We start from the raw sequence: 67,948 nt of genomic DNA on the forward strand, positions 1-67,948 counted from the left end.
AATGCTGCAGTCATGGCATGGGCAGCACACATAAAACATCCCCACATCCCAATTATCCATTCACCTCTCCAGTGCAGAGCTGTTCCCTGCACTCAGTGCTCTGGGAGTACCTGCAGATGAGAACTGAACACTCTCCCATGGGGGATCATTCAACAGATAATTCCTCTGTTACAAGAGCTGCTTAACATTCACAACCTCCATTTTCCCCTTAAATTTATCCATTCTGCTTTATTCTGTCTTTGCTTAAGTGCACCTCTCTGAGTAAGAAACCTCTAAATAATTTGTCTTCCTCCTCTGTTTTCCTATAACAATGAATAAATTGCACTCTCTGAACTATAACACTACAAATTTCCGGTGCATAGTCTCAGCAATAAAGAATTAGGTATTACAATAAATACAAGGATAAAACTAAGGAAAATTAATTACTAAGCTATAGATCAATGAGCAAGAGGTGAAACCACCAAAGAGATGCTCTTATTAGATCATCAAATTCAAGGTTGATTTATAGCTTTCACTGTGCTTCCTTATCCATCACTTTTATAGTATGTAGAAAGGGTTACAAAGCACAAATTGCCTTGTTTTAATTAACAGTGAAGTTTTGGATAGCATGACTATCCTGATCTGAGTCTAGGTTACTTTTTTCTTTTTCAAAATATGAAAGCAGAAAACATACTTTATTAATCTGAGAGAGCTGTGACAGAACCAAATCCAATACACTTGTCTGCCTACAACTTCCTGACATGCTTGCCTAGGATTTGCCCAGAATGAAAAGCTGTGGAGCAGCCCTGCTGAAAAGGCCTTGAGGGCCTTGGTAAAGAGCAAGCTGCTTGAGCCAGCAGTGTACCTGTGCAGCTTGGAGAAGGAGAGACCTCAAGGGGATTGAACAGCATCCTCCAGCACCTATAAGGACATCAGCAAAAGACAGAGGCAGGCATAAGCTGAAGCAAGAGGGGCTTTGTCCTGGCCTCACAGGAGGATGGCCATACTCGGGAACAGGTTATCCTGAGAGGTTGTATGGTCTCCTTCCTTGGAGGTCTCCTAGGAAGTCTGGATTAAGGCTGTGAGCAATGTCACCTGCCTCAGAACTGACTGCTTTGTGCAGGATCCCAGCCAGGACCTCCTGAGGTCCCTTCTAACCTGAACTGCCACACGAGCCCAGCCTGATGCAGGAACAGCTCTGTCAGCCAGCACAAGAGAGACTTTCTGAATTGTGCTCACTGATGGCTGCCTCTCCCACCTCTGAAAGGGATGATGACCTGTAAACCAGACTAACACAGTCGTCCCCTAAAACTTTCTTAATCCAGTGGTATGGCACAACTCAGCCAGTGCCTCAGTAACGGTGGCAGCCAGCTTACACTTGTGCTCCTGCTAGTGACAGCCAGGGCAGGGAGCTGCAGAAACCTGCTGATGTTGACAGGCTGGGCTGTGGGGAAGCATAAATTTAACTGAAAGTGGAAATTGAAGATTACTAAATGCTGAGTACACTTCAGAAGAATTCCTCATTTTGTCCAGGGCCCCCAGCAACAAAGGTACATATAATCTCAAAATAATAATTATTATTATTACTATTATTTTAAAAGCATGAATAGAGTAATTTTAACATAATGTGGAAATAATGCTTTGAACTCGGAGACATGATTCACTCCTCCTGAAATAAGTGGTTTTGCAATTAGAGCCCACAGTAGAGGCTTCTCTAAAGAAAATAGAGAAAAAACAAAAGTTGAGCATGCTTTTGCTAGCCATTGACTCCTCACAGTTGTAACACTAGGATCAGATCTGGGCTGCAACCAGTATTCCATTCAGTCTTGTAGCTTCATTACCACCTTTTTAAAATACTTTGGTAGATATCAACATTTCTTCACTGTTTGTAAAGGATACCACATTCTTAGCACTATCACATTACCAAAAGTAAAAAAGATAAAGAAAGTATCTTCTAAATATTGAGAATAACTTTTAAAAATTATTATTTATAACTTTCTTTTCAGCACAATTTAAGTGGTTACCATAGCTGGAATGAAGTACAGTGCACTGCCAGGAATTTCAGAAAAGTCCCTTCCACCCCAGGAAAAGTTCAGTTGCATTCTACTTTAATGGCTTCTGGCAAGCTTGCATTATTGTTTTTGTACAAACAGAAGTAAGTTTGGTACAAATAAAAAATGGAACTTTATGTGAATGAAGCAACCATCAAATTCCTTAATCTTCAAAAGAAACTGTATCCCTGAATAATTAACTATGATATATTTATAAAACTAGAATAATTGAAAACAGAATTCTAAGTTGATTCATGTGGACTGCGCTGAAATATTTATTATTGCAAGTCCAGAAGATCTGTCTGGGTTTTGTCACTGGAAATGTCTAAACTCAGTGTCCAGATGTTTATTTAAGTTGCTCCCACATAGTTCTAATGTCAATTACCAGGGGTTATCAGAGAGCATCACTGTGTATCTTCCTTGACTAATATTCTCATTTCTTCTGCATCTTTGATGTTTTCTTTCATTAAAATTCCTGGCTCACAGCCACAAAAATCTGCCGTGCAGGCAAAAAAACTGGTCTGCAGACATGACACATGATGATGCCCAATGTCTGTGCACGGATAATATTTATCATCAGCTATCATTTAAGCAGTCCTATAATCAGTACAATGCCAACTTAAAGCAGTTCAGAGGAAGACACATGAAACCAAGACTTAGGAACTTCTAATCAATATGAAATAACCTGGGTCAGTAAAGAAATTATTTCATATAAGAAAGGCTTTATGAATCTGTGTGGCTTGGGTTTGGGTTTTTTTCTCCCCCCATAAGGAAGAAGCAGGGAGAAAGCCAATGACAAAATAATTTCACACATAATTACAAATGGAATTGATGGAAACTGTAACTCTGGAAACCAGAATTACATCAAGACTTTTATAGTAACCAGGAGACAACACAGACCACTCGTAACAGTGACTTAAACAGAAAGAGCTTATCACACAGCCCCTGAAGGTTTCATACATTCAAATACAAAGAATGGCCAGAGAGCACAGCTTATGCTTTATATATATATATATATATATATAAAATCTGTTACCCAAAATCAGGGAGTTCATTTCATTGTAGGCAAATTCTAGAAGATTAATTTTTAAAGATTTGTAAGAAAACAGACTAAAATCAATGTTAATTTAATATAAGTGGCATTAGAGCTATAAGATGGCTGAAGGAAAGACTACCAATGCTATTTCCTGTTTTGAAGTTAGTACCCAGGTACTTACTAATACCAGGTTCCTCTCTTGATGAGGAATTTTAGTTCTCATTGATCTATAAGAGACAGGCACCTGGCAGCTTCAATGGAAAACTGCTTAAATGACTTGGGAATGTAAATCTCATTGACTGTGTAATTTACTCTCTCAGTGTCAGTTTGGGAAGGTGCATCCACCTACCCAAAGCCCTAACAGCTGAGCATTACAGCCTTGCAGTCTCTCCTACAGATGGTGTCATTGCACCTCCAGACTCAGTTGTGATTCTGCAGGACAAGGTTTGTCACAGTATTTGGGCCCAGGGCAGCACAGGCTGGGCAGATGACAGCTTCAATTCAGAAATGGGTGCAGAAAATCTTGTGCTGTTAAGCCAGAGCTGCAGTACTCCCACCATTGTCTGACTACTCTCTGAGTAAATTTAATGTGTGTGTTACTGTCATCAAGTAACAATTGAGAAAACTTTTTTTTCAGGAAAAAAAAAGAAAGAAAAAATGTACAGAAATTTTACAACTGAAATTTCTATTTAGAAGTGTGTAAAGAGTATCTCCTATCAACTACTCAGCTACAGAGATTCAGCAAACCTTGGACTGCAACCACTTGCCACATTATATCACTGTCTTGATCTAATAAGCAAGTACATTAATACCAGCTGTGTGGAGAGAGGGAGAAAATAGGAATATGTTCATTAAGCATTATGGCTCCACTTATATCCCTCAAGATTTCAGTGGAGATCTGCCAATTCATGCATGACACAATTATAGTCTCCAATATAAACCTGAAAGAAAAGCAATGAGGGTGTCAATACAAATTCCTACAAATTTTCCTGTCAAGAAACCACTCTTAAACTTACTGCTGCAGGACACATTCACTCATATTTAGGTGATTAGAAGTGAAATGCTTAGTTCAATGATTCTAGCAAGTTGAAAATCAATTTGCTTCCCACACACATTTCACTGGGTTCATCTGTGTCTCCTCACATCCAGTAACTAGTTCACAACTCTTATTCACAAATTGTCTTGCACACAGAGATTAAACAATACACAGAGCCAATATCCCAGTTCAACAGAGCACTTGCACATAAATGTTCCTAGAGGAATCCAGCTTAGACTTCAATTCAGTATTACAGTGAAGTTTTCATGCTTCAACAAATCAAAGGGCAATTCAGTGAAAGCTTAATAACCAAGTGATCAGGACAGTTGCTTTAAACAAGAGATTACTAAATGCCTCTAAAGCTTTGCATACATAATAATAGAATAATAATTACAGTATGGATTTACAAAAGAGTCAAATGCAGTTGTGCATCCATATCCCATGAAAAGTCAGTGTGATTGGAAAATGTTTGGGCTGTAGTCAGCTAACATTTGTCCACCACAGTGGCAGCAGTGACATAGCACTGCAGAGAATGAGAACAAAATACATTCATTAGCTGACTGGAAAACAAACAATACCACAACAAAACAAATGTATTCACACAGCTGTCTTTTCTACTTCCCTTTCCCTCCCAGAACGTGGGAGTTCACAACCTAAACCTAAACATTAGGAGACCAGGAAATCTCAATGGTGATCTCCACACATACCACCTAAAAGCAGTGAATTTGCAAAAAAAAACCTGTAAACTACAAACTAAGGGAAACTAAGGGTCAGTTAGCACCTCCCTGGAACAAGGCCACAACACGCAACACCTACACCCTGAAAAATTTGTCCTTACAAAATACTTTGGAGAAATTATGCTTCTTTCTTATCCTGCTCTGAAAAAAGAAGCATGGCTGGGAAAGCTGAGAAAAGCTGTCTTTTCCTACAGCAGGACACAGCTTTGTTCCAACACAGTACTCCCTCTGCTTGTCCTCTTAAAGCCATTCATTTTCCTTTGTAATAAAAGGCCAGTTGCTATTCCCCTGGCCCAAGTACACTCCTTGCTAAAGGCAGAGGAGGAGCCAGACGCCCCCCAAACCGTGCCAGAACTGGGTCCTACTACAGATCATTTCCACTGGCAAAACGCAGCACGGCACACGACTGAGGCTGCAGGCTCCTGGAGCCGAGCTGGCTCTGCAGAGGAGCAGAGCAGCAGCCACAGGCACAGCTGGAGCTGCTCAGGGAGGCTGCTGAAGGCTGCCAGCTTGTGGTGTGCCTGCAGATCCACAATGAAACCCCACACTGCTGCCCGGGGCTGCTCGGGGACCAGCTCTTGCTGTGGCTTCCCGCTCAGCTTCTGATTCTTCAGTCAGTAGTGTCTGGGTATTGTTCTGCCTGACTCCTGATACTGTGTCCCTGTGGCAGGTTCAGAAATTCCACAGTTTCCAAGTTCTCTCAATTTACCAGCCCCGTTTCCTCCACACAGGAGCTCACCGTCACTGACGTTTTTGATCACATGGCCCTTAGTAGTCCAGAAGCCAGAACACTCTCAACAGAACTCTAGAAAACAGGAAAAGCAACTGTGTCTTTGCTACCCTTAGTTATTCTCAAGTCTGCCAAAAATAATTGAAGTCCAGCAGTATTTAGACTTTTCTTCAAATGCTATTTTCTAAATAACTAGCCTAAATTTTTAGGTGGCTAAACCCTCTAGAAGATATTATCACCATAGCAGGCAAACCAGACTACATGTTCTCTCCCTCAGGAAAGGTTAAAGCTGCTGCAGCACAGAAAATCTGTTAGAGGGCTTTTCTTCTGAGCAGTTTGGGTATCAGGTGCCCCAGCAATGCAGAAACCAAGGGCCTACAGCTGGTGCAGCACATCCTGCCTCACCTGCTACAGCTCTCTGACCCACAGGCCACATTTAAACTGTGTCTCTGTGCCATCTCTCAGACCTGCAAGATTGGCCAGCTTTAGGTCTCTCAGGTCTTTCCTCATCCATTTGCACCCCTAGATTTCTTTTCCTATATAGCAATAGTTTCCTAGCTCCATCTCCATGTTTTCCTTGTAAAGCACTGAAGCAAGAGTTCCCATTCTCTTCTAAATTTTACACGGTCAAAACAAAACATTATTCACATGAACAACTTCAAAAATATATTATTATCCATTCTTTATTTTTACTGTGTTAACAACCCATTCCAATATAGCAGTCCATTTTCAAAACAGAGAACAAGCTCCTTAGCTCTCAGATACATTTGGACATGATCTGGAACTGGGAAACATTGAAATACACAACAGCAATACCGTACTCAATCTGAAATTTTTTTCAATGTGACTAAACCATTTAATGATTCATCCTTTCATTATCCAGCAAATCCTTTCTTGATCCTCTTGTGCTCTAACTTTTCACAGACTTCAGGATTGCATATCCTCAACAAAGGACTGTTTAAACCTGACTTTGCTTTCTATCATTCACAGAATCTTAATTCAAAGTGCACACCTCTGCTCAGAAGCAACAGCCCCCAAGAAAGCTTCTAGGTTTTGCAAACTTTAAAATAATAAATCAAAATTCATACCTTTAGCTTGGTTTGGCATTCATACAAGACTCTCCTCCACAAGAACTCCCCAAAACTGCACTGAGCAGCTGCTGATTGTTTAATGAGCACATAATGAACTTCACCTGTTACCACAGTGATTGCCACCCCACCCTACCTCCCCTTAAAGGGAAAGTTTGCCCATTCAGGGATCATTTTGGCAAAAACCCAACATGTTGAATGCTATCAAAATAAAGGTCAAGAAAATTGCCTCTAATTTACCAAGTTTAGAGAGCAAAAGTATGTGTTAATAGCACAAAAAAAAAGAGAGTTGGTTTAGTTAGCAGAAGTGTGTGCTCAGCAGAAGCCTAGGTAGAGGTAAATTTGAGTACTCTGGAAAACAAGTCCCTAACCACATAGCTTTGTGTGAATTCCTTCAGCACAGAAAAGCCAGCAGAGAGAAAACACACACACAGCCGCTCACAGAGGTGTGAGAGCACAGCCAGTACAGGGTAAGGGCAGGGATGCCAACCAGGGGAAGAGATGCAAACAGCATGGAAGTGGTGATTTATGTTTCATGAAACAGCACAGGGAAAGCCAATCCAATTCTGAGGCTCCTTGTCCTTGAGCAGTACAAACTGCAGTAATGGGAGAGCTGATGATAAGATGCAGCTGGGCAAGCAGGTGGCAGCATGGAAAGCATTGATCTGAGAGATGAACTGCACCCACTCCTCTGGCCTGTGAGTCAGAGCCACGTGCTGAACAGAAATAGGCACAACTGAGATCCACTGGGTCATCAACAGGGATGCTGAGGGATCAATGTGAATGGCTGAAAACAAACTAAAGAATTGTGCTGACAAAGGCCAGTGATGGTGAGAAGCTGGGAGGATGAAGAAGGAGCATAGACAAGAGAGAAGGGGAAAAAAACCCAAGTATGAAAAGAAGGTAGAAAGGTGAGAAGGCCTGGAAATGACAAACACCTGCAGAGTCTGAAATCAAATCAGGAAATAAGGAAAGCCTCAGGAGAGCAGTTATGGCAAAACTACAAAGATATTGAGGTTTCTGTGAGGTATTCAAGGGACTGAGGCACATAGGAGGTGCACAGCTGGTATTTAGATGGAGTTCCAGAAAGCAAGGTAAGGTAGCAGTGGCAGGAGTCACACACACACACACAGCAGCATGTCATTGGAAAGGGAATGGGTGGGAGGCAGAACACTGGGTTTAGTGACAGTAAGTAAGCCTAATGAGAAAAAGGGAAGAGCAGCTGATGAGAAGCCAATGAACAATGAGAACCAGAAGGCTACAAGAGTTGAAAGGGTTCAGCAAAGAGCAAGAGATGATCTAGTCAAAAAATATCACAAGGAGCTTAGCAGCAGTTCCACGTGTCCAGCTGCAGTGCCAGGGTATGGACTGTGCCACAGGGACTGCCCAGGAAGGCTTGTGGAGCGCTTGGGAGAGAGTTGCTGCCTGCTAGGGAAGTGCTGCCTCCACTAAGAAGTGGCTGAGACCTTCCTCCCACATTTTCATTCCATGCAGCTTTTTCAATGACTTGCAGCTGGAGCAGCATTAGTTTCCAAAGACATCATTCCTGCAGGAACATCCAGGGACAGCCCTGCACACACAGAGCTGTGGCAACATCTTGGAAAACAGGTTGCCAGGCTATACAAGGAATCTCTGAGGTTTGCTTTAAGGAACTGAGCTCAAACTAGGCTCAGAATATCCTACTCCACAGTGAAAATACCATTGTGAAATAAATACGTGTCAGGTGTGTTCCTTATCTTTCAAAATTCATATTATTATTCATGGTCATGTAAGGAAGTTTGTTTTTTTTGTCTTCAAATAACAGCCAAAACTTAAAAATACACACAACACTTCCTCCAAGAAAACCAGAGGGTGGATCTCTTAATTTACAGTATTGGGCTACGAAAAATAGTACATCCAAAGTATGAAAGCAGTGTACAAAAATACAGAAAAACATAAAAATCTTTAATAAAAATAGTAAAGTCTTCAGATGAACTTGATCTCTTAATGTGCTTTGCCATAATAACCAAAAACCAAACAGCAGAGTCCCTTAAAGCCCAAACAGAATTTGAGTTACAAAATAACTTTAAATTCTTAGCTATTTACAAGGTAAGGGCAGCGAGTGTTATTTTAAGGTGCAGGCAGAGAAATAAGTTCTCATGTGGTAGGAAGTTACCTTACAGCCTAAAGATCAGGTATTTTTTGTAACTCTCTGGGCAGGTATTTTCACCATACCATGAAAGGTAATATTAAATAGGTAAAAGAAGTAGCTCACATTTATACAAGACAAGAGCTTTATACAAGACACGTGAGCAGTTCACAGGCACCTCAGCTTTCTTTATGGACATGTTTTGTGCCAAAGCCCTTTGCAATCAGATTTCTGCACAGAAGAAACTTTTTCTTATAGCTGACCCGTCCTAGCCTGCAAAACTGTATTAGAGAGCTTACTTTGCTAAAGCTGAGAACTGTGGGGCATTCTACAAGAATTAACTGCCCCAAGTGCTCAAAGAACAGTCCCCAAAGAAGACTGATAAATAATTGTGACATGTATATTTATTATGAGCCTTTCCTGGAGCTGTCATGTGAAGATTTTAAGAAAAAGCTGAGAAGATGAAGCATTCTCAATATTCAGGTTTGGGTTTTAAGAAGTACTGCATAAAGATCAGTTACACTGCTCATCCACAGACACCCTTCCATGCATTCAGTCTTCTGCTGAAAAATAATCTTCATCTCTCACTTCTCTGTACTGCATTGAGGCCTCCCCCTCTGGTTCAAACCTGAGCATTTTTATATTCAGTCTCTCTGCAAGCTTCTGTGCTGCAAGCTTGGCTTGCATTTCCTATGTCAGAAAAAAAAAGACAAGGTTAGAAAAAGTGTTCATTTGTCATTCTCATGAATAAACTAATATACTAAAATATAAACTTGAAATAATAATAATAATAATAATAATAATAATAATAATAATAATAATAATAATAATAATAATAATAATAATAATAATAATATCAGTAATTCCAAAGTGGACTTAATTAAAAGTTTTAGCAACTAGCAAAGAAATTTCAGTTTTCTTTTCACACTTATACATAACTATGCTATTAATATTTGACTCTTTTTAATAAGAGTTGAAATTCTCCATGTGGCAGCCCCCACCTGTGATACAGTAGTGTCAGTTTTAACAGAACACTTCTACAATAGTGTCTAATTTAAACATTAGCCTGACTCTACCTGGAAAGTCAAAATCCATTATAACAGAATTTAGAACCTCAGAACCCGAATTCTTCAGACACAGAATAAATAAAGGCAAATGTAGATACTTGAATATTTTAAGAATAACAAATACTGCTAGGCCTTCATTTATGCAAGGGACAAAAGCTCTGTCATCACTAATAGGGAAAGTGTACATTTAAATTTCTAGTCAGAGGTGAAGTGAGTGCAATAAGGTCAGCATATTAACACACAAAGATTTTGTTTAATGTAGGACTAACACTTTCAGAGAGTAATAATACATTCTTTAATTATAACATTAAAAGAATCAAATACAAGACAAAGTGCCTCTCCTCAAAGTCTTCCCATCTGAATTCACCGTTATGAAAAGCTCCCTTTATCTTTTCTGTTTTGGGAGTGATATAATTTTCAGACCAGATTGTAAATGCATACCTCATAAGCTTCTTTTTGCTGTATCTGAATTGCTATGGATTCCTCTATGGACAACAGCTTGGCAGGGGAGTGGTGCAGTGGTGGCAGTCGAGCTGCTGTGATGTCATCCAAATGTTTCTTATCTCTGAGTCTCCTCTCTTCTGGAGGAACTGGAGAGCCCAATCCCCCGGGTGATCGACTGGAAGAGGAACCATGAGATGATCCACTCTGCTCTCCTGATAGTCTGGAAGACATAAAACACCTGTGCTGTGATCCAAAGTTGCATCACAAGGTTGAACAACTCCAGTTTCAAAACTTACTTTTAACACCTAAGAGTTGAAAATAAATCTGAAGTGCTATGGAAACACAGACAAATAAAAAGTAAACAGCACTCAGAGAAAACAGAACTATTTCTCCACAGAGAGACAGTATCAAAAGTTACTCCTGGCAATGAACCAAACTGGTTTGCTGATTTATTAGCAAACTGAAGTAGCAATTCTGTAGGAGTCACACAAGGTACAAACTGTTACTGCTACCAGAACAGACAATGTAAATTGTAATTTTCCCAAAAGTGCAGAAAAAGCAAAACACTTCCAGCTATTAAAGTTCTACATGTTCTAGAACTGATCCAAAAGTTTTACCAATTGTTTAGTAGTTTTGCACCTTAAGCTATGAAATTCTATGACGATTCATGACAGTTGTTTCAGATGGGTGGAATGAAACCACTGCTCAGCACTGAGATTCTATGGCATTTAAAGCTACAGAGCCAACATATGAACCTTGTGTGTCATGAGACTTTAAGTCTCTTTAATCATCACCAGAAAACAAAGCTATCATGCTTGTTCTCTACCATTTCCCATTTTATGCACATAGAAAAGATCTGTACTCACGCATTTGTTTTAAATTTGGGTTTTTTTATGATTGGATTCTTGGCTCTGGCCTCTAGAACTTCAATATAATGTGGTGTCTTGGGATGCTGGCTTCCAAATACATTGCTCTTGTGTTTTGCCACATCCTGCTCTTTTTCCAATATTTTTTCACTGTTTTCCCCATCTGTAATTGTAACTTTTTGAAAGGCATCAACCAAGGCTTCTTTACTATTGTCCAAAGCAGATGTACTTTCTGTCCCATCCTCAGTGTTGCTCTGGGACATTTGCTGATCATTGTTCAGGTGATTGCTGGTGGCTGACTTGGAGACATCTTCACAAAAACTATTCTGATCCTTTGTAACAGTCTTTACTTTATTATTTTTCCTCTGAGTCCTTTGATTTGTCGCATCTTCTTCTGCCTCCTCCTCCCTTTCAGCAGAAGTGTCAGAAATGTCCTTAATGTTAGAGTTTTCATTAATGACTGAGGGATCTGCATTGTTCACTGTGTCCTCAATTAGGACAACTTCTTGTTTGCTTGCGTTAATCTCCTCCTGTTTTGCCTGAAACTCCAACCTAACAGCAGATAACAGCTCAGCTGTCCTGGCTACTTCTTCCTCTTGGGAAATGGCAAGCCTCAGCTTTTCAGCAAAATCAGAGATCTTCTTACCTTTATCTGGAAGCCTAGCAATGAACTTCCTAAAACAAAGAAACAGAAAACCAAAAATTATTATAAACAATCCTATTTCAACCAGAAATACATAAGTTTTATTAGAATGGCTAAATGGGGCAGGTTTCCTATTTACATACTAAACTTCTGAAACACAGCAAGATGCAAAGCATTTGCAGCACAGCACTACCTACGTGTTGTCAGTGAAACACACGAGCCATGAAATAGTTTGGGTGGAAGGGACCTTAGAAATGATCTCGTTCCACCCCGTGCCACAGGCAGGGACACGTTCCACCAGGCCAGGCTGCTCAGAGCCCCACACAACCTCGAGCACTTGCAGGGACGGGGCAGCCACAGCTTCTGTTCCAGTGCCTCTCCACCCTCACAGGGCATAATTCCTTCCTTCTGTATCTAATCTAAACCTACTCTCTTTCATTTGAACCCCTTCCCTCCCTCATCCGTCACGACATACTCCCGCAAATGGTTTTGCCCCATCGTTCGTGTACGCTCCCCTCAGGTTCTGCAAGGCCGCACTTAGGTTACCCCAAAGCCTTCCCTTTTCCAGGCTGAACAATCCCAACCCTCCCAGCCTCCCTTCACAGGACAGGTGTCCATCCCTGTGCCCGCGGGCGGCAGAGCCACACGGCCATGTACAGCCCGAGCGCTGCCCGCAGCCCCAGCCGCTGGAGCCCGGGGCTACCCGCGCCCTCCCCAGCCCCGCAGGCGCCGAACGGGAGCGGGTAGTTCGTCCTCTGCGGCCTGCTAGGGGACGGGCGAAGTCGGAGGGAAACCCGGTCCGCTCCTCGGCGCCCGCGCTCCGGCTGCCCTCACCGGTCGGCCAGCAGCCGCTCCTGCCGCCTCAGCATCTCGCGGAGCTCGGGCAGCGCCCGCCCGCGCAGCCCCGGAGCCGCCGCCATGGGCACCCGGCACAGCCCTGCGGGCCGCCATCTTGCCGGAAGTGACGGCGCGGCGGCGGGGCCCGACCTGCTCGGAAGGCGAAGGACGGCGCGGCCCTGGGACAGCGCTGAGGGTGCGCTGGGGGCTGCGGCACCGCGGGCTGCTCTGCCCCGCGCTGGGGACCCGCCTTCATCCTACGGGAATTGCATCAGCAGCTGGGAAAGCTGCGGTGTGTGCCCTGTACAGCACGCGTGCCACGTGCCGAGCAGCGCTGAAAGCCTGTGGGTTTGAGAGCAATTTGACACCTTTTAGCAATTTTTTTAGGTCAGCGCTGCAGCAGACTCTGACTTTTCCTCCTCCACAGTCCACACAATACCACACAATCTGGTATTCTACCGAAGTTTCTCGACATCTTTTATCTGTTACGCACTACCTGGATCATCCGTGGAAAATCCCCTGGGGGTTTTGCTTAAGATTCAGGGAAATCCCCGAGTTTTTCTCAGCGGCAGATCCCCCGCAGTTACCGGACACAAGTTCATTGAATTGTTGCCTCTGTTACACAAGTTTAAGTCACGCACCTCTGTCACATTTGGGCATCTTGCAGGAAGGAGCACTTGATCCTGCAGGCAGGAGAGAGTGGGGTACACGGCACGGAAACTGCTCCTGCCAGCAGGGAAATGAGGATCTAGAAGGAATAAACTCATTAGAGCACTGCTCTCACAAAATGTTCAGCTGCTTTGTGACATGTACAGAGAAGCAATTTACAGAGGGTTCAATTTATGTGCTAAACTGTATAAACACAGAAAAAAGTAGAGCAAAAAATGAAGATAATAAAGTGTTAATAACATGGCTTCTGGGAATCTCACCTGATCATTCTGTACTTCACTGGTAACACTGTTCACTGAGTCTGTATTTGTCCAAGTTCACTGGGAAGGAATATTGTTCATCTTTACCGTTTGGGAGTGTTAAATTTTGGAATAACATTGTCTGTTTACAGGTAACCCACAGTTCCAGAATGATGAGCAAGTAGCTGAAATTTGGAACGTGCTGGAACAAATATATATTCTTGGTTGTGAACAAGAGGGCAGTATTGAGACACCATGCTACTGAGCCAGCATCAACTTCAGTACAAACTTAAAGAAGGAAATATAGATTTAGTAATTTAGTATTATTATTCAACTTTATAAAATGTTACTTCTTTTCATTAGGAAAAGGAGCAAAAGAATCTTTAGTTTATAGGGTTTTTATCTGGGCCGGGGGGGCAGGAACTACCATTACCATTTCTCTGCTCAGGAGTTTTGAGAGGAAACAAGGTAAACATAGAATGTAAATCACCCCCAAAATAACAAGAAAATGGTATGAGTATTTGGAATTTAACTAAATAATTTTATTGCATTTAGGGAAAAAAATAATTTCTTATCAGCATGATGCAGCTTTATAATAATTCATTTTCCTTAAAAAAACAACTCCTCCCTTAAACTTATTTCTGAAAAAAAAGTCCCAAACATTTCAAAAGCAAATCTATATGTATTTGTACTTATCAATGTATTGGGAAGCAACCATGAGATCACTGCATTGCCTACATACCATTTGCCTTTACAGAATATTGTAACCTCACAGATGTCCATTTCTATGTATTTTCTCTTTAAATCACCAAGTCCCTTTTTATTTGTAAAATATTCACATACCTTGAGTTGTAAATGGCTCCTGCTCTTGTGCTCGTTCCATGTTGTGCTTGAGGCAGGGCTGGGAGTTAAGGAGACCTTAACTCAGGTCTCTCTGCACTTTTCTTCTTTTACACATGCAAATAGCCCCAGGGGCTGAACAAGAGTGAAGTAAAATGTAAATGGAATGAAACTCTCAGCATGCCCTTCTCCATTCTGTGGAGCAGGGATTTCCTGTGCAGAATTATGCACTTCATGCACAGAGAACTTACTTCTCATCCCTCCATATGCAGAGATGTTCAGATGTCAAATATTTAAAGCTCTCTGAAAAGCATCTGTATCCAGCTCCCAGAATTCTATGCTGGAGGTTCAGCACCAAGCACTGCCCATCTCAACAAGATTTTATCAGGGCTTGTTGGCAATCTGAGCTGAATACATGAAAATAGGAAAGCATTATTTGAGTTAAAAACTTGACATTCTTCCTGTGAGCATTACAAACCTGTGACACTGTGATTATCGTGTTTGCACAACCTCTTCTTTAGCTGACATGTAGATTATTTTTATAGTCTTAAAAATAAATCTCTATTATCAGTAAGTGGATATAACCTGTAAATAAAGATGTGCCACAACCATCCCAGTCTCATCCTGCTGAAGCCTGGAGAGCATCATCCCAGATGGATTCAGATGTTATCTGGATGATCTGAAGCTGTTGAGTTTTTTCCAAGAGCTGTGCTGCCCAGTTTTGTTTATCCTGTGCAAGTCAATAGTTTTTTATTTCATGAAAGAGTTCATCTACTTTTGTGACTTGGCTTTGAGAGTCTTTAGGCAGGGAGTGCCTTCCTGTTCTCAGGAGCCCGTGTGCCAAAGGAAACACCGACGGGAACATCGAGGCTCCGCAGGAGCCGCTCTCCATTCCCACATGTTTGGAACAAACAAGGTTGTGAACAGCAAGAGTCTGCAACCTTTTAAGGTAGGTTTATTTCCAAAAGACTGTTCACACAACAGAACAACAAGTTTAAATACAGTGTTTATTGCAATTTATCCTTTTCATGTCCTACATACCGGATGTATTAAAAGCATACAATGAAATACATTATTTGTACAGCATATATGAAAAGTGTATCCCAAAATACTTTCCAGAGTATCTGGAATAAATCACAAAAGAATACTTATCATGGTACAAATGTAGTCATACAATTGACTTACATTTAGTGTACTTTCTGGGACCTTCCTATATGGCTTTTATTGCTTTTTACAGAAATTTTACTAGTTTCTAATGTGATAGTACTAATTAACTCAGTCTCAAATTGAGAAAATTTATCCAGAAGTGTTACAATCTTTTCAGTCAGGTTTGTTATTATCTATGCTAGTTTATATTACTGCTCATTTGACTGGAAAGCTCTACATTTTCATGTAGCACAATGATATAAATACACTTCCTCTTCTGTTCTTCAGTTACCAAATCTACACCAGTAGTCCAATCAAGTGATAGTCATCCAGCTCACTGCATGTCAAAATGCTCTTAAAATACAGCTTTGACTTTAGTCATTATTTGGTTTAGAAAAAAATACTGTATTTCATCAAACAGTCAAGACAAAATTTACACAGAACACCTTTACAGTAAACCTTAAGGCCTTGCTGCATTCCTTGTAAAGTCTTGAGCAGATTATCATAATGTTGCAAGTCTCAGAGTTAAAAATAACTTGCAGCATTTTCAGGAGATCCTCAGGAGTATATTAAAAGTAGAATGACCTTCCTTTGAGTCTGTGTCAAAACATCATTTTGATACTTACCCTGCCCTCTACTACCATTCACTGAGCACCTCACAGTCATCAGGCTCTGTTTCCTGACTTCTGGCCAAAATCAGAGGGGTAAAGGATTTTCACTTTTTTAAACTTGTCAGTTAATGTCTTTTGCAGCAACATGCATTTCCTTTTATCTAAAACTACCACCTTCATCCATTCATCTTAAGTTTGAAAGTAATTTTCACAAAACATGGTCCAGAATTAAAGTCCTGAATTACAGAGGGACTGTTTGGGCACAGAAATGCTAACAAACATTCTGTAAGACCTAGTTGCATCCCTAATGGACATTAAGATACCTGTTGGGATTAGTTTTTAGTGTCCTTTTCTTCAAAAACAGATACTGTCCAAATATTTGCTGTTATCAGCCACTAGATGGAGATAAGATTTCATGGGTACAAAGCTTATCCCTGAAATCAGAGTTATTATTCATCTTCTTGTGTGTTCAACATTATTATTTTAAATACAGCTTTAGTAAGTGTACTTGATTTGAATAGACAGGACTGAATTCCATTAGGCTGGAGATAAAAGCAATCCCTTTGTGAAGCTCTGTGGCAAGGTGAGCACCTCCTGGGATTGACACTGCATGAAATATTGATCATACAGAACCTAAGTTGTTTGTTTTCTGTTGCAGGTGCTGTAATTAGAAAAAAAAAAAAAGTCCTTCATTCATGTTAACAGAATTTAAATAATATATTCCTACTTCATTTTAAACTCACTAAGAGAGGAAGATCAAAACAAGATGTAAATAATACCCTATAAATATATTTAAATTAGTTCAGTACTAGATACAGTCGCTCCTGTTGCTACTTTGAAGCCAAAGATAAGATTTTAAGTGGTCTGGACAAAAAAAAAAACAAAACAAACTTAGTACTCAAAACCCCAAATCCTGATTCAGGATTGCTATTGCTGTTGGAATTGCAAGGACTGCTGCAGGTTGCAGTAGGCAAACTTTTGTTTAATTAAAACTCCTATCTTTCCTATAGAAAAGTAAATAAATAAAGTGTCATGGATTTTTCTACATAATTGCTACTGAATGTGTCACCCATGGTCACTCTGTCCTGTGACTGAAGAAGTGCAAACCAGTGCCTCAGTCCAACAAAGCAAATTCCATTATAATCTGCTCTATCCCTTACTGTTTTGAGCAGCAAACACAATATTCATCTGCCACGTGTTGAGGGAATTGTTTTAAACAGCCCAGTTCATCTCTCCCTCCCAGACAAAGAGTGCTGGGTACAAAAGAGCTGCTCCCAGGTGAAGAGAGCCCTCAGCTGCCCCAGGTCTCTGGGACAGGTGTGAGCCACCCTCAGTTTGGGCAGTTCCGGAGCTTCCACACAAATTCCCTCTGCCAGCACAGCTTCAGGTACTGCTCCAGTAGTACTGACAACAGAATACATTAGAGCCTAATTAATTAAACAGAATTACAACACAATTGACAAAAAAAACCCCAACTGTACAGCTATACAAGTCCTTACAGGCATTTGAAATGACACATTGCACTAGACAGCTTCTAAAGAAGCAATATTGCCTGACTGCTGCTTCGCTCAGCCTGCTGCTTCCCTGTTCCCTCACAGTTAACATCAGTAGTGACTTCAGGTAAAAAGTTACCAAAGAGCTGCTTTCAGGACAAATTTAGCAAGACTCCATGCTGCTGCTCTCCTCTAAACTGATAAAAACTTATCTAACCAAGCTGCAAGGCGCAAAGATCTGCTCATATTTGGAAAGCTGGCTGAGCTGGGCTCTCAGGATGTGCTGCTCCTTGTGCTGAATTCCAGCACTCTCTTGAACGGGGTGTACGTCCTCACCGGCCTCGGGCTTTCAGGAGCTCTGTTCTCAGAGTTTGTGCTGTTCAGGAGACAAGAGAAAGCTTACAGTAAAGGTCAGAGTGCCACACAGCTGTAATGCCATGGCAGTGAACTTGCACCCTTGTGTTGATATTGACAGGCTAAAATTAAACTTATCAGTGCATTTGGTATGTTCCGTACTTCTTTATTCCATAATATTCTATAAAATTGTATATAATATTCCATTAAATTTCTTTTGTATAATTTCTTTTCTATAATATCCTTGCCACAAAGAGTATTTTATAAGATGCGTGGCAGATACTGACATGTTTACAGGCCAGCATTTGCTGGTGCTCACAGTGGAACGCCCAGCAATAAAGTTATTAGGACTAAGAGTCCTGCAACAAAGAAAGATAGCAGTATTGCATTTAAGAACACAATTAGTCATTAAGAGTAATTCCATGAAATCTAAACTGCACAGAGGTGCATTTCTTCAAAGAGATAAATCTCAAAAAGAGGAAAAATATCAGATAAGTAGGGGCTGTGCTTACATACAGAGGGGCCCGAGAGAGGGCAAAGATAGGTTTCTATTGACAATCTGAGTGAAAAAACAGGGTATTTAAGGTTCCAAAACACATGCCATTAAAATATGCTCTAGGCAGAACTCCAAAATGAGTGTATTTTTAAATTATGAAGTGAATTTTAGTTTGCTTGCTGATTTCATATGCTAATTTACATTCCTCAAACTAAACAATTCAATTTGCAGAGCGGTTACAATGAACAAGTTTACTTATTGGTAATAAAAGTAATGTGAAATGGCCCTCTTTATTTTACTGGTTTGTTTCCTGTTTTGCCCTTCCATGTGGGGCCTTGTGGGGAATACTGAAGTGCAAGTGCAGAGCCCTGCTCCCAGAGCTCAGTGCCCTGCTGTAGGCTCAGGGCAGAGAAAGCAGGGGAGAAGGGGAGGCACTTACACCCGAGCTTTGCAAAGCCAGGCTCAGAGCCTCAGTCACTACACCCGGGATTGCCAAAGCCAGGCTCAGAGCCTCAGTCACTACACCTGAGCTTCCCAAAGCCAGGCTCAGAGCCTCAGTCACTACACCCGGGATTGCCAAAGCCAGGCTCAGAGCCTCAGTCACTACACCTGGGCTTCCCAAGGCCAGGCTCAGAGCCCTGGCAGCACGGAGCAGCCGCAGCGTTCCAGTGCAGCCATGGCCATGTCACGGCGCTGTTTACCTGGCAATCCTGCAGCCCGGGCCAGGAATCTCCAGAATGCCGCAGCCCTTCCCTGTGGGTGTTCCCTGCTCTCCAGTGCTCCCGGTCACACCTCCGGGCACAGAGTGAAGTGTGCCCGAAGCCAGGGCTGGGCAGCTTGGGCAGAGCTGTCCCTGTCCGCAGCGCAGCCACTCTGCACCAGAACCTGCCACACCTCACTGTCCCCTCTCTGAGTTCTCGACTGAAATTGCATTATTGGCAATAACTCCTCCCCAAGAGTTTGCAGTATGTTTGCATCTTTAAGAAAAAAAAAAATCCGAAACCATAAATCACTTATGTAAACTGCACCTAGGAGTGAAGCACTCTTAAACTCCACACTCAAACAGTTCATTAGCAAAATGGTTCACTAATACAACACTGATAAGGAACATTATGAGGAATTTTCCTACAAACAAGCAGAAAAAGTAAATACCTGTATGGAAGATCACATTCTACACCAGTATCTCTGGTCTCTATATTGGTCTTTTGTTGGTTTTCCATTAGGTAGTCCAGTTTATCTTGCAATTCTTTATTCTGGGAAACAGTAATTTTCATCACAAGTTTATTTTATTTATGGTAATTAAACAAGGAAATAAAATTGCACATTGCCCTTTCCCTAAAAGAAACAGTGTAAAAGTATGTATTGATAAAATAAAGGGGTCCTTAATTCTGGAAAGAATATAAATTAAACCAACAGTTTTATTCAGAAGCTTCTGGCCTAAGTCATTATAAAACCATTAGCAAATTGTAAGTTAAGAAACTTAGAGTGAATATTGAGACTTTATTACACACAGTCCTGACGGTATGACTGGTCATATGTTTAATTTCCATTTGAAGAACAGCAAATACATACAGTACATCCAGATAGCACTGGATGACATTGGTTCAAATTTAATTTGGTTTCATAAAATAATCACAATAATGTAAACTTAAAATGTAATGCCTTACCTCACATTCTAAGAAAGAGATTTTGTCTAAAAGCTGTATTATAAATAATTCCTTTTCTTTTACTTTCTTCCTTAGCATTTCAATCTATGAAGAAAAACAAAGATATTTAGTCTGATGGGGATGGGAGAAAATTATCTAGGTATCAGAGGAAGAAAACGTATTTAATATTATTGTTCAGAAACAATTGAATACCTGTAAGTATTCACAAACTGCTTTAATCCCTGGATTAGCTACCAAATTCAGTGGACTTTTACTAAAGTGAATTCATTTTACAGAACAGCTAAACTGAAATCAAGGAACACTCAGAACACATTCATTTTTTTCTAGCAGTCATTGCAAGAATGACCATTTCTGAATACTTTGGTCAAATTTCCCATGCATTCTCACCAGTCACTTTTTAACTCTGTATATTAAAATCAAAGCTGTGAACAAACACTAACATCCCCATCACCAGGGTAAAATTTTTCAGCGTATCTGGAAACCAATGATTAATATAAATATTCCCATCCTGCTAAAGGAGAAGGATAAAACACTCAAGGCACAATAATGAAAACAATACTCTCCCAAAATTTTACTGCTAGAAATTATAAAATATTTAAACAAAAACATACAGAACTGTAAAAAAAAAAAAAAAGAAGCAAAACAAATACACATATTGAACTGAAAAATGAAAAGCTGTAACACCAAGTGAATTTAATCTAGTCTCCATGACTTTCAGGTATCACATGTCACTGACACAATGATCAGTTGTTACTTGGAAAAGCTAAAACATAAACACCATACAGTGTTTTCAGCTGAACAGTTACAGAATACAGGAGTGCTGTCATCATCCATCTTTCTCAAAATCAGGTCTTTCCTTTTTTTCCTCTTTTAAAGTCCATAGAAAAACTACCCATGTCATATTGTAGCATTTTCAGAAAATCTTAGAACATACCTTGATCTTCATGTTTTATCACAACTTTGTTTAATAGTAAGACTGAATTAAGTCAGTTATGTCTTCCCTGGTTCAGTAACTTCAGTCCTGCCAATAAACTCCACTTTAGAAAAGATAAACTGTTCTCTTAGGACTTTCAAGTGGTTCTTCTCTATTAATATTCTCCTACTATGCATATAAGGAAATATTACTAACACCAATAATCAGTGCTACACAAAGAAGCCCAAAGCCAAGCACAGCTGTGTGATCACACTGGCACACAGCCATTCTTGCTTGTTATTGAAAATAATCAACTCCATCAGCTGCCTAGGCTGGTTTTTACATCAAACACAAAATATTTCTGTTTCCAAATAAGTGATTAAACTATCTGTCATCCAAAAGCAAGACAACTCTTGTGTTTCACAGGCATTTACCTTAACTTATATTCATTCTGTGATAGAAAGACCTAAGATGTGAAATAAACTGACAGTAACCATTATGTTCACCAGAATCATGTACAAATAGATTTTGTGTACGTTAAAATTTAAGTTCTGCTTATTTTTTACATTGGCTAGAGAAAGACAGCTCCCTAAGGATATTTTTGAATTATTTTATTAGAATAGTCTGAAGGCAAAGATAAGGTTAGAACCTTAAAATCTAACAGAGAATACAAAAAGGAAGACTTTGACAAACAGCTTCCTCCCCTTCCCAAACACAGAACTGAACTCCAAAGAGACATTTTGTATTTTGGTGAGGATGCTCTAGGGAGCAGCAGACTGAAGCATAGACAACAGTACCTCCAGGCTCTCTGTAACATGTTTACATGGTACCAGTCAGAACCCATTAAAACCATGCCTTTGCCCCAGAATTACACCAGATTTTTTAAATCCACCTTCTTTTCTGCAGAGAATATGCAGAATATCATCACAAGCTCTGTGTCTCAGTCGAGCAGCCAGACAGAACGGTGTGGTTAGACCATGCAGGTTACAGAATGATCAGGCTGTGAATTGTGTAACCTATATAAAACCTTTAAACATTAGGAACTCAGACACAGCCACACATCCCAAATACATTTCAGGAGAAATAAATGCAGCAGTGAGGCTGCATTTGAGGTGCTAAAATGAGAGGCTGTTTCAGCTCCAGGAAAAATGTCCTGCAGTCCTGCTCCCTGGACACAGCAGAGCCCTGTGAGGCCACTGCAGAAGGAAAGCAGGCACAGAATGAAGCAGGAATTCTGCACCACCAGACACTCGGCCAAACAGCTGCCTCAGCAGCTACTGCAGGCCAAGGGCTAAACAAGTGTCCTGACACAGATGACACATCCCAGCACAGTAATTTACTATAAAAATAAGTTTATTTACTGAATAAGGACTTGAGTACACATCATCTTATGCCATTAACATCAGGAACGAAAAAGCTGATTTGATTAATCCTTGAGAGGGTATCTCACAGGGAACCAGGAAAAACAGGAATAACTCTAAGAGATTATATTAATATATTAATATATTATTATATTAAATTTTAAAACCCCACAAATCCACATATTGATAATTTCTTTGTTTCTAGCAGCTGCATAAAGCAAGAGAACATCTAGCAGGTGTCAGAGCAATAGATTTTGACTTTGGGTTGAATACAAGATAAGGAGGAGAAGAGGAGAAGCAAGATGGGTCAAACACAGCACTCAACTCCAGGCCTGAGTGGTGGCCAGAACAGTCTGGTCAGAATGGTCAGAAACAAATCAGTGCAAGCCAAAGACTCTAGAATTCCATGGACTGACTCTTTTATTTAAGTAATTTCTGGACTGACTTCAGGATAAAATTATCATCAAGATGTTCCTATGTTTTCTTTGGTCAATGCTCACAGTCTATAATCCACCTCATCCTTGCAGTGTCTGCAGGCTTCAAGAGTTTCTGCTCACTGTACTCAGCAACTTTATCCCAAGCCTGGCTTTTGCACAACTACCCTCTCAGATTTCTTCATCATTTTCTACAAGCACTATTCAGGTACATTCTTCAGGCTCTCTCTGCCAACCTTCTCCAGAAATGTCCAGACAGACTTTCCCTAGCCCTTAGTTCTTGACCTGACATTGTTAAGACTCCACATTTCTACCTGTATTTCTATAACCTTCCTGTCTACATTAAGCACTAAAACAAAACTGGCAACATACTTAGAAATATCAGTTACATTAATGAGCTGCTCATTCCTTTCAAAACAGTTCTGCTGACAGTACTAATGTGACTTTATCAACTCTGGACCACACAGTCACCCTTCTTCCTACCACTGCATTCTCTCTTACCTCCCCCAACCCATTGTATCCATTGTTCCTGCTTTCCCTTCTCCAGCTGGGAGACATCTGACTATTCCAAAGCTGGGAAGAGAAAAGCTACAAGGCCCAAGCTCCAGTTTGTAATTTATCTGGTGTGCCAGCAACTGAGGGGCATGCTGTGCTCTCAGCCCTTCAGCCACCCCTGGCACTTCCCTGCCAGGCAGAGAAGGGGCACCGAATCTCTCCCCATCCTGGCACAATCCATGAAGCTCCCTGCCAGTGGTGCTGGGTGTGCAGCTTGCATTTCATATACCCACTGCAATTTCCAATTATCTGAATCAGCATGCAAGGTCCAACATGGAATGTGAATCATCCTGAATTTATCCACTGACTCAGGATTAATATGGTCACGGACTTCTTTTTTAGATCTCTCATCCTTGTTTCTGCCCTGCTGCTGTCACCACCTCTATGCTTTTGTCTCCTTCAAGAAACTGGAAGTCATTTTTCAAACTGCCTCAATCTTCAGATTGTCATTTCATCTTGCTGCATCTCCCAGAAAATTCAATTCTTCTTGTCCATTCCATTGATGAAGATCTCTTTCTTTGTCATCTCTGCTCCTTATAGATTCTCCAAATACCAAACAATTGTCAGGGTACTTGAATGGGCTTTGTAAATACTAAACTTTGCTTCCCTAAGATGGAAAGTGAGATGAAAAGAGTCAACAGCATTAAACTGATCTCGTGGACAGAATACCTAAGAAGAACAGTCAAGAGAAGAGTTGGAGAACTGCAAGATCTAAAAGGAAGAGTCTGTAAAGAAATGCTGGGTATGTGACTAATGGTATTAGAATGAAAAGTCAACAGAATTACAAAGCTATTAAAGCAGAAGGAAAAAACATCTTGAGAGAAAAGTAAAAATTGTTTTTAAATGTAGAGCCTTTATAAAGAAGGCCTGAAATAGGAAACTATTTTATTCTAAGTAACTCAGATACAGATTTGGAGGCATTAAACTATATAGTGATCTGCTCGATTGGAACAGATCCAGATATTAGTCACCATTTACCACTTAACAGTATTATCCATTAGTTTAAAATATTTACCAGCATATAGTTTTAATATATATAAGTATCATTTTATTCAGGTATACCTATATTTTCCTTATTCATTCACCATTAATGTACTGGGCATCAGTAACACCAATACAGAAACATGAACAAATTAGTCAGAAATATGACTGCACAGGACAGATGCTACACAGCATGCACAAAACAAGACAGACAAGACATTGCAACATACATCAGCCTGAGCTCGCAGAGGTAAGTGCTGTACAAGGAGAACAGGATTTTCCTCAGTCCTGTATTTCACTGGACCTTAACTGGTATTTATGAGAGGCTAGATAAGAGTTGAAACTTTTTCAGGGAGCATAATGCAGCGAATAGGAACGAGCACCTTTGCCTTTTAATCCTCCTTAAATCACGTGAACAACTTATCCACTTAAACTTACACTTTTTGTATTTTAAACCTCACATTGCATTTACAGAAGAAGTAACTGACTGATTTAGGTTAATGCACCAATGTAGAGACCTTCCTAAATGAATGAGCTCCATGAACACATTGTCCAGTGGTTGATGTCCATGTATTGCTAAAGCAGGGGCTGACATGTCCTAATGAGTTACAGACATTGGCTCATTGTCTGCACATCAACCCACCTCGTTAAGCATTACCTTAGTGATGGGCAAGTTTCTAATTTGTGACTTGGCCAGGCAATTCCCAGCTGAAAGTGCTGATGTTGTGCATATATAAACCCTCTCACCAAACACCAGCAGTGATTCTACTTCTGCCAACAGATAAGCATTGTACTGCTTGCTCAAGTCCACTGAGGAATGCCAAACACTTGTACTGGGGAGGGGGGGAGGAGGGTGTGGAAAGTTATTCATGTTATGTCCTTTATCTTCTTTCTCCAGAATCCCAAGGTGTGTTTCTCTTTCTACATTTCCTGTTCTGCATTTTTGTTGTTTCATTTTTATGGCAGGTACTATGGAATGCAGATCTTGGTTAATAAAAGTTTGGCATCTGTTGTTGGTAATTCCATCTTCTCCTCCTTCTCTGTGGCTTCTCTTACACGACCTTGAAACTGTTCTTCCATATTAAAAGAGGGAAATTTCACTATATATCTGAAGTTGGAGTGTCTTGATACAGATGTTTTCAGATGTTTAAGTCTTTTTTGGAAAAATTTCTTCTTTTTATGCCCCATTTGTGCAATACAAAGTCTCTTCTGTATTTGGGATATCATTTGCTCATTAGCACTGTGTCCTTTCATGCAAGTATCCTCCCCGACAGAACAGGAGACAGCTTCTCCCTGGTGTCTGGTCACCATTTATTATCCAAGGAATCTGAGACTAAAGCTGGAGAACAGCTCATGGGCCATGACCTAGAGACAGTTCAATTCAGTCGTTAGGGGAATTTCATGTGAAATCTAAGTTCTGTAGATAATATCTTGGCATGAGATCAAATGTCCTTTTTTCTTCAGATCCCTTCAGAACAGCTTTCTATATCTGCATCAACCTCCTTGCCTAGCTTATAAAATGTAAATGCTAATTTCCTTCCCTCCTCTGCTTCTCAACAATGAAACAACATTACATATAAAATAAGCTTACTGGGCAATGAAATTGCAATCCATTTCAAAGTGAAATGCATAATTCTCAAAACTAAACCTCTCTCAAATCTCTCCAGGTTTGAAATTGAGATCAAGCCACAAAATAATTATATTGCTAATTTAAAATCTATGTTTTGTATTTGATTTATCTTACTTGAAAGTCTCATTTCCTTCAGTGGCACAGACAGGATGAACTGGCGGACCCATCCGATAGATACTTCGAAGAGAAGCTTTTACCCCTCTCACAGAACAAGAGCAATTTCAGCCCTGAAGGGAACAGTGTGGTAGCAGCTTCCCATGCCCTCCCTCTGTGCCTGCATCTGCCTGCCCAGTCCCATCTCTGCAGGGAAACGCCTCAGTGGAAGGGCCTGAAGTCTGTGTGCCTCTGCCTTCCACCTGTGAGTCTCCCTGCAAATTCTTCCTCTCATCAAACAGTCTTTTACCAGGACTGCCTTTGCTCTACCTAGCCATACTTTAAGACATCTACAAAGGCCAGAGCTGAAAAAACTGAGCCTTGGTTGACCACTCGGGCCATCTGTGTCTCCTCACTTGGTTTTTGAAAGCCTGTGATGTAAAAATAGTATGAGAAAAGGGCTGGGTTTCTAAACACCTGCAAAATGCAAGTCCTGCACTTTTAACTGCCAGCACTGCATTTAAAGCATACTACACTAAGCTGTGAACAAATAGATTTGTTTAACAAACAAGTTCAACACAGGGATAAATCTGTCAGCCATAAATCATCTGCAATCTCTCTCTAATGAGAACATGAGGCTTTAAGACCATGCAGGATAACTTTCTGCTCAGCTGGTGCACTAATGAGCAGCAATTTTTGCTCTCACAGAAAAGAATCCCTGTGAGGATGAAAAATGTGTGTGCATGAGAGCTAATACACAGAGGTGTTGAAGGTCACCAACTCCAGAAAATTTCCATCTTATTTCTCCCATTTATTTTTCTTCTGAAAGTAATTTTCTAGGCTTCTATTTAATTTATGACTGATTTGACTAGATCAAGTTGAAAAAGGTTTCTATTAATGCCTGAAATGGAAGGATTTCTTTTCAGAGGAAAAAAAATAGAAGGAAATATTTTTTTTGCTAAGGAATGTGAGCACACTGAATTGTGAGTGTCCTCCTCTGCCTGGGCTCAATTCCCTAGATCAGTAATCATTGAAATCAATACCAATATGATGAGATCTGTGAAGAGGAAGGTGTTAATACTCTACCTCCATGGCCTCCTACATCTGATGCTTCTCTGCAGTATCCCCTTTCATGCCTAAGTTAGGACTGACCACCAGCTCCTAACACATTTTTAAATGCCATCAAAATAGCACCAGCGGTGTTAAGAGTTGCCTGCTGCATCACAAAACTCCATTCTAAAGCTTCTCTTTCACTTCCTCCTGGCTGCTTGCTGTTCTTTTACAGAATGCCCTGCATCTATGATTTGCAAACGATCCGTCAGCTTTCCCAGAAACGGCTTAAGAGCAATCTATTCCAATCTATTCCGTGATTTTTTTCAGCAGGAGATTCAGCTCACTACTTGTCCAATTTTGACAGTTCTCCATATGAGTTTGAAGCAGTATATCTTGTTTGTTCAGCATCCCTTTGAAGTGATGTTCATTTCTCCAATTTCTCTGAATTGGAGATGGTAACAGCATACATGTATGATTTACACTGGAAGAGTAAAGCCCTTATTTATACTTCAAACCTGTGTCCAATATATGAAGATTAATTGTAAACAAAGCTCATCCTGTAGTCAAGCAAGTTTAGGCTTTCTCACCTAGCAGCTCAAACAGTAGCCCTGTTTCAGCTTCAATTTCTGCTGATAATTTTAACTACTTCCTTTCCTTCCACTTCTCTCCTGAGTTTCCCAGGTCAGCCTGTTCTCACTCCATTGACTGCCACAGAGAAGCTAAGTGTTTCAGAAAGCAAGATTTCTAGCTTTTGAATTATTTGGTTATTCTTTCTCAATTATTTAAATGCAAGTTATCAATATGATTATAATACCCTCATAAACCCTAAGATGGCATGTTACTTTACAGATACCAGTAATGAAAATAGTGCAATGAGTAACAGGGCAGGTTTTCACTACACTTTTCTTGATATTCCTTGCCATTACATTCTGCAATCAGTTAAATTTAGTGTAGGGAGGATGTGTGTTTAAATATACCCTGATGAACATGTCTTCCGGGACTTAAATAGTAGTGCAATCTTCCCTATTTGCTCTAGCAGATATTTTTAGTGCTGCTGCTCACTAGTTTTCAACCTAACTTCAGAACAGACTCTTCAGATAGCATTCCTTTTCAATATTTTTGTTGCCAACTTTTCAGCTTCTATGGCATAGTTAATAAGTGTTTGCTTAAAATAAGCCAAAAAATACTTATCTAATATTATGAAAAAACACAAAATCATGAAAAGCACCACATGCTTGGATAGTTGAGGACATACATATCTGCAATGTTTTTTCTCTTGCCCCATGGTGAACAGCTACTCTTATCCACATTATTAAAACTGCTATTTTTAGGCCATTATTCAAGAGTCTAGTTTAAAACAGGGGCATGCCAACTATATTATGGATATTTTCTCAAACACAGTACAAACACAAGCAACAAATAGCACAAAATTAAGAAAGAAACAAACATTAAATGCCTGATGTATTTGGTACCACCTGACCTGATCAAACCTCTGCTACAGGAGTCTTTGGCTAGCTCACTAGTGAAAATATAGATGTAGCTACACAGGTGTTCATGCAGAAGGAAGCTGAATTAAAATAAAACACACAGAAACTAAAGGAAAGAGCAAAAATATCCCCCCTATGGCTAGGTGGCAGTCAAGAGTGATAAGAGGTTTAACTGAATCTGAAAAGCAGGCAGTAAGACAGCAGTTAGAAGCAGACATGTTTGACAATTAATAGTGACTTGGTCACCTAACACTCACTAAATAGGATAACCAGATGGTCTAGAAGGGCTTTCTGTGTATATCAAGGCACCAGGAGAGATACATTACAAGCATTACAAGTAATTAACAAGCTAAACTTACCCATTAAATCTAATATTAATGAAATGATAATCATTGGCTCAAGCTTTCTATGTGGTTTTATTCCAGAACAAAAGATAGAGCTGAAAGGACTTGTTATACCAATGCAGCCCACTAGAGGTCAAGTTACAACCAGAAGTTTGAAATATATTTAGTAATAAAGGGCAAAACTTAGGCCACCATCCTCATGTATTACTAGATTCATTAAGGGTGCCACATATATCACAAATCCTTCAGAAAAAACTCTGGTGTACAGAGATACAAAGCAGATTAAATAATTGTTCCCATAATCCATTAATTAGATGGATTGGATTACTGGACTGGATAAACTTTCTTTATTAAAATGCCATGGTATGAAGACTGTAAGTTCTGTTTTAGACCAGCTAGGATGCTTAAAAACAGTGATAATGGTGAACTAAACTAAAACCAAAACCTCAAGATATGTCTGATACAACAGAAGAACTTTAATCCCTCTGTGTAAAATACACTAGCATCACACATGTGATCATACAGAAGGGCTGCATCAGAATCTTATAAAACAAAGCATATGTAAATACATATAAATACAAATGCAGAAAGAATGCCTTAGATTTGAGTGGCTTCTAAACATTTGATATCTTGAGTGTATGATGTCCAGATACAAATCAAAGGTATCTCATGAACACCCATCATCTCTGCAGTAGGAGGCTCGTCTAATAGAGCTGTCAGCTTTGTAAAGCTCCAATTTAAACTTATCTATTTCCCATGACATTCTTCCCACTTGGACAAACAGAAATGTTTGCAATTACAGCCTTCTGACCACAGAACAGTTTCCTGACACACAGGTAGCCTGTAACTTAAAGCATTTATCCAGCAAAATTTCACTTAAAATTTTACAGGAAATGGCAGCAGCTAAGACAATGTCCCCAGACCAGGGTAAGAAGAGATGAGCAGTGAGAACCTGTGCTTGCTCACCTATTTCTGTGAGGAATCATATTAAACAAACAAAAGAACCTAAGCAAAATCTCCCAAAACCAGAAGAACAAAGCAATAAACTCAGCTTTTGCCTTCCACTTCTGTACAGGAAGGAGACCATTAATGACTAGAGTGCATCATATCAGAGGTACCCTCTGAGCTGGAAGTTGTGTTGCATTTCCTGAACACCCATGAAGAGGTACAGAACTAGTGTCAGCCTAAAGATCACAGTATATAACCCACAGCCACTGCAATAAACTGCTTTCATCTACTCTTTCTGCTTCACTGGCTCCAGATGCTTAACTCAACTTCCACTGTAACAAAGGTGGCAGAAAGCAACTACACAAAGAACACAGTTCTCCTTGGGTTATGTACTAAAAGAATCAGTGCTCCCCAAAGGCTCTGAGTTGTTTTACTACATCTCACCTCCTCAACCATATGCTTGACTTTCTTCTGCTGGCAGTGGACCATGTCATCCAGATGCTTGATCCGCTCTCTCAGGCTGGCTGCTACCTCCTCCAAATGCTGTGACCTGGCAAAACATGCAAAGGATCAAGCCTGTAAGTGGGGAGCTATGCAGTATAAGCAGAACAAGAACAACCCCCACAGTCCACCATAAATCAGGACAGGCAGGTCAAATTGCCCTGACAGATGTCAAATTGTCCAAGGTACATTTTAATGTGATCTTAGTCCAAGTGGCTGTCTCCACCCAAGTTATCTCACCTTCGTCTTGCATACTGACATGCTTACTCAGAGCCTGAAGTGCTGACAATTAAACAATGTGACAAAACTCATCTCAAGGTGTGTTTGCCTTTAGTGAAAGGTTTTTACACAACTAGATCTTTAGCTTCAGAGAGACACATTTAGGCTGACTTACTACTACCTGCAAATATTTTGGAAATGTATGCTAAACAGACCTGCCAGGAAGCAGGTCTGCTTTCAAAACTGTCTTACTGCAGGGGAGCCTTGAGTCAAGAATTTGGCAGAGCTGCCAACAGCAGCAGAATGCTAACTGGAATAGTATTAACTCCTCAGCAGTCAGCAGGAATGCTATGAATGGTTTAAATTTGTCCATACAACTCTTCAGATAGATTCTGCATTTCTTCAAATGTGTTTAATACAGAAAGTGAACTCCCACAGAACTCCTGCCACAAGCTGGTTTGGCAGCTTGTCAGAAAAGTAGCTGAAGAATATGCAAGGAAACTGGAGTGAAGCTTTTTCATAAGTTTTTGTCTCTTTGGCCATGGGAGTCTCCATTTTTATCTGAATGTCCAATTCTTAAAATTTGTCAAAGAAAGCAATTTCTCGCTTACAAAATAAACTGCTGTACTCCCAGGTTCAGGACTGGACAGAATTTGAGAATGGAGGAGGGGAATCAAAAACAAAAAGGCTTTTTTCATCTTGGTCTGTGCACAGCAGAAAAAAAACTGTTAAAGCTGCAAATAGAAAAACCATTCTAAGACAAAGCAGCAGATGGCAAACTGTAGGACGTGATTCCAGTGAATGACTGAATTGTATCCTGTTTCCCCCAAAAGAGTCTCTATTAACAGTGAAGTACTCTGCAGAAATATAACAGCAGCACTTTGACAAGGACTCAAAAAATTCAAAGCATTGCTGCAGGTTTTTCAGTTGTGTGTATTAACATCTCATAAAACTTTAATTTATGTTTTAATTGCAATTCTAGCACATATTTTGTATCTCATTGGAAGAGTCAGAATCTTAAGCATTGATAGCAATGGAGAAATGGAACAGACATCCTTCCTAAGGTGAAGCTTGAGTGTCTGATAAGGTAGAGACAGGTAAAGACAATTTAAGAATAAACCAGCATCATCTGAACACAGATTCATTGCTTGCATGGCATAGATTGCAACTGTGAGCTTGCCTGCATTGCACAAATTCCTGCCTGAACATTGCCTTTACCCTTTTACTGCAGCATAACTTTTCACACTGAAAAGGATTCACTGAAGCAAGAAGTGTCTGTGTTATTCAGAGGTAAAGGAAAACAGCAATTATCTTTCATCTCCATATTCTATGTTGTATGTGAGCGACATCTGTTCATTTGAAGTTATTATTTTAACAGGCTGCTGTGAAAAGCCATTCTTACTCTGAAACCAGAGAAGCTGGTCAAAGATCAATACAAGGCACCGAGAAGCTCTCAGCAGGGACCTCCTTTCATGTTTATGCTTCCCAAAGAACAGCAGGAAGCCCAAAACCTTAAAACTTAATTTCTGGGTGCCACAGAACCGTAAGTAGTAATCAAGCACTATTATTCAGTCTCTGGTTATAATTCATCTTTACCCACTGAAGCAGTGTCATATAAACCTTTGAGTTTAGGTAGTGAAAGTATTCATAGTTAGGATCATACTCTTCTGAATTTGGAAATGCTTGTTTAAGAAAAATGCAAGCTATAGATATGTCACAGCTTGTTCTACCTACAATGGACTTCGCACATTTGCAAACAACTTTTCAGAAAAGATGCATGAAGGTGGTCATTCTTGCAAAAAATAATTGTCTTGGTATTTTACATGTCAATAAACCTACATTCAGATGGACAATCCCTACCCCCTACCACACTGCAGTTTTTAAGTTAGAAAAGGCAAATTCAGATGTCTACAAAAACAAAAAAACCCACATTTCCTAGCAATAGTAGAAGTTCCACAGGCAAGTTATATCTCACCTTTCACTGTCAGAGTTGTTTTCAGATTTTGCTCCAGATATTTGTAGTTCACTTAATTCAAGTTGTTTTTTCAGCTGATGACGTTCCTAAACAAGAAAAGTTATCATTCAGTTCTCCATGTATAAAAGTGTAAAGGCTTCACAAAGCATATTTCATTGCAATTCAAAACATCATTTGTGAAATTAAAATAGAAGCTGATTAAACAAAATTCATGTATTTCCTATAGCCAAAGAGGACAGAATACATAATAATAAAATCAACTTCCCAGCTATGCATGGAAACAAGATCAGTTTTCAATTTCCTATATGAAGATGTACGGCTGTACTTGAAACAGATTTTTTTTCAATAAAAAGATGAGTCATCAAAATCTTTAACTACATAAAGTCAAATTGTCCACATTATTACTCAAAAAAATCTCCCAATCCAAGGCTGAGCTAAAAGCTACTACTGCATTTTCTTCCCCCAGAGTATTCCTGTTTATTTTTAAGTGCCCCACCAGCACAGTGCTTGTGAAGATCTGTGAGGACTTAGGGTCTGAGTCAAAAAAGTTAACAGAGAAGTGTAAGTGTGTTATCCACCTTGAGGGCAATTTAAGAGGCATTCAGCCTCACTGGGTGAGTATGAGCCAGGTAAGAGCAGATTAAAGAACTAAAGTGAAGGAACTCCTCTGTACTTGTGAACTGTACTGCAATCCTACATTTACTGCATAATACTTAAAAGCTGTAGGCTGAAGCCCAGATGAAGTTAATGGAGCCACTAGAGGGGCTATTATTAGGTTGAGTAATTTCTCAGTGTAATCATTAATTCTACAAATGGATTTGCAAGCATTAGACAAAAGGGACTCTGCACATTAGACTAACCACTCAAGCCAAAAAGACTGGCTTATAAAAATCTATTTCTCAGTAGATACTGATATTTAATATGTACGACAATAAAGTGAAATTAGTGAAAAAAACCATTTCATTGGAAAGAGCAGAGGATTGTACTCCCTCCCCGGACTAAAACACTCTCTGCTCCTGTATCAGAGATAGTGAGGCATGAATCTTTAAAGATGAGTTGCCTGCTATTGAACGAAATGAGAAATGCCAAAGTACATCCAAGACCATTTCACAGTCACTGCAGCCAAGGCTGCCCTTGAGCTTCACATCCCCAGGAGCTCCTCCTTGGTGAGAACAAGGTCCAGAACAGCACCTCTCCTCACTGGCTCCTGTATCAACTGGAGAAGGAAGTTATCATCAGCACATTCCAGGAACCTGGATTGCTTATGCTCTGCTTTTTTGTCCCTCGAAATGATGTCAGGGTGGTTGAAAATCCCCATGAGGACCAGGACTTGTGAACAAGAGGCTGCTCCCATTGTCTGTAAAGGGCCTCATCCTTTCAGTCTTCCTCACTGGGTAGCCCCCCACTCTGATGTCACCTGTCCCTGACCTCCCTTTAATCCTGACCCTGTAGGTTCTTCATCAGCTTCTTACTCATCCCTGGACAGAGCTCTGTGCACTCTATGGACCTACCACAGCAACATTTCTAAGAGACTCTGGGATATTTATGATTATTACTTGATTAGGCTTAAGACACCTTGCACACTGAAGAGACACTGAATGGTTTTTAAATTCTCTCTTTAAAATAATGGTTCATTTCCTAAATAAATGCTGCCCTGTAAGGACTACCAAGAAGAGAGAACCACCTCCTCAACACAGGGTCTCTATGGCAGTCCAGGTGCATTTACTGATATAAATACTAAGATGCAAACAGCTCAGTATGCCACTGAACAGGGAGCTGAGCAGCAGAACAGTAACATCTGGAGTTTCCTCCATGCACTTGGTACATTTCCTGTCAAGGCAGCAGTCAGCTCTCCTACCTCTTCCATGCGTTCAATCAGCCGGTCCAGCTCACCAATTCTCTGGTCTTTCTCCTGTATGCTTGTTTCTGTAACCTGCATCTTCTTGTTTGCCTCTTCAATAGCCTTCAGAAGCCGATTTGTCTCCTCCTAAACAAGAACATTTACAGTCACATTAGCATCTATGGTATTAATGAGGAATATTTCTTCTTTCCAGATCTAGGGCAAGGCTAACAGCTCTTAAAGAACTCAAAGCTTTTCACTACACCTGCTCAGAAATCTGGAAGAGTTATGACCCTGAGAGTGAATTATACAGAGCAAAAGATTAGGCATACTTTGAAATACACAGGAATTAGTAAAGCATCATTATGACAATCCACAAGAAACTTTTACCCATTTCTTGGATAGCTGATTTCCCTTCCCTTTTCCCAAGGATGCTGTTGAATAACAGCATGAGAAAAACATGCTGCTCCAAAAGACAGCTTTCTAAACACCATAGTTGGCCATGTTCAGCTTTGTACTTTCCTTACATGTAAAGCAATATGAATAAAAAGGAGCATCTATCTTCAATCTCATCATTATCTGACTCTATAATTTTAAAAAATGCAACGACTGACTGCTCATAGAAAGGTTTAACTTGGGGGTGGAGGGGAATTGGGGTACAGGAGAGTTCTTGCTCCAGTAGCATCCAGTGAAGTTGTTCCCTTTCTCCTTAAAATGTCACTTGTTAAAATTGGACATTATGTTTTCCTTTTTTAGAGAATCAAAAGTTAAAAAAGCCTACTTACCCTATTTCAGATTTTGAAATCTAGATTATCATTGATATTACTACGTTTGAATACATATTTTTCTTAGTCCTACAACCCCAAATGTTTGTGAAGTTTACTAACTATGGCACAACTAATCCCAGAGACAGGAGTGAAGGAACTTGCATCGACTGTGGAGTATGAAGCGATTGAGAAACAACATCCAAGCTAAGCACTGCTCTTACAGACTGGCTCTACATACCAGGAGCATTTCTTTCTCAGCTTTGTGTTTCTGTTCCTCCTCTCGCATTTTTTCCTCATACTGACTATACAGCTTTCTGGTCATCTCTCTCATGACTTCAGCATTGGCTTCCTGTGATGATTCCACCTATGAGAGAGGAAGGTTGCCCCATCAGTAAGTACAGTATTGCTGGCAGCAGGAGAAAGAGAGTTCACATGATGAGAAAATAAGAGTTTGCGATTAAGCTCCTCCTTCTTATAAATCTGACATTGAAAAAGTAGATTTCCATTTGCATCAAGACCATTTACAGCATTCTGCCAGAATTCACATAATTTGAATCTGAAGAAGTTACTGTTCCATGAAGTTCCATGTTGTCTGAAATTAGCTCATTTAGTCACTGCTGATCCAAGATCAGGCCATGCCTCTTTGCTGAACCATTCCATAACAGCCTCCAAGTCACTTGGTTTGTTTCCCCATTGAAATGATATTGTCTGCTGAAGCATGGACTAGACTCAACTCCTCTTTCTAAATGACCATGAACACTCAAAGCAGTACTTTATTGCAGTACCTTCCCTGCAATCAAACCAAAAGTTAAAATTCTCAGGTGTGTGGAAGGGTTAATTTTTAACAACAGAACCAGAAACTTTACTAGAACTATGGGGAAGAGGGCAGAATGGTCATTCAGAGACAGGATTTCCTGTGTTGGCTGAAAACACTGACTTAACCACACCCTCAGTAATTAAACACCAGATAGGATCTTCATAGCTTAGGTCCATCTACTATGTAAACCACAATAAAAGTGAAGTAAAAAAGCTAGTACAGAACTTAGTTCTCCTCCTAGAGATGCTGTGAATCAGCCAAGGTTATAGTGAAATGCTGTGGGTGCTACAAAAGTGACAGGAAGAGGAGACTGATCACCACACAACAGAGCTACAAAATACAGAGTTTTGATGATTAAGGTTTTGGGTTGGATTTTTTTTTCTATTTCAGGGACCAAAAGGTTTAGTAAACCCTTGGGTACATCTTGCATGGCAGAAACAAGCTTGTAGAAAAACAACAGTGTGTTTCATTTTTGAAAAGGGACAAGCCCTGAAGGACTCCACTTGTACTGCAGTTGTCCCCTCTGTCATCTCACCTAGGCCAACCCTGGGGCACAGGTAGTGACCTGCACTTCATGAGAGGGTGTGGAGTTAAATGAACTTCCACATTTCAGGAAGCCTGAAAGAATTGTATCATTTAGAGAAAGCCAATCATCAAACCCCAGATTCCTTAAGATACATTGAACTGGAACAGGATCTCTGGCCTTTTATCTCCATCATTCCCTCCCTTACACCTTGAGCAATGAGGACAGTAAAAACAAACATAAAAAAGTGGATGTATCAGGGCATCTGTTATAATACACTTAAGCAGCATCTCCACTCTAAGTTATTACAGATTTATGAATAAACCAAACCTCTTTAATAAGCCCCACAGGTGTGTTCTCCACCCAGACTGTAATCATGGTACACAGTAGTTACTGCTTTTCGACACTAACCTCCCAGATGCCACACCATCCGCTTACATTCATTCCTGGAATTAATTCCCAGAACTCTTGGCACCTTTTGAGACACAATTTTATATTTAACTGCCAAAGACAGTAATGATGTATATTATTCACTAACTTGGTACTAAACCCGAAAGTGTGAGGCCAAAATTTACTTTTGCTTTGTAAATGCAGGGCATGTATTCTGCAGAGCTTGACATGCTTGAAGATAAACAAATCCTTATGCATTCAGTTGAACTGAGACTTAAGCTGCAGTTCCTTGCCCTTAGAAGCAGACATACCTTTCCCTGACTTGCTGGGACATGTCCTTAATATTATAATGAAGCCCAAATTTCTGTTTTAAATCTTAATTGCATAATCTTTGCGTCTGTTACTTGGTTTTTCCCTCTTTTTATTTCCTGCTGACAACAACAGGTGCAAAATACAGCTACTTTTACAGCCTGTAGAGCTTCACTGTGAGAGGAAAGCAGAACATGAAATGCACTTGTTAAACCATTTATCATTAAACATGAGTGCTAGTCACTAGCAAAACAGCCAGAAAGAAATACCTTCTCTCACAAGATCAAACATGAATGTAGCTACAGTCACCTTAATTTCAGAAACTTTATCAAAAATAGAAACAAATTTTTCAAAATTTGACGAATTCTGATGTAGTGCTATATCTCAATTGGTCTACTTTGAGTAAAACAGAGACAAAGGTTTCCAGCAGGGAGAGGGTGTTGTTTGTTTTATTTGGGTTTTTGTGGGCTTGGTTTTTTTGAGATTAAAGGAATACATTTGGCTGATGAGGGGAAAACATGGTCAAGCTTTCTGTCATATTAAACCTTGCAGTTTGTCCTTTATTCCCTTGCATTTCTCTGAAATAATAGCTTAATTCTCTCTTGAAGATGCTCGCTGTTACCTGCTGACCACATGCTCATAAGACTTAACAGACTACCTATTAAAAATGGTGCAACACCAAAGAAACTCAACACCAAGAAATTCAGGTAGCAATGTGCAGAGTTGTAATATTCTTTCACTTAATAATTATGGACACTAATAAAATTTTCACCTGCCAACATCTCTGACTCTTATGTTACATCCCAAGTTATGGGAAGACTGCCTGTCGCCAGCTGAGATTCTTTGTTATTAAACCAGTATTGATTCACAGGAACAAGGGAGCTCGAGGGCATGACAAGGGCATGAAGGATGAAGAACCCTTTACAGATAAGGCCAAGGAATTTATTTTAAATCCACCTAATGCCCTTACTGTGCAGTATTTTTAGGGGAGTTTGTATACCTCACCTTTAACTTCAGTAACTGATTTTCAATTTGTGCTGTTTCCAGTTGCTTTTGCTTCTCTCTCAGCTTTTCCATAGATTGCTCATGTGTATGTTTTAAATTCCTTATTTGTTCCCTTATGTCTGTGTTCTCCAATGTAACATCCACTAGAGTTTTCTAGAAGAAAGAGGCAAAGCACATATTAAAAATCAGAAACCATTTGATGAATTAATATAGGCAAGATATTATGAAACAGCACATTTAAAGAGCTTTCTGACATATTAATGCAGAGTGAACAGTTTTGCAAGTTTTAACATTTAAAATTATGGCTTTTGTTTTTGCTAGAGGGTGTTTCTGTGAGGAGCATACTCAGTGAAATCAAGCCCTGGAACACTATTTAAAAAAAAAAAAAGGGAACATGGATACATTTCAGCATGAATAATCTTCCCTTCTCTCTGAGGGCCATGCCATACATACAAAATGCAGTGAACTGAAAACATGAAAGTAATGTACAAGAGCATAACATTCTTGTTACATACAAGAAAGCAGGGACGTTAAGTTGTTCAGCTCAGATACATGGGAATTTAGAAGTCTTTAAAAATTAAAATTCATTCCCACCTCATCCCTCCCCCTGCATCTCACAGGTATGTAAAATCTCACAAGTGTCTGGCACCCAAACATGCCACTTCATTTCTGTTACCAACTGAAGGCAGAACTAAGTCAGGAGATGCACCATTTTGCACTATACAGACCAAATCACATTTTCACCTTAGATCCTTCACAGAGCCATGATTTGTGGTATTAGTCTGCTGCATATCAGTATCTCATTATTGCACATTATTTTTAATTTTTTTAAAAACAAGAACTTCTGGGATGTTTTTCTTTGTTTCCTAAATTAGGTGCTTTAGATATCCAAGACAGTACTTCATGGTGCTCTTAGTGTTAGAATCTGTATCTGTCATCCATGTTTTCTGTATGCTTTGAAATCCAAGTTAGCAAAGGCAGCTGTGAGCTGGGAAGCAGCTGTGAAGATGTACCTGCAAGTCTATTGATGCTGATGTCAAGGAGCTGTTCATTTCGCTAAAGCTATCTAAGGCTGCAGCCTGCACTCGCACATGATTCTCTAAGGATTCCTGATGAGCATTTGTCACCTGAGCAGGAAAAAAGAAAAAAGTTTTATATAGTTGATGATCAAGTTTACCTATTCTTTCCAAGAGAGCTACAGAAGAAAAAGATGCCAAGGTCGTTTTCACAGTACTAGGATGCTTAAAATATTCAGGCCTCAAAGTATATTCTTACAAACAAACAAACAAAACTTAAAATCCAAATAATCTAACAGAAATAAGGCATGAGTATCTAAGTTTATTGTTAGTCTGTAATCACTGTATAAGCTGTTCTTTTTGAAAGGAGAAGAGGACAATTGGCAGCTGTCTATTCAGACATATTATATACACAGAGCAGGCAGATTGTAAAAATTCAGAGTGAAAAGCAGAAGAATGCAAGAAATAAGGAAATCTAGAACTGTGAATTGTAGAAGAGCCTTAATTAAGAAGGAACTGACTAATCAGGTACATAGAGAAGCAACATCAAGAAGACATAAGGATGAAACAGTACAAAGCAGGAAGGGGAAGCCAGAGGGCTTTGTTGTGTGAAAATTAGTCATTTTGATAGGTACTCACACACATGCTTAAAAACTGAGAGGGGAGAGGGGAAAGACACAAAATTACATCATTCAAGAAGAGACCAAAACTCAAACAGTGTAAACAATTGTGAATGATTCAATAATAAAGAGGAAAAGAGTGTTACTAATGAAAGCCAGCCAGCTCACATTCTTAGATGGACCAGATTTGCTTCTGGATAAAAAGAGAAGAACACCAGGGACTGATACAGGGGACAAGTGTGCAGTAACCAAGCCATACACAGACTAGGTCAGCATAGGGAGTAGAGCCCAAATAGTCACTGTTAATCTTCCATAAATGTGTGCTCACGTAAAACAAACGAAAGCAGAAATGCTTTGGATGGATTAAGAAAGTTACAAGGGAAGAACTTGTGAGAAGAAGCCCAGGGCAGGATACTGGAAGAGCAAATTTCAAACAAACTTTATGAACAAAAAGTTGTCCTGGAAATTGGAAAGATAAAAGCACAGTGATTGAAATCTGAAGCAAAGAGTATAGAAAGGATTTTAAACACGATTTGGAAATAGCACAAAAGACAACAGTCATGTAAAACCAAAATCAGCTCCCAAATAACCAACCAAACAAAAAGCTCACATTATTAGGAAGAACAACACTTGTGCTTCTTTCAGGCAGTCTAGAGTACTAAAAAAAGGGAAGGATGTCTCCTAATGTGCCATTTATGTCAGAAGGAAGCTTCATGAACTGCTAATTTGCTGGAGAACTAGATATTCTGTCAGAGCTGGTCAGAAACCCTTAATTAAAGAAGAATTTCTGACTCATGCAGGATTTCTACTGGTCTGACAGGAGTTCTGGAAGTGCAGGATATCATCACTGCTATTCAGTAAAGATCAGCAGCAAAGACAAGAAAGCTGCACCTGAATCAGCATTTACCACGTGCATGCTGGGCAGAGAGAGTCTTGTTGGCAGCATTATGACTATTTAACAGTTTGCAGAAATTGAGTTTTTTCTCTCTCTTCCTCTCAAGTCAGGGAGATTTTTTTTTCCTATTTTTTGAGACCAGTTGCACAGAATGAAAGTACCAGTTTATAGCAAGTTCTGATTTTTGTACCTAATATAGCATGCAGGGAACTGACAGCCTCCAAATGAGGATGGCAGAAGGGCACAAGTCAAGGTCCCAGTCCCTTGAAATCAGAATACTTTTAATCGCCAAAGCTTCCTCTGAATCAGGGCTGTGAAAATCAATGCTGAATATAAATTCAAAGCAAGTTTTCAGGGGGATTTTTTGGATCAAACAACTTAGCAGTTTAATATGAAGGCTATTTACAGAGTGCAACAGCTTTTATTGCTAAAGCAGCATGTCAGAAGAAAGACAGGTCATTGAATGACCATTGAAATGTTCCATTAAAAACCAAAAGGTAAGTCATTTTTAGCACTTTAATACCAACAAATATTGCTACTTCTTTTACTTAGTGTTTAAACAACAGAGTCAGTAAAACAGAGCAAAGTGTTGAAATAACTCCAAGTTATCAGTTTTCCCTAATTATCAATTTTATTTGATTCACCTGCAAGCTGTTACATCCATCTCCATTAATTACCAATACACACTGGCAATGGTATCAAAATCATTCTTTTATTTCCAAGAATTTCCAGCCAGTTAGTAATTTCATATGAAAAAGCATCCCTGTCCTGCTTTACCTTCCTGGATGGAAAAATAAATAACAAAAGAAAACTACAGATGTCACATAAACCAGTGAATTGGAGTGGTTTGGGAGATTAGTTCTGTTCTGCTAAAGCAAAAGAAAAGTTTCTAGATAACACTGGGACAGTTTTTCCCATATGCTTTCCCTGTAAATGAATGGGTACTTACTTTCAGTTCATTTGTAAGCTGCTGTATTTTTCGTTTCATTTCATCATATTCACCATACATTTTCTTTCTTACTTTTTCCAGAGTTGCTCTCACCTGGTGTCAGAAAAATCAAATGCCTTTATCAAAATTTTGGATTATACTGTTCATATAGTATAACATGTAGGACATGATTTTTTTTCTCTATGTTTTTCTTACTTTCTGTAATTTCCATTGTTAATCTACCACTGCATAACAGCAATTTATTCTCAAGAAAAAGACAAAAACTTAAGTCTCAAGACTTGTCTGCATAGGGATGATACAAATAACTGTCACTATGAGTAGTTCCAAACCTCTCTGTACATGCTTAAACACTTGTAAATTAATAATTTAGATAAATTAATTTCAATTAAAAATCCATAAGTCATTCTAACCTGATTACTGAATGTCTTAAAAGTAATTTGATCATATATTGTTTTATTTCTGAAAAAGGCATGGACTTAGTGTACCTCCATACTTTTAAAAGTGGTTGGTTTCCCCTGGGTATCCTTTGCAGATAAACACTTTTAATTTCAGTCTTTTAGACTTGTATCGAACTAAACAACAAACTAGCTTACATTTACCAATGCAATTTCAAATCTGAAGAATGGAGAACTCAATTTGATTTCAAGAACTATGGATGCAAATTATTCTTTGCCTTTCTAAGAAAAAAAACACTCAAAAACCCCACAAGTTGGCCTTCAGTTTGGCTTTACATGCCATTGCAGTCATGTTTGCCTACAGCTTACATAATTCAACCTCTTTTTTTTCTCTTCCTCACCTCTACCAAGCACAGGCTGACTGCAGATCATTTAGGTCAGTGAGTTTACTGTGTCTGCACAGTGGTGTGAGGGCAAAACTTCAGCAGGAGATGTTTTTAGCAGCTCTGCATAGAATCCCCCCCCTGCCTCCCAGAAAGAGGGTCACTGGCCACCAGAGCTATGCAGGGAGTGCTCCCTACCCACGGGCTCCCTTTGGGGTGGGGAAGAGGGGAGGGAGCAGATTCCTGCCCGGCACCTCAGGAAAGCAGCGCTCGCCCTGTGCCTCCCCACGCGCAAGCACAGGCACACACCCTCCTGCAAGATGCAAATTTGACTCAGGCACAGGAAGCTGTCAGCAGCTCTGACATGGCCCATCATTTTTGGTCTATCTGAGTCAGCAAATACATGGCACAAGCTGAGGACTCTTGTGTAAAACTCTGCTTTTAAAGACAACACTACTCTAGCAGACCAAAGGCCACAAAGGCTTCCAGAAGATGAAGAGCAATGTCTCCTCCCCTGTCTTTCCCACTTCTTCCTGAAACCATCAGTATCCTGAATGCACAAGCAAGACACGTAGTTCACCTGGTGTGATGTGTCCCTCCATAAAGGACAGACAAGGGCAGGGAGATGGTCCCAGCCCAAGCAATCCCCAGGTACCACAGACAGTGCAGTTTGGGGAGCTGGCACTGCTGTGTGCCAATTCACCTGTCCCTTGACACCACCCCAGCAGGGCACAGAAAATACCTAGGCAGGAAAACAGCAGCCAAGGCAGCTTGTGTGCCTCGGCAGCACCACAGCACTGACAGACCCTGCCGGTCCCTAACCTCAGCAACACTGGGAGCCAGCAAACTGGGAGTAGCCAGGGAGAGAAGCAAGTGCTGATAGCCACAGAGCAGGCAGGCAAGGAGCACACATGGTCACAGTGCTTTACACTGCTCCCTTGACTCAAGGTTCCTCCCTTCTTTATCAACTCAGTTTGCACTTGAATCAGTGTGGCACAATAAGCTCTGACCAACAGCCTCCTGGGTGGGGAAGGTGGATGGAAAGAGGTCAGATGATTTGCCCTGAGGTAATTAGGGTGTTACTGCCACAGTCTGAGAGCCAAAGATTGATGGGCAAAGAGATGCTGAGTTTCAAGAACAGAAAAATTTCAAGCAGGATCAGAAATGCACTTTTTGTTTTTCAGGCAATCTTCTGCCAACTGTGATAAATGAGCAGGCACAGAGAAAGTAGTACAAAGATCCTTATTAGGCTGACTATTTTAAGGCCACCCCAAAATATCCCCAAGTGACTTTACTATGTCACCTAATTTAGAAGCCATTTCAAAGCTGGGGATTTTGGGGTTGGGGGAAGCAGAGGAAGAGAGACTTTATCCTTTCAGGTGTCTCCTTACATAGCTTCTTCCATCAGCAAGCACAGTTCCCAGGTACAGAGCATGCTTTTTTCCCAACTCAGATACTACCAAGGCCAGCCTCTAGCTTCAGAGTAGGTTCCCAGTTCAAACTGAGATGTTGGGCTAGACATCAGTCATCCTATTATATTCTCACAGCTCTACATATATGGAAATATATGGATATATGGAAAGGGTATTTAACAAACTTAGAGGTGAAAGTGTAACTCACTTCTTTAATGTAATTCATCTCCTCTTTCAGCTGATCAGCTGACCAGCCATAAACCACCATTTCTCTCTTATGGTTGTTGTCAGTTCGGTGCACAACACCATATACCATCCCATGAGAGAGCTTCCCTGGAGACATTCCATTTGGAACATGGTAGAGATCCTAAAAATTAAAAAAAAAAAAAATCAGTACTAGAATTAAAAAAAAAAAAAAACCACCACGGTAGAGACACCAATTATAGTGAAAGCACAACAGTACATATGAACACTAACTCCCAAACATTTTGGAGTCAACCTGTCAGCCTTCATGTTTTAGGAAAGAATGATGACCAACTTCTAATTGATAAAGAATACAGAGATGTCTAATTACCACTGCCTTCAATGGAAGTCGTGTAGGCACAGCTAGAGATAACAGGCTGATTTGTACAAGGAGAGGTAGTAAGAAAAGGTTAAACTGGCTTATTTTCATGTAAGAAAAGGTTAAACTGGCTTATTTTCATTCACCACCAGATGCTACTTTTCTGCATTCTTGCAGAACACTGTCAGGTCTCTAGTTCCCTCTAAACTCTTGCAACCAAAGAAGTATCCCTCATTTCCCAAACTCCCTGCTGCAGGAAACAAAAATTCACAAGTTTACTCAAAAAACATAGAAAGTTCTAAGAAACTGAAATTAAAACATTTAGGCAGTGCTCTTTAAAAGAGAAAATATCTGTTTCTCTTGAAGATAAAGCAGAATTTGGAAACACAGCTGTTACTGATAAGCTTTGCACATTGCGTTTGAAAGGTCAGTTCTAGAGAAAAATCAGGCATAGATTGTTTTACTGAACTTACTTCTTATGCTGGATATACCAGATAGAGGCCCACTTGAGGACATTTATTACATTGACCTTAGAATATGTTTTGGTTTGTTTTTTTTATTCTAAGCATTGTCTAAATACCCTCTTTGACACCAAACAGAGGCTTAAAGAGACAAAGCTCAGCATCTTATAGATGCAGAGCTGCCTCCTAGAGACCTCCAGTCCTTACCATGACAGTGAAGAGAGGACACCATCTGCAGCCTAAAGCAGCAGCACTCTCAGGTTTTAGGAGCCAAACCAACACAACTATGTTGGCAATATAAGAATAAATACTTCTTTAGGTAGGGGGGAAATTAACAGGAAAACTTATTTGCATTAAGAAAAATTGACAGACATTTGGTTTCTATTGTGTCCTTCCCACATGGCACTGACTGATTTTCCTGAACACTGTAAATCCTACACCCTCTTCTTTATCACATCATTAATAGTTTAGGCATGTTGCTGAAGCTCTGGGTGTGTGTGTGCAGGGCTGGGAGAGGAACAATCACAGAGCAGACACCCAATAAAGAACATTTCAGGCATAGACCAACAAAGCTGTAAGCCTCCATTTGAAAAGAAAGCTTTAAAACCACTTAATGAAGAAAACATTGGGCAACCAGCCCTACCTATACATGATGTAATTTTGCACTTTGAAAACATTTTATGCAAAGCTTCATATCCTCAAAATGAGATGTTTCATAATTATGTATTATTGGGAGTTTTGTTTTGCTGTTTGGATGTGCACAAACAAAAGTTCTACACCTCATACTTAGAAATAGAGAAATACAGAAACCAAATGGGGACATGACTCAAAATTATTTTGTGTTTGTTTGCTTCCAGGGTTGTACAGTTTCGTTCATAGTTCATTGCAGCTCCTCCCCTGCATCTGGAAAAAGGGATTACACACAAGTTTCCATCTTCCTGATAACAGAATGAATAATCACTTTGATTGTTTAGAGGTTACCAAGGCACCAGACACAGAATTCATAAATCTATACCCTTTGCCCATGATCACCCATTTTTAATGAGCTGAACAGCTGAATACCAGCAATACCAAGGTTCTTTGTGCCTCTGAAACATTAGCAGAATTGTCTAAAGTGCTATTTGCAGAGTTCTGGCACAAAAATTCTGACCAAGTTCCTTATTTTTACAATATTATGAACACATTCCTAAGGAATGCTTTGAAAGATGCCCCCTCTCCCAGTCCCCCCACTCCCCAAGAAAGACCTACAAATTCAGACCAATGGGTTTGCAGCTGAAGAATCACCCATGGCACTTACATATGTATTTCAGACATGAACAGACACTTAAATTTCCATTATAATGGACAGTACATGCAGGATTAGGTACACACAAAGGCAGACTGGTTACATGTCTCTTGCAACAATGCTAAACTTGCCTGTTATCTGTATGTGCACAAGCCTCCTAAGATGCCTTTGTTATTTCTCTTTCAGAAGATTAAAGGACTCTCCATCATCTGTTGACTGTTCCAGTTCTATGAGCTACTTAAAATACAGGATATTGTTTTTATCCTCTCCTTATTCTTCCTTTGTATCACAATCCCCAGACAAGCACCTGTTAAAATTTCAGCTCTTGCTTGTTTTAAAGATGTGTGAGCCAACAGCTACAAAGGAACTGTTCTCATGTTTCCTTAACCTTTTTCATCGCTGGTCTATTCCAGCCATGCTTATCTTCTACTCACCCTTTTCTGTTTAGTAACTGAATTTCTTCTCAGTGACCACTAGTTTCAGGGTTCTATATAAGTAGCCCAAAAAAGGGCTCACCTGATGCATTCTCCTCTTAGGAGAAAGGTTACAATCAGAAAACTCCTCTGAATGCAGGGTTAAGATGGTTGCTTTGTTTATTGACTACTTTTTCAACACAGCTTTGCCTCTAAACGAGGCCTTGCTGAGCAGCTCAGTTCTCAAATATCTCCACAGAGCTGCAGCAGTAAGCATGCACTGAGTATTCTTCTGCCAGTCTGCCTCCTCTCAAGCTACTTTATCCACCTTTGTCTATTATTCTCCCTTCACTGTTTTTTCCTCTTCTTCCTCTGATACATCCTTTCTCCCATGCTTCCTCTTTCACAAATCCTGGATTTTCCACATGCTCAGGAACTACATAACAGTATTTTAAAGTCAAATACATCCCATTATTTTCCTCTGTGTTCCATACACACCCACTCCCAGAACTCAGATATTTTTCCAAGCAGGTCCTCAATGGTCTCCACTCTTATCTGCAGTGAGGCATCTCAGTGAAGATAACAGTGTAAGTAAATACATACAAGAATTTAGGAGCAAGTAAATACTGTAAAGCTAACAAGAATAGAGCTTTAAGATGGAAGGGTTCCTTAGATTAATCTACCATTGCTGTTTAAGGTCAAAACATCAGCCAAATCCCTTCTAATGTGAGGTAATGATCTGAAAAGGCAGAGTTAGCTTAACCAGTTTGTGAATATTTCTTTGCACCTATAGTCAGCTCTACGAGAGCCCAAGGTGACAGCAAGGGCACGTGGTGAGGATGAGCAACCTCCAGGAATGTGTCCAGTCTGTGCTGTAGCAACAGACAGCTGCACTTGGTGTGCTCACACAGAATGCACCGAAGAAACACAGACTGCCTTCACCTAATAAATATTTAAAACAGAAGCCTACACCCCAAGGTTGCAAAAGTCTTGATAATTACCATGCATCCTGTTTATGTCTCTGTCCAAGGAGGCAGCACAAGTAACATGAAAGAGGTGAAGACATTACAAACTTAAATTCTAAATTTAAGTTTTTAGCTGTTTTTTCTATGGCCCATGGTTTAATTTGCATTACATAAATAACATTGGGGGATCATCTGCTTCCAAATCTACCAGTTTTATAAATGAAAGTCAGTTAGGCTTATATATTGTACTCCCTGCCCCAAAATTGAAAGCAAAAGTACAGAAGACACATCTTTTTTGAGAAAAAAGGACATCTAATGTATTGCTTAACTCAAGTCTATGTTAAGTATCCCTGTGGCCTTAAAATTTTCCTGACTCATGATCTTCTGTTTACCTACACCATCAAAAAACTGTAAACAAGAATTATATCAGTCAAGCAAGGCTTTATCTTTCCATTAACAGCCACATTCCAGGCGTTTCTAAAACATCCAGTTATCTTCTACCTGTTCACTAGTTACACAAGGAACAAGAATACTGATGCTGTTACTGAGATTACATATTTTCTATTCAGTAAAATGACACATTTATAACATTGAGCTCACCAAGAAAAGTTACTGTGCTCTGACAAAAGGTAGCTCTGTTTTTATGTCTTTTGATATTCCTCTACAGCCCATAAAAATCATGTTACACTTAGGAATGTTTTACATTAAACTAGTATTACAATGGGGAAAACATGCCACAAAAGACATGAGTGTTCCTAAATTCATGAAGAATGCAAGAAGCATCACTGAACACATTCCAGCTTTGAAGCTGCTTAGGTGTTGAATTTAGGTGTCCATCTCAAAAGAGAAGTGCCAGACATTATACAAAGTGATATCTAACCCCTGAAATCTGTACACAGAATGCCAGTGTTTACACATTGGGAAGCTAAGATACAACAAATACAGTAGTAACCTCAGAAGTCAGTGGAATTCTTTCTCTATTTTTTACATAGTGCTGGTTTTAACAAAGGTGTTGCTTAATTAGTCTGAGTCAAAAATCAAGGGACCAGTGCTGGAGAGGCTGAGAAACAGTAACATCACCTGTAGCAGATGAACCACATTTTTTCAGGTACAAGTTCTGCTCTGCTGACAGGAGTGGGCTGGCAGCAGCAGAGAAAATAGCTGTCCTAGATTCCATGTGCACCACAGCCCCACACTCACTGCACTTATATTCTTGAACCAGGCCTGACAAAAGTTTCTGCTTGATTCTCACCATGATGTACAGAAGCAAATTCCCCTTCTGGCTTCTTTACAGCCTACTTTTTTTTTTTTCTGGGGGAAAAAAAAAGTTTGCTCTGCTTCAGTGTTCTTGCTTAGGAAGTAAAAAGAATTCCACTTCTTAGTTGTGATGCTTAAAAAACCAAGAACATTAAAGTGTTTGAGGATATATGCAGCCAAAGTACCAACCTGAGTTTAAGACTAAACACTGCTCAAACTTGGCTGAAAGCCACAGACAGTAAAGTGACACAAATTTCCAGAGTGTTATCTCATTTTCATTCTCTTGTCCACATATCCAAATGAAAAAGAAATGTCTGTCTATACATATCTTCACATTCTGCCCTCAAAAGCTTAGCTACAGCTTCCAATGACACTTTCAAATTTAACCATCACAGTGAAGAAAGAGACTGATGGATAAAAACAAGCCCAATCCCAAAGAGGGACAATACAATTGTCTAGTAGCCCTTTATTATGCAAGACAAGAGAAGCTTCAGGATATGCAGATTTTGCATACAATCTGCCAAGCACAACATTCCTTTGTACTTCATGGTGAAGTAAACAGCCTCACACTACTGTCACCCATTGTCTGTCATGGACAGAAATAATTGAACACAATCAGAATAGTTTGTGATTCTCTCTACCTAAAGTACTAACAATTCAAATAAGCCAACCAACCAGCCTCTCTACCTGTGGGTTAAGTTCTCATATGCTTCTTTCAGGGTCTCATATCCTAAATATGAGTATAAAAAATTCAACCTGACACAAACTCACTCCCCCTTCAGTTTCTGAGATCAGTTTCTAACTCTGTACCATCTGCCAGCCTGTCACAAAAGGCAGGGAGAGGCCACCCTAGTACAGTATTGCCTGCAGCAATTTTCTTGCAACAAAACCACCCAGATCCATAATTTCATTTTTAATCTCTTACACTAGTTCATTTTTATTCAAAGGATGCATAGCAGTAAAAAAGTTAATCTAGAAACTTACTGCACTGACACAGATTGAATGAAATACAGCATAAATTTCCTGCCAAGTTTGGACTCCAATGAAAAAGGCTAAGGCAAGAACTACCAACAGAATTGATAAAGAATCCCTTCTGGTCTGACATCAAGCAGCAAAACAAGTTGTTGGGAGGATCAGCACTAGCAAGGGCTGCTGTGTAGTTTCTGAACTGAAACACCTCTTAATGGTACTGAGCCTGAGAGATGCAGAAAAGTAACAAACACAGTGAGCCAGCACCATGTCACATTAGGGCAGCTCAAAATCACCTCCTTCTAATGAAAGATTTCAAAGAGGAGATTACAACCAAATGTCACGCCATGGTGTATTTATAGTTTTCTGGCATTCCCTCCAGCACTGCAAGGTCTTTTCTCTCCTCCCTCAGCAGCAGAGGCAGAGACTTGTCCTGCCCAAACAGGAGAGCACCTGCAGCCAGGCTCTGACCGCCTGACTTGGCTGAGAACTCCAGCAAAACCTGTGCAATCCCAGAGATTACCCCTGCAGTTCATTTCTCTAAATCACATAATTGTATTGTAAATACCAAAAGCATTTTTCATGTTCCCATTTTCTTAGGAGTCAGCAATTAAAGTCAGCACAGAACACTAGATTCCAACAAGGGATCTGATGTTAAATTTGATTCTTGCTGAAGCTGGATTTTTTTACCTTAAATTGTAAAGTGCAAGGTAGAAAACAGAGCAGTTCCCTAATTTCTATTATCCCTATTTCCAAAAAGGGGCACAGTTCTCACAGGACTGTGTAAGGATTATCTAATATTTGTAAAACTTGTTGTCAAAGTGCTTTAAGCTATTTCATTAACATGAAGTTAGCTGAAAACAAGTGATCAGCAGATACATGATTACTATTTTTAGGGTTTTGTTTTTTTTTTTAAACTGTGCAGTAAAAGCATCACAGCATAACTAATCATGAGGCATGTGTGCACTGTAAGTTACTGTATAGCTAATTCAGATACATAAAGCAATTGATTACACAGACAATAAAAATCTACAGGTAATACACTGCTGTCTGACTTCAGAGACATAAGGAAATACCAGTTCATGAGCAGTGATTTTTTTTGTAGCTGCTTCCATACACCATGGCTATACTATCTGTGGAGTGTTTATCACACAGAAATTATAAAACACAAGTAGTTGGCACAATTCCTCTGCGTTTTTTAATTGCTATGAAATTGGCTGAGTAGATCCCACCTAGCTCTGAAGCCTGACTTTTAATTCTTTCAATTGTCTCAAAGTACTGAATTTAGAAACTACTCAGAACACACAATACTTAAATTGCACATGGTTTTTTCTGGTCTCAGCTTTAAGGACCCATCTCTTAAACATCACTGTTTTGCACATAGAATCAAATAATCTATTTATTATCTTCATATCCTCTCCTTAACATTCTCTGATATAAAACCCATTTGCCTTTATTTGTATTATGGGGGAAATAATAGCTCATTAAATACAAGGTCCCACAGAGAAAAACAATGGTTACATAAGAAAGTCACTACAAATTGTCCAGCCCTAATCCTTAACGATTCTTTCTCATTATCACATTACTCAGAACCATAAAGTGAGTAAGGCATGAGTAAATATCTATCCTCCTCAAAAGCAAACTCAGATTCCTCTTAGGGCAATGGGCCCATAAACTTAGGCCAGTCTGAGGGTTGCTGCAATCAGACACAAGCTGACAAGAGATGACAGAGAAGCTACTCTAAGTGCTACAACTAAACACCTCGGTACAAAATGAATTATTACTACTTAATGGTGGCCCAAATTTAGTTTTGCATTAAGGTCTATTTAAACTATTCTGTAAGTAACATTTCTAGATCCTAAAAAACTAATTACTCTGTAGACCAGTGTATGAAAACCTGAGTGTATAAAAGATTCCAGGACAAAAAACAACTGATAAGGAATCCTTATCTTGACAATTTTACTTCACAATTATTTTTATTGCTTAGAATGCCTTTCACAGTAATTTTTGCCTTTAAGTATCTCTAAGAAATTATTTCTAGTAAACCCTATTGTTGTTTTTCTTTCTGCTGTCACACTTCCTATTGTCAGACATTGAGTCTGGCAAACTTCATCAACTTGTTTAATTTTGGTTTATCCAAGTATAAATGTGATGAAGTTGTGGAGCCCATCCAGCTTCCCTTTTTAGTCTTCATCCTTAAGACTAATTAAACATCATCTCTTGCAGTGAACAGTTCTCATAGAACAAGTTCTGCACCAAAGCAGATTGTAAATTTTTCTCTGTGTGCACACTACTCACTTCTGCAAAACAAATGGCTTCTGAACTCTTTTAAGCACATGACCTTCAAAATCCCTTTCACTTCAGAACAATCTTGAATTCTTTAACTTATTTGTACATCACAATTTACTGAAATTAGTTGGCACACACAAACATCAACAGTCCCCAGCACACCAACTACAATAATGCTCAAATCTTGCACATGAAATCTGAGCCTACATGAAATATTAAATGCTCTTTTAGGATCAAGAGGATCCTGATCAAGATCCTGTTTAATACAGGACCATGTTCCTAGCAGCAGTTTCTTGCTCTTTGATACATAAATACCAAATAATCAAGTTGTAAAGGTACCTCAGTCACAAATCACCTACAATCTCTATTGTTCCTCTGCCACTGTTCTATTTTGCATGCAGTTTTGCCATCCCTAACTCCAAGACTTAGGCTCAAAACTCACACCTAACTTGATGACCTTCCACATGTTCTTAAATCTTCTAAGATGACTGGGCTTTGGGCTGCAAAACAACAAATATCAACATCTATGGAGGGCAATGCTTACTTCTTATTTATAGAGAATTTAACTTTGATTTTTAAAACTTACACTTTTCTTTCTCTCTGTTTCCTTTGGTCCCTGTTCAGGCTGTGACACTTCATCAGGTGGCACTGTTAAACGTAGCCTACACACATTCATCTGAAAGAAGAACAAGATTTAGGTGTTACAAAAATTATTTTAACAATTTGCTTTACAGAATGAATGGTACTGAGATTCAATTTTCAACTTACTATTTTCTGTTTTCTACCACACAGCTTATTATTATTATTATTATTATTATTATTATTATTATTATTATTATTATTATTATTATTATTATTATTATTAGTTAAAGGGGTTTTTAGCTGGCAAAAAATAATTCAAGGGCAGTCCCATAATTACATACCTGAAATAGCAAAAAATTCCATTTCAATCAACAAATTGTTCTTAGGTACTCATAAATGACACTGAGAGCAGAGATAACAGAACAATGAACATAATTTTCTACTTTCTGAATTTTGTTTGCTGATTTGGCATACTTTTATTCTTCAAAAGGGATTATTTAGAAACACAGAGTGTATTTTAGAGTAAATGCCTCTTTTCTGCTCAGCATATAGCCAAGTATTTGATCCAAGGATACCTCAGTACTGCAACTCCACTAAATGTGAAATAGGAGCATTCTTGAAATCTGGTACATACAAATGTAAAACTTCAAAACACTTCAGAAAAGAAGTTAGGAGGTGTTGTTTCCTATCTGATTTTAGAACAGCCATTCTCTTGCCAGCAGGCATGGTACTGTTCTGTACCCAGCTGCAGTTTGCCTTGCTTTGGGCTGAGACATCTTTGGTTTAATGGTGTTTTCCAAGCAATACATTTCATACAAGAAACTTGGTTAAAACTTTTGGTCTTAGTCCTATTCATGAGACATTTTTGTGGAAAACAACTCCAAGTCCTAAGCAGAGCATAGCAAATGATGAAATAAGAAATTTGGCTGTCCAAATTCAAAGCTGCACTATACCTTCCTGTAAAATCCCAGATGTCTGCTGGCAACAAAAGAGAGCTCTTAAAGCTCTTCCTCCAAACCTCTTAAGTATCTCTTTCATGATAACTGTGGGCCAACATCACTGTTCTTCTACAGCCCAGCATCTCACTGATCTGGATCTCTCCAGTTTCTCCTGGAGTCATGCTGAACGTGTGTCTCTCTTTCACACCCACCTTCCCACTGCACTTGTCCCAGCTAACAGCTCACATCTTGGTCATTATAGCACCTCCTTTTGCCTTGAAAATGGCAATAAAGTTCTGCTCACTGCATTCAGAGCACTGCAGCAAAGCCCTTCCCATATACCCCAAATGTTTCCATTTTACAATTCCTTTCTTCCAAATGTCTTTCAAATCATTTAAGCTGCCTTGACTGCATTTTCAAGCCTCTTAACAATACAACTTCCTCAGAGACCATTATTCAGCATCGCAACATCACATCTCTATTTTCCACTGCCAGACAAAAGACCTTTTTCAACTTCTCAAACAGGCTTTACTTTTTTCTTCTTCCCAAGCAAAAACAATTGGAAGAACTATCTGCAACGTCACTATTTTTTTCTTTAAATCCATTGAGAGGACAAATCAATAGCATTTAGACTACTGGTATGTTCTCAACTGTATTTTAGAAATATTAGATACTGCCTTCCATCTTCCTTTCTGTTTGGTCTTTCAGCTCTGCAAGGGCAGTAAGAAACACTGTCCTGAGACAGATAAAGTTCTTATAAAATATGTAAGATGTGTCTGTATTATAAAGAATAAAAAGGGGGGAAATTCTATAAGAAGATCGAGGTGAAATATAACCTTTTCTGTAGACATATTTGTAAAATCAATGTTTCATGCAGTGGCCTCCTCCCTGTTAATTTATCATTCATCCATATGCTAGAAAATCTAGAACAAGAAGCCACAAAGTGACATAAAGCCCCCAAAACCTAAAAGCAGTTTATGCTTTCATATTTGCTAAAGAACACTGAAACAATGAAATGCATTCTAAAATTATGAAACTTGGTACATTGGCTTTTGATACTGATTGGCTGCTATGTTTGCTCTAAGAACACCAGACTGTCTCCATATACTACAGAAGCTGTGGTACTTCCTACTTACAGATTAGTTATCCAGATAATAATAATAATAATAAATTCCTCATCTTTAGAACTCATTAATTCATAAGGTAATTGACTTCACCTTTCCTCATCTATTTCCTCGTGCCCTTTCCTCCCATCAGCTTATTAAGGCTCTTTCCTCTTAAAACATTCCTGTTTACAACAAGAAGGGAAACACAGACTGGCATTCCTCCATGCAAGCAAACAAAGGCCAGAGCCATAAATAGGAAATAGAAGTGAATTTGTGCTTTGAAGGAAGTGACAGATGAGGCCACCTTTCTCTTACAGTGATTTTGAACAAAGGAAAACTGGACAAAAAGGAATTAACACATTGCTGATGAAACATTAAAAATGCCTGAAATAACTAGAAATAGATAATGACTGGCAACTCAAAGTTAGGAGAATGAGGCTGTGTATGAATCTCTGAAGCAAATAACTTGCCTATTAATCAGTATGAGACTAATTATAGCTAACAGAGATGCAGAGTGCAGTGATTGTAAATAAGTAATTATGCCTGTACCTGTACACCAATGAGTGAACCACAACTGCCCTTCACATCACAGGTGTCACAGGACTGCTATGAAGGAAATCACAAAAGTGCAGTACAGATAGCAGTCAAGTCATCACAACTACACTGGAAATATAAGATAACAACAGTCACTTGTTGAGACTAAAACCACTGTACAACAAAAGGTTGTCATCATTTAAGCTGTTTTTTCTTGCCCTTTTCACCTTGCCTTATCTATTACCCCCAAATGACTTACCCCACCCACCCCAACTGGCAATCACAAGGATTCCAGCCTGGAAGTTGTGCCCAGCAAGGCTTGTACAGCAGTGGCACAGAACCACCCAGTTCCTTGCTAGAACAAACTTACACTGGCTGCACTCTGCCATTGTTCACAACAATGGGACTTCCTCAGCATCCCTGGGGAAACAGCACAAATGTGTAAAGAAGCCATGCAGATCAGCTCTCCTAGGCACCAGATGATGCATTCTACCTCAGGACAGCACTACAGACCCATCTGCTAAAATTCAGAAACACTCTGGAGATTGGAAAGGAAAACCAACAGGCACTGCTTTTTCCTCCAGCCCCCAGAAGCAGTTCTGAACACTGTACATGCACTGTTCTTGCTCTGCAGGGCTTCCTGAAGGAACAACACACTGTGCCATTTGTTGGTGAGTTTCCTTACCAAATCAATGAGCAGGCTCACATGGAAATCACAGCAAGCCCTCCTCCCACAGCAAACACCGCTGTAGTGATGCCTTAAAATGGAAATGAAATCCTAACAGGAAGAGCCCCGACTCAGTGCCAAACAGTGGCAGGATAACATGCAACTGAGGATGAAAAAGTAATTTCCAGAAACAAACTGGGCAATGCAGAAAGAAAATGGGGAGGAGAATGAGAATTTCTCCAGCAGGGAAAAAGCTGCAATTCAATTTCCTTCATCTGCTTACTGACAGTAAGAACAAGTGAGAGAAAACAGGGACAAACATGACTTCCACCTTATCTTAATGTCATTAACATTGTAACTTGGTGAGCATAAATTTTAAAAAGAAATACTGGGTAGAAGAAGAACGAGGTATCTTTCTAACAATCCTACAAGACTGACTTCCATTTAATTTGCAGCATCTGCAGCTTTGGCAAGTCAACATTATAAATAATCTTAATTGTGCCAATATTTTATGCTCGCTCCTGACTTTTTGACACCAACAACCCATAAGTAGCATTTCCAAAGCTCATCTGACATCATCTGCGAAACAAAGACACAGACAGGAAAACAAGGACTGGTTCACCCTACCACAACACCAGACCACAAAAGCTTCCTGACTGCAATGAAAAGTAATAGGTGAAAACACGTTTTTTTACAATATTTCTAAGAGGCTAGTGGGACAGCATAGAGGAGAGCTACTGTAATATAGCAGTTAAGAAATAATCCCAATCTAGTTTAGTTTAAAATGTTGAGAATCCATGGCCCAGATCCACAATCCACGTGTATGTTTACCATCTAACTCAAATCACTAGGGTGCAACTTAAAACAAATACAGATAGATTCAGTTTAAGTAATGTCCTTCAGCCTCTTCTTCCCCTTTCCAAAAAACAAAGCACCCAGAAAGGCATTAATCAGAATTAACTATAGGCTGAAATAATTACAGATTTTTTCATTAAAATTAATTGTTAAATTAATGAGCAATGCTGTTATAGAAGAACCAAAGTTACTAGTACAGCAACAGAAATATACAGGCTATTCTACTAGCAACCAGTCTCTAAGCATTTTAGAGGACATCCACAGAAAAAAAAAAGATGTGGTTCAATATTGATCTAGCTTCAAACCAGCCCTTGAGTTCTACATCACCAGAATTTAATACTGTAGATACTGACAAAAGAAATGGGGATAACATGTTTGTAGAATAACTACCTACTACCTTATCAGCTCAATGGCTAAAAATCCTTCCCTTTGACTGTTGGCTTTAACCTTTGAAAGTGAAAGCAGACAAACAGCGCTTGTTTAATTTCAGTCCTAAAAAGCAAAGAAGAAAGTACTTTCTTTGGTCATTTATCTGTTCATTAGCCTGCTCCATTTATGAAATCTCTCCAGTGAGATTCCACACACAATTAAAGGGCACTTTCCTCTGACCACAGGCACACAGGAATGTGACACACATCTTCCTTTTATTTAGCAGTTATTCTAATTGTCTCTCTCCTCTTTTCTAACAACTCATGGTAAGGGAGCCACACTTCACTAAAAAAAAGGAACAACGGCTTCCCAGTGGGTTGCAGTCACAAATTAAATTCTTACCAGTTTTCTTAAAAGAATGCATCAAATGCAGTTCATCATTCCCAATAAATCTATCAAAGGAAGCTTATCACCTGAACAGAAGTTCCCTTACTGTAACTTCTTTAAGAAATACTAGAACAGGGAAACTCAATTAGAACACAGAAGACATATAGGGAACATACCTATGATTTTCAAGTCACTGTAATTTTTCTTATGCATGAGCAATTCCATTTTTTATGAAGACCAGGGATCTTTTTGTCAGGAAGACCACTCTGACTTTCTTGCTATCATGCAAAACCTTTCTTAATTTTTTAGATTATGAACTTATATTTTCAAAGCATCAAAACAATAACTGCATAATTCAAGAAACAACATGGTCACATAGAGGTATTTTTGGTAATGATAAGATTATCACTTTTTTTGATTTCTTTCTTCTCATGTGGAATCAACATTCACGATGATAGCAGTGTAGTTACAGAAGGAAGGGCTATTTAAAGCTGAGTGGCTGTAGAGACATTCCTATCATATCTGCCTGAGTTTTAACAACTTTTTAGAAGCCCAATAGATTTTTCATAAATGCAAATTTTTCATAAATGCACTAAATAACAACCCAATGGTTGTTATTTAGTGCATTTATGAAAAATTTTTAAAAATCAGCAAATTACATATCTGAATTTGAGGAACCGATTAAACAGTTAAATTACTATTGCCATCTAAATCATTACAGTGAGTTTTCTCAGGATAGGATAGGCGAGTTCGCATTGTAAATATCCAGACACATTTCAATGATGCGGGGAAAGTCTTCAACACTAGTACACCTTCTCCGCAGGTTTACAGAACAGGCCAGGGTCTAGAACTACAAAAGCCTTGCAGGACTCCCCAAAAACTCTTCCTTTCCCCACACCTACAAACAACGCACAAAAGGATGCTCTCGCACACCCCAAGCTTCACCCGAAAACACCGAAAATAAGGAGAAGGGGGGGGGGGGGAGGAGGTTAAAAAGAGAAAGGCTCTCCGCAGGTAACTCCACGAGGGGGGATGTCGAACCTCCGCTTCGCCCCGCGACCCCGCCCGCGGGACCTCCCCGCCGCCCCCCCGCGCTGCCCCGCGCACCTTCCGCCGGGAGCGGCCGCCGTCGCCGGGCGGCCTCCGGGGGGTGGTGGCGGTCACCGTGAGTCCCGAGCTGTAGCGCAGCATCCCCGCGGGCCGCCGGGCCAGCGCTCTCTGCGGCTCCTCGGGCCGGCGCCGCCGCTCCGCCCCCGCGCACTTGGCCGCGGGCGGCCGCAGGGGCCGGGCGGGGGTGGGCCGGGGCTGCGCGGGCTCCGCTTCCCCCTCCGCCCCGCGGAACTCGTGGCCCCGCGCCGGCTCTCGGGCCACCCGAGTGCCCGATTTCCTCCCGTGCCGTGACACTGGGCAAAGTCGCTGTGGGACGCTGAGGTGCCAGGGCAGGGTGGCATTCCCTCTGCTCACGAGAATATTGGCTGCAGCCTGGGGAGAGGAGCTTCGAGGGGAGACCCAGAAAGGTCCATCTGTCACACAGCCACCCCCGGGACTGCAAAACGGGGGTTAGGGCTCGCAGGAGCCATTGGCGGCCACTCAGTCCCGGCACCCACCTCTGAGCACTCTTAAGAGTGTTATGTGAAAGCTGAACGCTGTCCTCCCCTTCTTCCCACGGCAATTCGTGAGCCACCCAGGCTGTCAGTTGTTGTCCGTGCCCCAGGAATGGGTACCAGGCTCATCAGAAAGCACGCAGATCCCCGCCAGCCTCGGGGCTGACAGGCACAAAGCCGGTGCAGCTCAGTGCATGGATGACAGCATCCGCCTCAGTGCCAAAGGTCCAGCAAGGTGAGCGTGGTCTGCCCGAGCCGGCTGGCCCCGAGCCAGAGCGCAGGTGTGGACTTCAGCATTTCAGATGCTCGCTTCTTCCGCATCTGGGCTGAGGGAACGCCATAACCTATAATGCCCTACACGGCCTAGGCACAACAGTCTTCATCTGCAGTCTTGGGGCGTCTGTCATGAGCACTACATTCCTCAGTAATCAAGGGAGTTATAAGCAAAGGAGATGCTTTTGTTTGAAAGAAATGACAGAACAAATAACTTAAACTACATTTTAAAAATAATTTATCTCCTGTCTCCATGTAATTAAATTAAGACCTCGAGAAAACAGAGTTATGGCTACGCAATGTCCTGTTAAGATGGTAACGACCAGAGAACTGAAGAGAGGAAATCTGCATTGGAAAAATGGGAACTGCACTGAGCTATGGGTGCCTTCCCCTCTCTGTGTACAATGCCTCTGCTCCCTTCTGCCTCTCAGCTCTCTGTCCCCAGGGCAGGATATTGAGCTATCGGCATGACAAGGATCTGAGCAGGAGAGGAAGATATTATTGCCCAGCGCAGAGGAATGAATGAAGGATCCGCATTTAGTATTCAGCATCTTTTTTGTTGTTTTCCCAATTACTATTCTCTTCTCCTGTGAAAGGTAATATAGCCCAAGGCAGATGAATTAGAACATCCACTTGTATTTGGATTTGTCTCTAGGCAAGATTGAGTGTTACACGTTTCTTTTTGTGGCAAAGTGTCTCGTTCCTACAAACAATTGCATTTCCCTATGAATCACCCGCTGTCTTAAGTCCTGCTTGTAATGCTGCTTTTGTGGGTTTGCAGGTGGATAATAGGTGTGTCATCATCAACAGGAACATGTTCCTTCACAAGTATGTTGTCTACCCGTGGGGCTATCCCTTAGCATGTGCTCCTGGTCATTCTGGTGAGTCTATTTAAATTCTGGTATGCAGACAGCTGGTGACCTCTGTGGTTTCAGATGAGAAGGAGTTCACAGACCTGTGAGATTGCTCTGGTTAGTTACAAGTTGTATCTTCTGGACTGTATTTCCCTCTGGACCAAGGTGTGTATGTGGGGCTGCCCAGTTGCTGCAAGGCACAAACACAACTGCTTTTCTAAGAACAGTCAGAAACTAAACTTGCACTACACTAGGGAAAAGGACCTCCCTTCCTATATAAGAGTATGGCACAATAATCATTGACATAAGAGAGTAAGGCACAATAATCAGATCTCTGGGAAAATTTGCAAGGTCTGCATCAACTCTGAGAATATTGATAATTTTGATGGAAATCTTATAAGTGCAGATGAGGAAAAGTCTTGTCCATGAATAATAGACAGACAATAAAAATATTATTTTCTCAGTTATATCTGTTTTAGTTGCAGCTCTCTCCATTTCTTGGAAAATAGCAGAAAGACAGGTTTATTTGATTTACCAATATTAGTTTGAAAAGGAGCATCTTCATTTTAATCTGTAAATTAATATCCTCCAAGAAAAAGTAACCTACATGCATGGTGAGTAGTCTCCCTATTTTGGACACTCTCAGAAACACCTTCCCTTCCCCTGCCAACAAGATGTAGTAATGAGAGTAATTTGTTTGCTGCCTTGCTACTTGACCATGCAACCATTGCAGTCTCTTCACCCCTTGTGTAGCCTGTGTGATCCTTCTGCATGAAAGCAACATTTGGAACAACTTTTTCTTCATCCCCAAAGCTCTGCCTACACTAAAGGAATTATGGAGCCAACCACTGGTATGGAGTGAACATCTGGGACTCCCCAGGTGGCAAAAAGAAAGTTCAAGAGAAGCTGTTGAAGCAATATGGGACATACACAGCAGAGCTGAAAAAAAGAACTCTAGAATTATTTTTGGATTAAGAAAGGAGAAGCAAATTTGTGATCTTCATCTTGGACAAAAGACAGTGGCAGGGAATGGGTGACAGAGGCATAGAAGATCATGACTGGTATGCAGAAGTTAACAGGGAACAACTGTTCATTATTTTCTACCTTTGAGAACAGTGGATTTGAAGAAAACCAGGCACCACATTTCTGTGTGAAAATTATGTCAGAAGAATCACCGATCATGAAGAGTTTAAATGCTCCCAAATAGTAGCTGGGTAAGCTCATGGAAAATAAGCTACTGGGGCTATGAAACATGAAGACAGGCTTACAACTCAGAAGGTCTCCAGAATGTGGGTTTGCATTGTTGATAGCTCCCCAGTCAAAGGATGTCTGACACTCCCTTGTCCTCCTGGGCAGGATTGACTCCCCACCAACAGTACTAGAGGTGACAGCTTCTAGCAAGCAACAAATCTCTGCTCTGCAAAGGTGCTCCCATGCCCAGCTTTGCTTGCCTTGGGCACACTCGGCACATATTCATGGCTGCAGCTCATTACTCCATGTTTGCCAGTCTCTCTCACCCCCTTTTGGAGGTTTAACACAGTCACTCCCTCTTTTTCCACAGTCTCCCTCTTTCGGTCCCTGACACCTCAGGGAGAAGTCTTGGCTTGGTTTCAGCTTGTCCCTGAAACAGGCCCCATGACCTTACCTCCTTGGTTCCGATAATCTGAAGTAGATTTGCCACAGTTTACAGCTCTTTTTTCCTGCAAGAGTCATTGTACACTGCTGGGAGCCCTTCATACTCTGGTTGGGATGTGGCACTAGTTTACAGAAACAAGATGGAGGAATAGAAAGTAAGTCACTATTCAGGAAATAGTTTGACTGAAATAACCCTATTCTGCTGATTTTTACAGCTGGACAGACTGCTCATAGACAATATACAATATGGTGGCAGAACATAATCCAACCAGGATGCTGAGCTTTCAGTTCAAAACCTGCCAGTGCTTTCTGACTACAATGGTCCAATAGGCATCTGACTATTGCTTCAGATATTCATACTGTAGTGCAATTGTAATTCATACAATTACACTACAGTATGAATATCTGAAGCAATAGTTATTGTGAAAAAGCTAATATAATTACAAGGAAACAGCAAGAAATTTAAAGTGTAGACACCTTTGGTTTTTTGTAACTACCCTGTTTCCCATCACCAGCATTACTGAAATATTTTTTTTCCCAGGAGGCCCAAAGATCATTATGCTGTAGGAAAAATGAAGTGGGATGGCACAGAATCAACAGGCTTTTCTATGCAAAGCCCTTGATCACAAGATGAACATAGAGCATGCAGTACATGGAGGAGGAAGGTCTGCCCTCCTAGAACAGCAGGAGTGGGTAGCCTGGTCTTACTGAAACAAACTGCCTAAATGTAGACATGCTAAAAGGCTGACTTTTTTTTTTTTAATCAAAATTCTCCTGTCCATCTTCAGGCTATTTGCTGACACAGTCCAGAGAAAAAAGAAAAGTTCCTGTAATACATTATCAAGTGGAATATTAATCCTAGGAGATTTGGGAATAATTGCAGTCACAAATTGTACAAGAACTCACACCTGTGGTCATTAAGGTTATAAAGTCCTGTTCGCATTGCTACAAAAATGAGGTTATAATTAACTTCTAATAGCCTTCACTTTCCAGGGGGATTAAGATCTATTCTGCCTTCATCATCCCTACGGCATGAAACCCATTATAGCAGAGATTATCAAATGGACAGATGCATGTAACACATTTCAGAACCAGACTTAGTAAGAACTGGAGGCTTGATCGATGATGTTTCCTGAAAGCTGTTTCTTTTTTTCTGCCAGCTTTCACTATTGTATTCTCAAACACACATTTAGCTCAGCCCCATATAATTATGAGGCTCTCTTTTTCGGATATTATAGTTCATGGGAAAATTTTAGCCAGCTAAAACAGCCTGACACATATCAGAAACGGAGCCCCCAAAGTCAGTTGCCGTAGGTGCTCTTATATGCAATATATAAACCAATATATAATACTGTGCAGTTTTTCTCTTGAGTAGTATTTTGTCTTTCACTGGCAAATGCATCTTTGCTGCATTTGCAGCTACTGTTACCCTTTTGATTTGATATAACACATACAGCTACCTGAATGTACCTATTGATATAACTGTTTGCTCTCATGCTTGGTACATGGCTAATACAAGATTACTGTAAAAACTTAGAGCTTTTCCTGCTGATCTCACACACATAAATCTATAATTAGGAATTCCCACATCAGGAGTTTGAAATGCAGAATACACATTTTATTTGTGCAAAGCCCTCAGTATGTATTTTATGTAATTATTTCAGTTATGGTTGAATTGAGTAAAAATTAAATTCTTGGACTTACCTGCCATAATACCTTGCTTCCATCTTTACTGATAATGTAGAGTCACAGACTGCAATTGTAGAAAATGTTTCTTTTAATGTCTTCTTTTTAAAAGCTGGCTTTTAATTGTCCTACTTTCTACTCAAAGTCCATCTTCCTGTTGAGTTCTCAAAATAATTTTTAACTATGTAGCAACAAAGCAAAAAAAACGCTAGCTAGGTCAATAAGTAATACAATGCCACATGGACAGTAATTTCCCCTGGAATAGACAGAAGGGACAAAAGGGAATGGGTTAGTCAGAAAAGCTGTATCTGGGCATGACCACAGAGCAAGTCCACTGAAGCCAATCAGGTAATGACAATAGTGCCAGGATTCTGCTGTGTACCTTTATGCATCCATGTCAGTGCATTTCACACAGTTTGTACCCCAAGCAGTGGGAAAAATGAAAATTACATCTAGTTGATGTGATCTGTAGAGCCAGACTGTTAAAAGCAGTTTATAGAGAAACAAAAAATACCACTACTAAGATTTTAAAGTCTGGAAAGCCCTAGAAGGGCAAGTTTTTCAATAAAAAGGTATTTTTCACCTTTATTTGGGAGGGCTTTTCATTAAGCGTGCGTATAAATCATAATTGCATAATTGTACACTTTTGTAGTCATGACTTTTGATTTATTAAATTTAAAAAAAGACTGGAATTTAAAATCAACTGAGAAATATGAAATTGATTGAGACAAATATAGGACAGTTTAATTTATCATGTGTGTCTGTATCTGAATAAAAAGATAGCACTCTAAATTTTTCAGTCACAAATTCTAAGGGATCTAGATAGCATCACTTCAGATGTTGCTGAAGTGTATAGGGCATCAATGCAGTTCTGATTCAGCAGAAAAAGTACCACCCCCTGATTCATCTTCAGCATTTCCTTTTCCATGTAGGTCTCCCATTCAGTTCACAAGTGGGTCACAGCCACGGCAATGTGGCTCGAGATGCACATGAAATGCTGGAAGCCTGTCACTCATCCTCCAGTAGCAGGTTTGGTTTAGTCAGTCATGCAAGCAAGACAGTTCAGCAGAGATGTCATATAAAAATAATGCAGCACAGGAGCAGCATTGTTCACACAGGGGTGTGGCTTGGCCAGATCACGCAATGGAACCTGTTAAGGTAGGCAGGAGAGTAGAAAACAGGCACACCCACTGTTATCTTGCCAGGTAGCTGCATTTAAAATCGTGTTCCACTCCCTAGAGATAATAGCAAATGATCAGATCTCTTCTGATTCCAGCATTGTCATTGTAGCAGGAAATAAGGAAATTTTAGAGGCAGAAATAAACTGTGGAGTTCAAGTTCTTCCATAGGTGTGAGGAATGTACATATTTCAGGGAGTGGGAGCATTAAGACAGGAAATCGCTATATGTGTAAAAGAAGTCACAACTGACTTCTTTTAGTTTAAAAGGGGAAGATGAAATATTTCATTTTGTTTCTCCACAGGAAAGGAAACACAGAAGAGTAAGAGGGCAAAACCAATATTCTGCTTCAGCTCTATCTTATGATAAGAGTACAAGAATAGCAAGTGGTTAACTTCAGCCCTGCTTCAGGGCAAAGATGGAAACCAAGCATTTGTCTAGAATATCTGTGCAGATGCTACAGAAGTTCTCGGTTATTTGGCTTCTCCCTTGTTTCAGACCTGGTTTAAGACCTCCATGTTCTCTCATATCAGAATGATGTATGTGGGAATTTAGCAGTCCTTAATGGACTGTCACAGCCTATTGCTGTTCACACACACAGCTGGGACAGGAAGCTGTCCATAAAAGTTGTTTAGTGTAAGTGAAAGATCTTCTATTTGTTCTATTATTTATTTCCTTTCTACATACTAAAAATAAGTTTATTAGAAGTCATATAAAAAGAGGAGGAAGGGGAGGTATTTTAACCATAAAATAGCAGGTCATACTGACTGAAATCAGGGGACCTTCAAGAGGAAACTTGGGTCCCTCCAGCTCTAAAAGTATTCTAGCAGACATCTCTGTATCTACAGTATGATGAAATTTTCTAATCCTCTCACCAAGAACTGTCTCATTTCCTCTGTGCATAAGTCATCATAATAATAGAAAAGAGTAAAGTCATAATCAATACAGAAGATAATGTTGGGTCTAACTGGACTGAAGTTATTAGGAGGGAATGTAGGAAGGACTAAATAGTTAAGGTAGTTAATAATAGCTGAGCCAGCATGACTAAATGTTACCTAGGGGACTTCCCTCTAAATTGGTCCTAGAAAGGAAATGGATTTACACACCTCACCACTTATATGTTTGGTCACACACTGTATCTGTGAATCTGGATGGCCACTCCCCAGATTTCCCATGTGTCATCCTTCAGGATGCTGCAGCCCAGAGAGATAAAACTTCTGTCATTAGCATTAACTTAAAAATTGCATTTCACTGAACAATTAGCTGCTGTTCTTTTTCTCATAACTTCCCTTTGCTTAGGCATTTTGCTGCAGTTCTGGCCTACCCAGGTTACTTCTTTGAGGAGTTTATTACAGGATAACAGAGCACCACTCCCACCTCAGGAAATCTTTGAGAGGAGTTAGTGAAAGACTGAAAATCTACCTGAGTGGCTGGACTGACTAACTAATGGAATTCTATTAAGCCTCCTTGAGTTGGCCTAATAGGGCACATTTTCCTATATTTCCTGCTGGGGCAGAATTGTATCACCTTGCTGGAGTAAACAGAAATGGCATATCAAGAGGTGTGTTTACATTCTTCTCTGTTGCAGCTTTGCATGGAAAGCAAACAGTATAGAGCTGCTGTATTTATTTCAAAATGCAGCTTCTGCAAGGGGTATTCTTTTCCCATTAGCTTTCTCTAGGAAGAACTCACAAAGCTTTTTAAAATTCACACATACACAGTCACACGCGTGACAGTTTGGATGTAAGCAGAGAACACAGATGCAAGAGGGGTATGGATAGCAATGAGTGCTTAGAACAGACCTGTGTGAAACACCATTTCTCCCTGGTACGGAACAAGAACAGAAAGACACCAAAAATCATGACAAGAAAATTGCCCTACTTGTGCTCTCATTTTTTACTAGCATCTGCCTGATAATAACTGAGAAGTAAATGGAGATGCTCTGGATATAATGTGGGTTAATAGAATTAAAGTAGCACAAAGGAAATATCTTATTGCCTTTTATAATTAACCTGGAGATCCACTGCTGCCACAGGTCACAGAGTAAAGAAGCCCTGAAGGAAGAGGTTGATACACACATGGTTGTGGGTGGGTTTACAGGCTCAGCTTTAGGTCAGGCAGAATGGTGAGCTGGTTGCCATGAAATCAGCTTGAGTTATTAGCCAGATTTACCCAAGAGAGACTGACAGCAGTCTCTGACACAACTGACATGGGGGGAAGGAAAGGAGGGGATCTGCCTTCCTATGGGGCCCTGGGAATTGGAGCTGTTGAAAACAGGATGTTTTCATAAAAAACCATCAGTCTGCCCCTGGAAATTTCTATAATCCTACCTTTTAGAGAAACATTTACCCAATGATTAATATAGTAACACAAGATCCCATCCTCCTCCATGTACAATCCCAGTATTTCTACTTCTGTAGAACAGAGTTTATAATATATTAATAGCATGTACTGGATACATTGAAAACATTTGATGGCTGTTCATTTTCTAGCTTGTTTTTAGTAAACCATTTGGAGGAGTAACAAACACTTTCAAAATCTTAATCCACTGTCTGACAGTGTACTTTTGCTAAAGGATTAGAATGAAAAGTACACCAAAATATTCTGACAGCAGACAGGTTAGCAAGGCCTTATTGAGACATTTTGGTACATTTCCCACTTCTCATATGACTGGAGTTACAGAATCTCTATGAATTTTGGGGTTTTCCTCTCTTAATACACACATTTAGTATTTTGATAGAGAAACAACAGAAGAGAGCACAGACAAAAAGATCCTATAGAATTTGACATTGGACAAAAAATGTTAAAGTGCCCTCCATAATTGCATTCCTGCTGAACATTTCTGTAGATTTCTCAATAGAATATTGTTTTCCTCTCCTCGGCTTATGCAAAGGACAGTGCCCAACGTGGGCGTAAATTGCAAAGGAAGATGAGTATAACTAGAACACTTTATGCATCCTACCCATACAAACAAATCTTCCTGTTTAATCGGATGCCTTTTCTGCATAAATATGCTGTAACCATAAGCAGGATTTCATCATCATTTGGAATAATTTCAGTTTAAAGGTGATTTTCTGACAACAATGGAAGCATCTAGAAAAACATAT

General features: G+C 39.9%; 1 protein-coding gene across 2 annotated transcripts; it reads right to left on the minus strand.

The window, feature by feature from the left end:
• Positions 1-6,234: 6,234 nt before the first annotated feature.
• On the minus strand, positions 6,235-58,830 carry MYZAP (myocardial zonula adherens protein). 2 transcript variants are annotated; one of them, XM_066558593.1, is made up of 15 exons: positions 58,719-58,807; positions 52,760-52,849; positions 44,181-44,339; positions 41,783-41,875; positions 39,316-39,429; positions 38,303-38,455; positions 35,497-35,622; positions 34,510-34,638; positions 32,652-32,737; positions 30,401-30,506; positions 20,158-20,241; positions 19,643-19,743; positions 11,163-11,837; positions 10,294-10,516; positions 6,235-9,475 (listed from the first exon to the last, which is right to left on the minus strand). In XM_066558593.1, exons 1-15 carry the CDS (start codon positions 58,800-58,802, stop codon positions 9,338-9,340), a joined length of 2,361 nt encoding a protein of 786 aa, XP_066414690.1. In that variant the 5' UTR covers positions 58,803-58,807; the 3' UTR covers positions 6,235-9,337. The 2 variants fall into 2 exon arrangements, with proteins under 2 accessions (XP_066414690.1, XP_066414689.1); XM_066558592.1 differs by lacking the exons at positions 6,235-9,475; positions 10,294-10,516; positions 11,163-11,837 and adding an exon at positions 15,379-18,016 and having other exon boundaries at positions 58,719-58,830.
• Positions 58,831-67,948: the final 9,118 nt, after the last annotated feature.

Source organism: Molothrus aeneus, chromosome 13 (assembly GCF_037042795.1).
Source record: "Molothrus aeneus isolate 106 chromosome 13, BPBGC_Maene_1.0, whole genome shotgun sequence".
NCBI classification, from domain to species: domain Eukaryota; kingdom Metazoa; phylum Chordata; class Aves; order Passeriformes; family Icteridae; genus Molothrus; species Molothrus aeneus.

Coding starts and splice junctions, on each gene's coding strand:
- MYZAP (XM_066558593.1), bottom strand. CDS start 58,802: ATGCTGCGCTACAGCTCGGGACTCACGGTGACCGCCACCACCCCCCGG. Junction 41,876..44,180: donor AGATGAATTACATTAAAGAA/GTGAGTTACACT, acceptor TTCTGACACCAG/GTGAGAGCAACTCTGGAAAA. Junction 39,430..41,782: donor AGCTTACAAATGAACTGAAA/GTAAGTACCCAT, acceptor TTTCCTGCTCAG/GTGACAAATGCTCATCAGGA.